Genomic DNA, 72089 nt, shown 5'->3' with positions numbered 1-72089 from the left:
CTATAGAATCACAAAATAGAATCATAAAATGCATTAGGTTGGAAGGGACCTTTAGAGATCATCTAGTCCAACCCCCCTGCAGTAAGCAGGGACATCTTCACTAGATCAGGTAGCTCAGAGCCCCATCAAACCTGACCTTGACTATCTCCAGGGATGGGGCCTCCACTACCTCTCTGGGCAACCTGTTCCAGTGATCTACCACCCTCATATTGAAGATTTTTTTCCTAATATCCAACCTAAATCTCCTCTTCTCCTCGAGTTTAACACCATTACCCCTTGTCCTATTGCTACATGTACTTGTGAACAGTTCTTCCCCAGCTTTCTTATAGACACCTCTCCAGGTATAGGTGTGAACATTTCTCCTCAAATGCAAAGTGGAAGCTTTAGCAGTAATCAAGAGCAATCCTAGAGGAGACTGAGCAGAAACATTTAATATTACTGTTGTTAGGAAATGTAATGGAGCACTATACCTCCCCATTAAAATGGGATGCTAGTCTGAAATGTAAGCATGCTGACCATCAAGGAGTAAGGTTAGCTGGAGTGATGAATTGGAGGATGAGTGGTGCTAATTAGCAGGTCTATAAACAATGGTTCTTTTAAAGGTCTAGTTTGTTTCTGTTTGAATTCTCATACAGAAATAAAAGGAATGGAGTGAAAATCAAATGGGATTAAAAATTTTCTGAAACGGTGTTTCAGCTATCTCTGTACAGCTTTCAAGATCCATTGGCTTTACAACACAGATGATAAAAGCAATATAACTTCAATCAGCTGCTCTAGGGGAAGAGCTACTCAGTATGTGTTCACTTTCCCTGCATGCAGTAATTCGCCTCCTCATCAGGCTCAGCCTCTTCTGCCTAATGTTTCCTTGCCTGCACCCTGCATGCAGTAACACTAACTCCCTCCAGGAAAGCTGTTGCATCCCTCCCAGGCACAACTATAATGTGTATAAATAATCTGTATGCTGTGACCCAGTCCTTTTCAGTTCAAAACAAAAAGATTTCCAGGTAGGTGGGTGGATGAGATTCCCTCAGCAGCTTCAAAAGTGTTTGACTAACTAACCTGGATGAACTTGCAGATTTCTACCAGAGTCCACTAGTCCCACCTGCCTTGATCTCTAACCTTTCCAGTACAATCCTACACCATCACCCTCCTCACACTCCAGCAGGAAAAACCACATGAAGATGAGTGATGTGCTCACATTCATCCCCAGCCATTGATGTCCTTTATTCACGTCAGTAAATAAAATGTGTCTAAAACCACTGTTGTCTTCTATGAGACGTCCTTAACTTCTATGTTGCAAAAATTGAGAAGAAACTATATCCCATTTACCTGCTCCATTTATCCTGGATGATAATATGGCCTTTTGTAACCTGTTTTCCTTTAGAAACCACAGAATAGTGGCATTTCCATATCTAATTCAGTCTATGGTTTCCTGACAAGGGGGAGCGAAGCGGCAGGTGCCAATCTCCTCTCTTTGGTGACCAGAGATAGAACCCAGGGGAACAGTATGAAGCTCCAACAGGGGAGGTTCAGGTTGGATATTAGGAAGAGGTTCTTTACTGAGATTTTTTTTTACTGAAGAGTTCATTACTGATTCTGTGATTCAGTGATTCTGAGAAGGTGGTTGGGCACTGCAACAGGCTCCCCAGGGTCACAGCACCGAGCTTGACTGAGTTCAAGCAGCATCTGGCCGATGCACTCAGTGACATGCTCTGACTTGGCTGGCCCTGTGTGGAGCCAGGAGTTAGACTTGATGATCCTTATGGACCCCTTCCAACTCAGGACATTCTAAGATTCTACGAATTTGTTGGCACTGGAGCTGCCTTCCAATAAACATAGTTGGGGAATTACTCTGTTACAGGCATTTGGGAGATGTTAAGTCTGGAGGCAAGCCCCTGAACATGCAGATTTCCCAATATGACTAGCTGAATCAATGTATTTGATGGACCAGATGGACATGGTGCTGGGTGTGAGTAGTTATTGCTTTATTGCTTAACAGCACAACCAGAGTGACATCCTCTAATAAGATGATTAGGAACAGGTTTTGTTTTGAATGATGCTTGATGAAAGATAACAGGAGCAGAGATCCATGGAAGGTATTTGATAAATTAATGGATGGCCAGGAATTTCAGCAAGACATGCAGAAAGCTGGAAAGTTTTATATCTCTTATGTACTTCCCACTGCAGTCTGATGGTAGGGACCAGCCTTTTCCATGATGTCTGGCTGATGGAGGCATGGGTAGAATCTGGATGCCTGTCTGTTAAAATTAGACCATGCTAGAAGTCTTGTTAGGAAGAAAGTACCTTTCTCCCCAGAACTAACCTTGGAGCATGAATGTGCCAACAATTTAGTGTTGCATCAAGCAGGTACCAACTGAGAGAATTCCTGCTAGAAAGCTGTGAGATGAGAGCTAAGTAGTCTGTACTCTTTCTGTGTTAGCAAGGATAGCTGAGGACCTGAAGACTGAGAACTGATTAGCTTGCTTATCTCAAATCTCGTACACATCTGTCTGTCTCCTTCCTTAGTTCTAAGAAGGCAGAAAGCATAACTCACCCAAAGAGATAACTTTAATGTTTAGAAATCTGGGATATATCTTTGCATCTTTACACTGAAAGGGATCTCTTAGACAGGAATCGAGAATAGAACATGATATTTCTGGGAAATGCAGTAGAATGTGGAGACATTGGTGGACTGAGCAGTATTTTCCACTATCACAAACACAGAAATTCTGGGGTGTATGATACACTACTGCCTTCCACCTCATTTATGTGCTTTGCTTGTGGATATTCAGAATGGCTGCCTTGTAGCTGTGGCTACACTGGGACCTTCTGCCAGAGCAAAACACCCAAACGGTTGTGTCTGAAAAGGTCTGCCTTTTCCAATCAAGAATTGTGCTGTTAGGGGTTACCTTCCAAACCCAGGAAATGTTACAGGATATCTGCTGATTTCATCTTGCTTTGGTCCAGACGATTTTGCTTAGGCAATGAAAACATTTTGACTGTGACCTTTCCCCTCTCTAGTATTTGCTGGTCCTTTTCTTTTAGTCTTTGGATAAGAATAAGAGGTCCCCATACTTTTGTAGGGAGATGAGACTTAAGAAATGATTTAAACCCTGCTCTTGCCACTAGGAATGGAAGAGTGAGAATGTTATTCTCCTCTCTAGTGCATCTGGACTGGAGCAAAATGAAAGAATCAGCATCATATATCACCTTATCCCCTGGCTGAAACAGATAAAGAATGATAAAGCATCTGTACTCCTGCCCTGAAAAAAGAATTCAGCCTTCAAATGACCTTTTACATATTGTTTTGGTATACCTTGCTCCTAATAGTGCATATACCACAGTTTGAAATTCTGGAAGAGATTGAAGGCCATATATTAATGAACCTTTCATAAAAATTTCCACACAGGTACTACTATTGATGTATCAAAGAGTCAAAATAATGGCAGTCACTCTTCAATGATTAGGATAAAATGTAAAATGCATTGGGTAAAACCACATCTGGTTGGAAGACATCAGTAAGTCATAGTCATGAAAGCCTCTTTATCAACAGAATACAATATAGATGTAGAGCCTAAATGAAATGTCACTAGGACTATGATCTCTGTCTCCTGTGGCATCATTCATGTCATTGTAGATATCTGAGTGAAGTGTGTGCTTCACTTCATCTTTCCTTTCTTCCCCTCTACAAAGAGGAAAGAAGCACTAACTAAAAATGTCAGTTCTGTCAATGAGAAATAAGGTGTGCAAGCCCTTGTTCTCTTGAGATCCAAATGTATCAGACTGCAAAGTGAATTCACCTTTAGAAATCCAATTTAAATTCAAATTGAGGTAATCTGTTATCATTTTAATATGCAACAGTATTATTGTTTTCAATTGGAATCTTCTAATGACTCTGTGATACATTTTCTATCTTCTATTTTTTAAAGTCACAGAAACATAGAATCACAGAATGGTTTAGGTTGAAAGGGACATCAAAGACCATCTAGTTCCAACCCCCTGCCATGGGCAGGGACACCTTCCACTAGACCAGGTTGCTCAAAGCCCCATCCAACCTGGCCTTGAACACTGCCAGGGAGGGGGCAGCCACAGCTTCTCTGGGCAGGGCCTCACCACCCTCACAGGGAAGAGTTTCTTCCTAATGTCTAATCTAAATCTATTCTCCTTCACCTTAAGGCCATTACCTCATGTCCTGTCCCTCCCTCCACGCTCTTGTAAACAGTCCCTCTCCTGCTTCCTGTAGACCCTTTCCTTAGGTATTGGAAGGCTGCTATAAGGTCTCCTTTCTCTTCTCCAGGCTGAAGTACCCCAACTCTCTCAGCCTGTCTTCATAGGAGAGGTGTTCCAGCCCTCTGATGGTCTTTGTGGCCCTCTTCTGGACTGACTCCAACAGCCTCCATATGTTTCTTATCCTGGAGACCCCAGAGCTGGACACAGTACTGCATGTGGGGTCTCATGAGAGTGGACCAGTAGAGAAGGATCACCTCCCTTGACCTGCTGCTCATGCTGGTTGTGATGCAGCCCAGGATAGGTACAGTTGGCTTTCAGTGCTGCAAGTGCATATCGCTGGCTCATGTTGAGGTTGCCTAAGGACATTATTCTTCTCAACACCATATAAATATTTTGACTTGTCAGGTGTATTTTCATATGCAGTTGCAGTTGACCATGCTCCCCCATCTATACAACAAGCAGAAACAAACCTGAGGTCTGGAAGCTGTGTGAATGCCTCTTTTGCTGAAGAGTGTGACCTAATTAGCCATATTAAAAGGGAGTTTTAATAGCTGAGGATTCATGTTTATTATGACTGCCAGGAATACAGACGACCCACTTCTCCCCTGCACCTGTCCCCATCCAACCACAGGATTAGCTGTGACTTTTCATCTCTGAAACACCCTGTATCTCCTTACTTCTTTTACATCATTTAAATCGTCTACCTTTTATTGTCCATTATATATTGTGGACATATATATATATATTATTGCCCATCCTGGCTAGTTTTGGAGGTGCTTCTGCGGACCAACTGTTTTTCTCCTTCTTATCATAGACTCATAGAATCATAGAATCGTAGGGGTTGGAAGGGACCTCGAGAGATCATCGGGTCCAACCCCCCTGCCAAAGCAGCTCCCTAGGACATATCACTCAGATAGGCATCCAGACGGATCTTGAATATCTCCAGAGAAGGAGACTCCACCACCTCCCTGGGCAGCCTGTCCCAGGGCTCTGTCACCCTCACTGTGAAAAAGTTTTTCTGCATGTTGGTGCGGAACTTCCTGTGCTCCAACTTGCAGCCATTGCCCCTTGTCCTGTCCCCACAGACCACTGAAAAGGGGCTGGCTGATTCCCCCTGCATCCCCTGCTTCAGATAATTATAAACTTTAATTAGGTCCCCCCTTAGTCTTCTCAAGGCTGAACAGTCCCAACTTACTCAGCCTTTCCTCATAGGGGAGATGCTCCAGGCCCTTAATCATCTTCGTAGCCCTTCTTTGGACTCTGTCCAGGAATATAAATATGTCTCCAGGTTATAAAACAGAGAGAGCAGAAGTTTTTACTTTGTTGTCTGTAACTTGTATTTTCCTGTGTGCTTGTGTTTGTGTGTGCAGTTTGGAGGTCATGGAGAATACAAATGTGAAAAAATTCTATTATGATGTACTTTCTCTTACTCATCATGTTCCCTTGGTAGTCAATATCCTGCTTTTTATACACAAGTTATTTTGGAAAGGATACTTTCCCAGAATTCTGACACTTTTTTAAAGGATGACAACAGTCACTTAACAGAAGATTTATCTTTATAAATGCAGTGAACTAACATAAGGCTGGATCATTTTTTCTGTTTCTATTGTTATTTTCATAACATAAACAAAACATGCACACACGAAAAATTCTTTCAAACACAGTAAACTTTTCAAATTTCTTGAGGAAAGCACAAAATAATTTCTCAAGAGTCTTTGATGCCTACAAAAACAGAGAAACTTCAGATGACTGCAATTCTGATAAGGGAAATGGAAAGACAGAGGTCAGACCCTGAGATCTGCAGAAGCTTGGAAGGAATCTGGTTGCTAGCCAAGTCATACTTTTTTTTTATTTGCTTTATAAAAATATTTTGAAAAGGATTTTTAAAAAATCCCATAAAATATTTTCTTAATTGACACGGTTATTTTTATTACATGGCCTCCTTTTATTGATTTGAAATTATATTATCAACTGCTTTCTCTCTTGCAAATGTAAAGTTAGGGAGTTTAACCTCTATGCTACTACGTCACTAACACATCTGAGATTAGGCCTGCCAACGCCTGTTCATCCGTGGTTGTGTATGGGGTCACCCCACGAAAACCAATGGGAAATCTTCTGATCATGTTAAGTTTGTTGTCTCTTGGAATTTTCTTCAGAAATGTATTTGCTTTATCACTTTCTTACACTAGAAGCACCCTGCTATCTAGCAAAATTAGTGTAAACCTAAATTAAGTCTTCTAAATCCACTGGAGTCATCCCGGATTTACATCAGTGCACAGGGAATGGCAGCACTTCACTAAAGCCCATGGCAAGAAGAGCCGACCTGCAGTGCCCCAGAGAGCACAGAGGAAAGACAGGAGTAAACATGGGCAGTCACTGGGTAGCAGGTCCCTTGGGTCTGGTCTGTGCCTCCAGCACAACCCTGGGAGTGCTCCTGATGAGAAAAGGCATCAGACTGCACACACAGCGTCTTCTGCTTAAGGAACAGACCGCAACAGCAAAATCTAAACTGCATGGAAATAAAACCATGAATAGACTTGAAATATTTTGATGCAAGGTCAGTTGCACATTCTTCTTTCTACAGTCTGGCTGTAAAATGACATCAGCAATCATCTCAGACTTTATAGCAGACTTTACAGCAGTATGTTTGTCACCGAGCCCAGAATTCTCCCCTAAGGCAGTGTAGTTTGTGTGATGCAAACAAGATCCCCAAGGTATGATGCCTGGCTATCTGTCCAGGGCACCTTCTCAGAGATTCAGATTACATTCTGCAATTGAGGAGAAGAAAATCATCCTAAGAACTTCTGCCCTGAGAAAGAGTTCATCGGACTGCAACAGAGAGAAAAATCTGCAGCCATCTAATACTCCTATTACGTTATGATTATCTGCAGAGCTCTGGCTCTGCAGTCTTTCTCTCTTTCTTTTGCTCTAATCTATGTGGGCATTTCTATTATGCCTGTCAACACAGCGTCTGAATGCCTTCCAAGCAAGACAAAATACTACCTCTTTCGCTCTGCTCCCCCATCAGCAAAACATGAACTATATCTGAGCTAGCATGGAGTCGTCTAAAACCACCATTGCACTGAGAAAGAGAGCATGGAGATTTATCACAGATACACCTCCCCATTCTCCAGTCTGTTTTCTGTCCTGTTTATGCCTTGCACTGGGTCTCTCTGTGACAATGTGAACAAGCTGATGGCTGCAGTATTAAACATGGTATTTATGTAGGGAATAGTTCTTTAAGTACAGTGACGAGATCAAGTGTGATGCAGTAACTCAAGAAGTGCTTTTGATAAACAGGGTAACTCCTAGAAAAACAGTCTGCAAAAGGCACTGAAATGTAGGATACTCAGTGGTACTACTTGCATTACTAGGTCCATCTTCTATATGGTTTTGTCTCTGTAGAAAGAGAGACCTACCATGAGCCACAAAGTAATCACAGTTGCCGTGTAATAGGTGCTTTAGTTGTAGTTTCTATGTAAAGCTCATAAAAAGATGCTCACAGTAAGCTGTGCTGTCTTGACAAGGCTTTAATTAAAGTTCCAAACCAGTCAGCCCCTGTTCTGCTGCTGACCAAGGAAGCAGAGTAGAGCCTTCACACCTCCATTCACATCTCAAAATGAATGAACCTACTGACAGTGCTTTGTTTGCATCTTCACTGAATAGAGGGAGAGACAGAGAGGTAACGTGCAAAGGTCCTTATAATTTTAAGAACATTTCTTTTACTTTCATACTAGTGATTTAAACTGTCAATGCAGTATACTTCAAGAATGAGGCAGGAAGAAGCTCATTCACTTCTTTGTGTGTTATGTTTTGTTGTGTTTTGTAGGGCTCCCCCACCCCCTCAGAACAGTCCTTTGAAGCCTTATTTGCATTGAAAATACTTTTTGAAAAGCTGAGTCTCATGTCAGGGTTGCTATTCTGCTCAGAGGATGCAATTTTGCTTTGTAAATTGGTCTCTCATCTTGAATGAGCAAATAAGCATCCTGGTGGATGCCAATTAGATGAACTTTTGTATCCCAAGTAGAACTGCTGAGAGCAATTTTGATTTTGCATTTGAATATGCTTTCAACTGGATCTAAACCACATTGTAATATCTGATTGATCTCTCCAGAGTGTTTCCAATGGAAAAGATTCCAGTAATATTTACACATTTTATTTTGATAGATTCAGAGCAAGACATTTTCATTTTTATTTTTTAACTACCCAAGTACCGTATCTCAAAAAGTCAGTGCGAAAATATTTCAATTTTGCCAAAAGTAAACATGGAGAATGACTCCAGCTTTTTTTGTTTGTGTGCTTTTGAGACTTATCTTCAAGGAAAAATCCGGAACACTGATTTGTATCCCAGTCGAGTCAAATACTGAAATCCTGAAATTCTTTTGAAATGCAACTTCCAGTCTCACAGCTCATCTGTAGAGGGAAAGGCACCGGTTGCTTAAAATGTTTCCAGCTGCAATAGTCTAAATCAGGAATTTAAAAACATTTTTGATAGACGCTGCCTTTGGTAATGGCAGCGCTGGGTATAATCACTGACAGGAATAGCACTGATTACTAGTATCAAGTCAAAAGCACTTCCAGCTCAGTCTGTCTGTCGAGCTTTTAAAGCCAGCTCCATACCCATAACATTACATGTGGCGTCTTCAGAACTGCTGGGATTTGTCCCAGGACTTGTGGTTACCTGGGTATGTACTGACCTGGACTTTCACCCCTCCCTTGCATGTGTGGCTGATGGTAAGGAAATTCTACATAGGTTCAGGGAAACTTTTTCAGAAGGAGGTATTGATTACCATCCTTCCATGAGCAGGCAGGATCAGTGTTGACTTTTAAAACATGTTCCACTGCATCCTAAACCCCTCAGGTCACAGTGAAAGTACATTAATTCTTTCATCTCATCTCTGGACAAATGATATACCAGTCTCCTGGCGTAAAAAGTACTTTTCTCTCAGCTCCACAGAGCTACAGACTGGTGCTACTGATGTAATTCTTGTTCATCTTGACACACACATAACAGTAAATCCTTTTTGGAAGCAACTGCTAGGGAAGATGAGAAGTGCTGGACTTCTTAGAAAACCCCTTATGAATTGTGAATTCTGGTAGGAATAAAAGGATCAGATTCAGCAGTGGTGGGTATGGCAGCATGAGGACAAGCACTGGCCAGTGCTCTGTGATAATGGATCACACCAAATGGCTGAACAGAGGTCACCCAAGACATCACACTTAGGAAGTTCCTGAAGCCTAAAATAAAATCCTGTATCAGTGAGAGGCATTGAGTCCAGCACTGCAGGCTAAAAAGCAGTAACTAGAGGAAAGACAGCTCAGTGAACATATGGCCAGTCTCCTGTTCTTTAAAGTAGCGATGGTAAAGGGTGCTGTGCTTCACTGAAGCAGAAGGGGAGTGAGCAGGATACGCCCCTTTTCCTTCTTTTATCAGCAGTCTACTACCTCAAGGATTATTTCCTAAGAGTTTCCCAGCACAGCTGACCTTAACCCAAGGCTAGACCTGATGGGAGCCCTGGTGAAGACATTTAGCTACTACTGTTGTTTTATGTAAGTGGTAATGCCACTTAAAATCATCAACCAGAGGCTGAGCTGGAGGAGGCTTCCTGCAGGAAGCCTTCTCCTGCAAAGAGCAGCTCTGTATCCCAAAGTCTTCTGAGAGTGGCCATCCTCAGATGGCTGCTGTGTGTCCCCCAGCCTCCATGTCAGCCCCAACACCCCTCATCTGATGGGCTTTGCAACAGATGGTGTGCAGCACTGGCCCGGGTGTGTAGTGCTGCTTCCACTGCCTCTCACGTACCTTCCCAGGAAGAAGCTGGGAAGCAGGGCTGTGGAGAAGTAGTGGACAGAAAGCTCTCCAGCAGTGTGCCTCATGGCCAAACGTGCCAATGCCTGTGGAGCATTAGGAAGAGCATGGACAGTAGGTGAAGGGTGGAAGTCTCAACTCCCCAGTTCAAAACAGACAGGGAACTACTGGAAAGAGTCCAGCAGTTGGCTGCAAAGAGGATGAGGGTACTGGAGCATCTCTCATGTGAGGAAAGGCTGAAAGAGCTGGGACTGTTGAGTCTAGAGAAGACTGAGATGGAATCTGATCAATACTTACAAATATCTAAAGACAGATGTCTAGAGGAAGGGGCCAAACTCTTATCAGTGATGCCCAGTGACAGGACAAGGGGCAATGGGCACAGACTGGAACACAGGAAAAAAAAGTTCACTTCGAGGGTGATGAAGCACTAGGACAGGCTGCCCAGAGAAATTGTGGAATCTCCTTCTCTGGAGATATTAAAAACCCACCTGGATGCTGTCCTGTACAACCTGTTCTAGGTGATCCTGTTTTAGTGGAGGTGTAAACTAGATGATCTCCAGTGTTTTAGTGGAGGTGTAAACTAGATGATCTCCAGAGGTCCCTGCCAACCCCTAACATTATGTGATTCTGTGTGTGCTCAGGAAAACTGGGAAGACAGGAGAAATGTCTCCAAGCTTTTCACCCTTTTATTTGAACTGAGCTTTTTCTTCAGTTCCTACCTTCACAATTCCACCGTGTTTCTCTGTCCTGAGTTCTTTCTGCATAACCAAAAGGCAGCTGAATTTACCGGTTGATGTCTGTTCAACCACTAATTGTATATCACAGTGGATGTCTCTGTGGGCAGCCATTGTGATGACAGGGAGCCTCTGAAGGGCCTGGAAGGGAAGAGGGATGGAAAGCTGTGTCATCTTGACATCTCAGAAGTCTGTCATTTTCCAGGAATAAAGAGGGCCCTTACCCCTTCCACATCCTCCCAGACATCAGGTCCCACCTCCCACAACCCATCTCTCACAAACTCCTAGCATCTATGGCTCTGTGATGGAGAACCCCAGAGTCTTTACAGTCTTTACATAAAGATCTGATGCCCACAAAGGCAGGCCCAAGTTCACAGGAAATCCTAGTCATCAGGGTGCTGGAGCATAAACATGAATCTGTGTTGTTTGTTGCAAATGCTGAGAGCCAGAGCCTCAAACAGAAAGTTCTGCAGCAAATTATGGCTTTGTCTCTTTAAAAGCCTGCCCCACAATTTTGGGGGATAAAGTTTTATTATAGGTTACTAGAAGCACAAGAAACGCTTTGCTACAGCTAAGAAAAGCCTTCAAATCATTATGAGTTTAAAGCTTCATGTTGTTCATGCTGCTGGGCTAGCAGCTTCCTAACTGTGCTGTAATTTTTGTAGCTGCAGAAAATGGCATGTCGCAATTCAGAACTGTTTGGGAGAAAATATCTATTGCATGCAGATGGAGGGGCTGGGATTTTTTACCCCCTGGAGGCATCTGTGAAACAAAATATATCAAAAGCAACCCATAAACTTTTCATATTCTCATATAAAGATGCTTGCACACACATACATTTGGGGACAACTCTTTGTTCTGACTTACATACAGTGACAGTGCTTTATCTTGTTGGCCAAATTTGCTTTAGCCATTTCATTTCTAGATGGAACTAACATCTTCCCCTCACTTCTGTCAGCAAGCCTGCTGAGAGGTCAGCGTCAGAAAGATGGTTTACAAAGACTGTCTGTATAATCGGTGCCAAGCTGTGGTCAACTTCAGCAAAATTACCCAGGTCATCTTGCCCCTAGGAAATTAGAAAAAAGAAGAAAAAAGTAAAACATCCTTTCTTGAAGGTCCAAAAGCCTTTGGATTGCTTGTCATAAGGTGTGAGGAAAACACTATCCTAATGCTTGACCTTCTTTTTGTTGGTTGGGTGGTGTGCAGAGACCTGGACTCTTCCTCAGACAACACGAAGGGTTACCTGGCAAATGCTTGCACAGTGCACTGGAAATACGGAGATTTTCTGCAGTCCTGCTGAAGGCTGCAAGCTTGTCTGGGAGAAACTGAAGTCAAGATCTGCCCTTGTTACTTTGTCTGGTTTTCCTTTCATCAAACAAAATTGCCAAAAAGCAGAATGTTTCACTTCCAGTCACTTTCCTCAGAGGAAGAGAGCGAAGCTAATGAACCTGGGAAGGGAAAACTCTGTCTTAGCAATAGAGAAACTCTCCTGTTCTGGGGGAACCCCCTGTTTCAGCCTGCCAGATTGAACAGTCATTATTAATCTCATTTCACAGTGCTGATTACATTAACATTATTCTTCTGTGTTGTACAGTACTATGTAATGCTGAAACCTTGAGGATGAGAAGCTGAACAGGGAGGCTAACAAGACGAATCCATTACTCCACCTGTGGCTGCTGCAACTTGAGCAGGAAAGATCCACTTCCTAATAAATGATTCAGACACGGGGAAAGAGAGTGAGAACAGGCCGAGCCTTTTACAGGATGCTAAGTGCGAGCTTTTCTTGGCTAAGGTTTTTTAAGTCATGACAGTTTTCAGTCAATTCCAGATGAAAGTAGTGGCTTCCCTAGAATAGGCTGCAGCTTTCCTGACTTCTGTCTCTCGGCCTAATGTCTGTCAGAACAGACACTTACTAAAAAGTATATCCGACCTTGCTCTTTTATTATTTACTTATTTTAATTATGAAAATATCTTTAAAGCTACTGCATGTTCCATTGCCATGAAAATTTGTTCTCTGCAATAACTTTTTCAGTATTTTCTCAACATGCAGATTTTTAACTTATTTTGAGTACATAAATTCCATTAGATGTTACGATTCTCTGTCATTAGGTGGATGCTATTGATTTTGTAGCATTTAATTAATATTAAGAAAAGGAAACACTGAGGCACATTCAGGCTTTTGGCACTTTTGCTTATTTCCACAAATCCTGTATGCTGTACCTGTTGTAGAACCCATTTCTGAAGAAAGTAACATTTCAAAGCCTGATTCTATCAAGTGCCAAGTATGTCTAGCAAAGAGCTCAAGTCCATCTTCACAAATAGACCCAGGCACCAAGGCCCTTTCAGGCATTCGACTCTCCTTCAAAGAGGTGCCTGGGTTCCCACCTCTGTCTAGAAAAGTCAATCCCTCTGCATCAAAACCTCCTCTAGAGCGTTTCTATGGACTGCTCTGAGCTCCTTCTGCAGCATGCTGGCTCTTGATATCGCACTCTGACTTGATGAACTTTGTAGAGGACTTCACCACTGCACTCAGGGGAGTGAATTTTAATCCAAGAGCCATTTGTCTGTGTCCAAATCCCTTTGCCCTGTGTAAACTGCCGGGCAGAAGCACTTCCCAGCACCCAGGCTAGATGTCTGCCTGAGCTACCTGACTGTGCTGCAATGAGACCCACCACCTTAGTTTGGGTGCTTAAGAAATGAGAAATCAAAAAGCAAAGGCAATCTTAGAATATGCTGTACTTTAAAATCAGTGAGTCTGTTTGCATTTTGCTTTCTGCCTCCTACTCCTTCACAATCCATCTGTTGAATCTGTACCAGCAGTCAGAACCACATGACTTGCACTACAGGATGAAATGACTTTAAATGGCAACGTGGCACTAGTACAGCATTAACATCTCAGCAGCAGACAGTGTGAGATTAATGTCACAATTAGCAAGTGGATGTTTGATATCTTAACCTCAAGGATTCATTGCACTTGTAAATCTGCAGGGGCTCAGTTGGGTGCTGGGTTGTTACAGATCAGAGAGATAATGTAAACAGGCATTTACTGGGGCCTGGTGGAACCAGGAGGTCTCTGCTGGCATGGACAATCTTTTTAAAAGGTACAAATCTTGTTACAATATAAACAACATGATATATGTATATAAACATTGTTTTCTAGAAGAAAATCGAATAAACCTAAACTCAGTAAGCAGAAGTTAAAAGCAACTCCATATTAACTACTGAAAGAGGAAAGCAGCAGCTCCTTCATGTTTGTGAGCTCAGAGGCGATCAGCTTAAACAAATACTGTTGGCAGAATTACTTGCTGTTGCTGTCAACCTAAAGAACAGCATAAATGAGAACAGCAAGATACCAAGCACTACCACCTGTACAGACCCTGAGCTGGGAGGAGCAAGGTACAGCCAACAGACCTGAGTTTGAAAGAGCTTTCTGGATGGCACCTCCACGCTAGTGCCCACAGGCCCCACTGTGTAGCTAAACCAAACAAAACCCACTCAGATCTTGCAGGAGGCAGCCTTTAATGATGGGGGGACTGCTGCTCTCTGCTGGTGCAAAGTCAGGCGTAGTAAAACGCTGCTGAATGCAAACCCGCCCTGAGAAAATGCGAGGTGCTGCTTAGAGCTGTGCAGAGACTGGGCATTCCCTGCCCGAGAAGAGTGAGATTTTCAACATTTGTTTCTGTTTTTAACAGATGCTGGTAGTTTCTTCACACGTGAAAAGGGAAATAGTTGGGAGTGATCAAAATATTTTATTTCAACGAAACAAACTGTTTTCTCTGAGCTTTGAAACTTTTCAGTTATAGTGTACAATATTAAAAAGAAAGAATTGGAGACAAAGTCTGTAATTTAGTCTGAGAAAGTTCCTGTCCTTCATTTAATTCCCTTTCTTTTAAGCATGGCCACTTTCACCTTGTTTTTCTAGTTCTTCTTCTTGGAAGCCCCCAAATTGTTACACAGGTGCTTGCTCTGCCTGGTGTGGCTTTTTGGAGGGAGATTTATTTAGAATTTCAGATTACTTTTAGTATGAAAAACACTGTCTGTAAAAGAGCTCTAAAGTAAATGACTGTTTACTCCAAAGAAAAGGTGTAATGTATTTTATTAAGCCCTAGCTCTCATTTTGCTTTCATGTAAATTCTACTTGCAGTCTCTATTTAACTAGCAGGGCTTTTTCCCCCCAATGTTTTTTCTGTTCTCTATTCTAAGCACTGAAATGAAGCACATTAAACAAGACACATTATTCAACAGAATCATTATTGATCCTATATAAAATAAAAAAAAGGAAAGAGAGAAGAAAAGAAACATAGACATTGACACATACATAAACATAAAAATTTGGTGGAAATTCCCAAAGACCCAACATATAAATTAACCACTAATTGCTGTTCTATTACTAATACAATATATAGTGAACATCAATTTTAAGCAGAACTCCTAAACAAGGTTTGTATTGGCTTTCCAATAACAGCACGATATGGGAGAAAAAAGTTACCAGATCAAACTGAGCAGGGGGATAAAATACCCACTATAGCATATCATGCTATTGATGATAAGCAGAATAATTCACTAACTTCTAATTCATGGTGAGTTCTGGTCAAAACTCAGTGGCATGACATAAACCACCTATAACTACAGCAGATGTAGCTCACAAACCAACCAACCGCCTGTTTTACAATGAAAAAATACACTTAAGGGAGTAGTTAAGGTTTCCCTTTTACAAGGAATAGGAATTAACATGATATCCCCAGAAGCTGCAGCTCTTTAGCACAGCTTCAGTCAGTGCACACAACTCGTACCAATACCCTCAGCTCTACTATGTTCTTTCCCTTTATAAACCAGAGTATCAGTGCATCTCATTTCTCTCTACGCATCCTGCTATCACAAAACCAGCCACTGAACAGTGCTGCTAGGTAGCAAATTGTAGTTCCGTATCTTTTGAGTAAGATCCCACATGAATGCATCTCCTGGTTGTGTAATTTCATTTTACAGCTTCTTGCTCCTATGAGGACAGGATTTGTACCCACGGGTAAACACAGAGGTTTTGATAAATGTGTGCTCAGCATGTAAGTGCCCTTGGATCTTGGGTCTCAGATGATCCTCCTGTGCCCTCCTTCAGAATTTATGATTTGTTTTTAATGGACTGTACCAAGGATAAGAAGCTTTCACAATGCTCATCATCAGAGTCTCACTGTCCTATGATTTATATGCCATGCCCATGCTTTTAAAATCTTACAGAAAAGGGCTGTATTTATGGCAGGTTTTCTACAACACTGTAGAAAGTGGGTTTAGGATACACATTATGAGGAGGCTATATTATCTTTTCTGAGTGTGTTGCAACCTTCATTGACACTAATAAGGTTTACTTGTCCCAGTGGACAAAAGAATGGACTGCAGAGTCTCTAACTCAATTTATGAGTGGCTGACTCAGACTTGAGAAGGAGCATGCCCTTTCCACACCAGTCGTTCGCTCCCAAGGCCAATGTAGAAAAACTTGCAGTCCCCAGAGAGAAAAGTATTCTTTGGTGTTTCTTGAGTGGCCCCTCTGGCCGTTTTGGCCCCAGCACGGTGGCTTTACAGTACAGCAGTTATCACTTGCTTAAAAGTTTCTTTTCACATAATGTTCTCTGTAACAAACCCATTCTTTTCTCTTTTGCTTCCTGGAAGAGCCCATACCCACAATAAATGTGGAAAAAAACAAGAAAAGGATTATACAGAATCAGAACTGTAGTTCTTAAAATGAGGAGCTTAGAGAGCTACAAAGAGGTGTCAAATGCAGCAAATCTTTTGTCATTTTATCCCACTGGAGTACATGCATTCCTGGAGATCATCTCAAGTACCAGGATGAGATTGCCAGTTTGACACCACTACTCCTGAGTGTCTGTGTATGCCACATATGCTGTGCTTAAGCATCTTGTTATGGGCAAAGGAAGGTCTTGTACTGAAAGACACAATTTTATTTTTAATCTAATGTAAAGATTTGACTGTATAACCAAAACACGGAAAACAGTTGTTAGTTTAAATGCATTTAAATTGTTCCAGATTAAAAAAAAAAAAAAAAAAAAGTTGTAGTAAACCCCTCCTCCTAGTATCTAATGCTTTTTCCCTGGGGCTACATTTACCTCTCCACTGCTCCTCTAGCTACTAATGCTGACGGTTTCTTTCTGAGTGAAGAGGTGTGCCAGCAAGTTGTCCTCCTAAGATCTTTGCTGGGAGGAGTATGATGTTCATGGTAGGGTTTTTTTTCTTCTCTTTGCTAGGAGGAGGATGATGTTGATGGCTACTTCCTCTTAGCTCTAGGGGCCACATTTATATGTTTGCTAATACGTTCTACATCCTGATTTTTGTTCCTTGGTCCATAACTCTCATGTTGCACCTAACTTTACTATGTATGGTAGGGTTTATACACATAGGACACGCTTCTTTTTTGCTATTCCCACAACTGATTTTACCCAGCTCCTAGGCTTGGCAGTACTCTCCTGGTGAGTCAGTGGGGTCTCTGGTATTATCTTAGGCCCAAACCTTATAATCACCACCTTTACCTCTTTGTGCTGAATCATTAGTTTGGGATCACAGGTAGTTCAGTCTGCACAGCAGAATTACTTATTTATATACAAACTTTTAACAGGCATTACACCAATTACATGAAACAATGCAAAACTAAAACAAAAAAGAGCCACCTGCTCATTAGACAATTGTTGTTAATGGATAAACAAGCTGAAACAAAGCTCCAAGCTAGCTGAGACTAGTCCAGACAAAACCTGTCAAACTCCCAAGCCCCGGGCTTGCTACCAGCAACAGAAATACTGTATTTACTAATGCATGGGGACACACAGGGCCCTGTAACTGAAGAAGAGATTCCAAAGGATCTGGTCAGATTCCAATGGATCTGAGCCTTAGGCTGAAAGCTGGGGTGACAGATGATGTAGGATTAGGGTGTGGACAAGAACATTTTCAAGAAACCTAAATTCTCAATGCATCGTTGAGAAATCAGGAAAAATTTCCTGAGAAAAGGCAAGAGGGCTCATCTCGGTTTAAAGTGATACTTCACCTTGCGTCATACACATCTCACAGTGTCTAGGAACGGGCAGGTTTAAAACTAGGAGTAGGGTTAGAATTTAGTGCAGGCTGAGGAACTCAGGTTCCTGCTGTACCTTAGAGATCCCCTGGAGCTAGGATGAGGACTCATGCCATTTCCATCTAAATTATTTTTTCCTAACCCCCTGTTGGCTCCTGCCTCATGTCCACCTTTACATTTTGAAAAGAGGGAGGACCAAGATCAGGGTTGCATCTAAGGGTTTGGAAAGTACAGGCTCGTGAACCTGGGTTTCTGGTGCAACTTGGAGGTACCTGAGTGTATAGAATAGATTTCAAATTGTTGAAGATGTCTTTTCTTCATCATTGTCTGCTCATTGATCATTCCCTGCTTCATCAACTTCATTTCTAAAAGTTAGAGTTAAGTTTTGAGGAAGTTGTTTTCATTTACTTAGTGCCTTTTCTATGCTGCAGACGTGATCTTGGGAAGGTATTTTGAAACTTCCATCTTTTCTCTGAAGATGTGTCATGTTTCTTTCTGGTCTCAAAGATTTCTTTCCCTTGTGAATAATAAACCTTTTTCAACAAAAATGGGAATGTGATTTTCCGGTGTGTACATGGAATTAAGTATATAAAAAGTCTACTATGTCTGAAAAGAGAAACTGCATGGCAGGTATCACTGTCTTCCGACTGCCTCCTCCCCTCCAAGAGCCTGTTCATGTAGTCCTTCTCATGCCCCACTTTCTGGACCTCCCAGGGAATTCAGGTGGGATCCGTGTCACCCCAGACCTCAGCAGGGTCAGTCTTCAGCACTAGCTGTGTGTCAGTGCAGGTCTGGCACTGTCAGCCATGGGCCTGAATTTACCTCGGTGACTCCGCAAGGTAAATCTAGCGATACTTAATGAACTTAAAGGATTCACCAGTCCTGAGAAGACAGCGATCCCACTTGGCATCTGGGGTAACCCAGCCCAGGCAGGATGATGCTGATGACCTGGATTACACCCCACGCGCTGTCGCATGCGGGTTCCCTACAATAAAAGTGAAAATACCCGCTTTGTTCACACCCCCCTCCCCTTCCCTGCGTAGGAAAAAATCGGAGGCGGTGTGAGGCGAGTGTGCCCATCCGGCCCCAGCCTGGCCCCGCTGCGCCCGCCTGACCCCAGCCTGGCTTCCCCGGGCCTGCAGCCGGCTGCGGCCGTTGGGCGCAGCGGCGCCACTGCGACCCCTGGCGGCTCCCGCCGGCAAGGCGTCAGGCGGCCCCAGGAGATGGCGGGAGGCGGCGGTCAGCCCCAGGGGCGGCCCTGGGGGGAGGACCAGCTTCCCATCCTGCCGTGTCGGCCTCTCCTCCCCGGCGGAATTATGAGGGATCTGGCAGCCGGTTTTATGTGGGTTCCCGTCCCGCACTGCCAGCGCCCGGGAGTGTTGGTTTCACCGGGAGCCGGAGCTGAGGGCCGGGCAGCCGGGGAAGCGCCCCGCGCACCAAGTGCCCCGCACAGCTCGGCCCGCCGCCCGGGAGCCCCGTGGCACCCCCCACAGGCCTTTCTCCTGCAGCGTCACAGAGGCCGGAGCTCGCTTCTGTGGCTGCGTTGCCAGAAACTGGCACGCTTAGGCCAGCTTTACTTCTCTAGGCAGGAGGAGTCCCCACCTGTACCCTTCACCTGTATTAACTTAGAGGCTACAATGTCCGATTTCTCAGACATTTGCCTGAAGAATGTGTTTGAGAGATGCCTTTGTTCATGGATTTGATTCTCAAAGGCCTTGGCTTTCATTATGCGACAAAGGCATCCAGAAATTAATGGTGATGTCACAGTTCAAATTATTAATTTAAAATTAGATTTATTGATGGAAATTAATTCGGAAACCTTATCACTGGAATTCCATTATTTTCAATACAAACAAGGAATTAATCAAGTGAAGCATTACAGATCAGGCAGCAATAGAAATTCAGATACTGTGAAATGTATTTTAGCTTTCCACTTCCTACTCTTGCAGGGAGACCTGCACACACCGATGCCCTGGCTCCTGTGGGCAGCTGAGAGGACTCCTGTGTTCAGTGACCAATTTGCCTATTGTGTTTTCAGTAATTAGATTAACCAGCCCAAAACCCACAAGGAAACATTTCATCAGTGATCAGCTTTCTAAAGTGAGTGCTCTTTCAAGGTCAAATTTCAAATTTTAGCTGGATATATTTAGAACTTCCATTCTGTTTAACATAGTTAAACATTTTTTGTAGTTACAGTCACAGTAAACCAGGAGGAGTTAGAGGGGAGCAGTTCCTCTTTAGCAAGTTCTTTGCATAGAAAACAGAACTCTGTGCCAAAGCCCCAAGGATGCATTCCTTTGGCACGAGAACTGGTGGGTTTACGTGTGCTCTGCACTGGTGGAAATGACTGTTGCAGTCATAGGGCACTGGAGAAGAGGTCAAGCAGCAAGAAAGTTATTATTAAAAAAAATAAAAATCTTTAATTATTAAAAAAGGGTTTCAACTTGTCTGTATGGCCTGTGCAGGAACTGGCAGTTACTATAATATTTTTTTCTCCCTTAGGGATTAAAAAAAAAATTGCCTTCATCTTCCTGTGGGTTTTTTTTCAAAACTGGATAGCAGCATTTGTGAGTTTTACACGTGTGCAGTTTTTATGGACGTGTCCCTCAGCTTCTCCACTCTTCTACCAAAACAGTGTAATTAAACTTTCCAATTTGCAGTGCCCTGCAGAGTACTGAATGGAAATAATCTATCAGTACTGTTTAATCCTATAGCTTTCTCAAGGCTTCAAATATGAATAAAAGTCAGTTATCCATTACATATTTTTTCTCCATCACTAGAAAACAGGATACTGAGGTGTCCCCAGTTTCCTGAGAAGTGGTGATTACTTTCAAATCATATCAATTGAAATAAGAATTTCCCTTTGATTCCAGTAGGATTTATCAGTGGCTGGCATCTCTATGAAGCAGGCACATTTTTTTCAATCTTTTTATGACATGTAGAAAGTCAGCGTTGGACAGCAATATTCAGACTATACCCAAGGCTTCAACTGACAGCTACGGAAAGCCTAATTGATACTGTTTCTTCCCTAGAGTTTTTTATTTCAGCGAGCACACAGGATGAAGAGAGGAAAGTGGACTGAGAGGAAGTCAGGCTATGGTGAGCAGGCGAATGAACGGCTAGAAAAGCCCACAGTCTTTCAGATTTTCTTTGATTATTATGTCTGTGACTGCATCAAATACAAACTTGACATTCTGTGTGTCTGTGGCACAGGTCAGGTGAGAATATATCTCTTTATCTTGTTTCCTTATGTTCAAGTCTAGGAATTGTTTCTTTATGTAATTTCCAGCATCTTCAAATGTATTTAGTCCTAGTGGAGAGAACAGTAAATAAAAGAGAAGATAAATTTCAACAAGATTGTGTGTTAGTTTGTTCCTTTTATCTTTTTTCTTTCTTTTTTTATTTCCCTAAATCAAATTAACTCCACGTACTAGGTATGGAAATGTATCTAAACTGACCACCTGTACTTAATTTTCAATGCCTAACTAGAAGTCCTCGTTTCTTAAATTATACGGTCCTGAGTAAGTCAGCATGAAACAGTTAAGGACCTCAGAGGCAGAGCAGAAAGTGAGGGGAGCAAGAAGAGAACATAAGTTCATAGGGAATTAGATAGATGGAAGGCAAAATTGATGTGAAGTACAAAAATGAAGAGATTAAGAAATGAAGATGGGAAAAGGTAAAAATTGAAATGTTTATATATTTGGTCATTATTTGTTCATTTGGTTTTTCCACATTTAGGTAATGCCCCTTAGAACAACAGCAGGTGTGAATTGCTGGTACTGCGGACTCTGGGTAGGTCTGGGGCAGGCTGCTTCTGGGGCCCTTGCTGCCTCCCATCCTGCCTGAAGCCTCAGGCAGTGTGCAATGGTGTAGCTCTGCTAGTCTATCACATAACCTTTGACTGTCCCAGTGAAGCACTGAGTGATTTTGGGTAGCTTTGCTGATATGTCTTGAGAAAGGGAGTGAAGGAGCTAGTTTTCAGGAAATGCACAGAAGCCATCTTCTACTACTGATATGGCTTTAAGTATGCTTCGTTCTGGACACTCCTATCCCAACTACACTGGATTTTCTTTGACGATTTTTCTTTAGGAGTAGGTGAGATGAACTGGATTCTGGCCATGTCTGTCCCATAGCATTATTTTGTGAGAAAGCTTGGATGCTTAGATAAGATGCTTAATATTTAAATAGTCACCTGCATGTTAGATGACCTGAATCAAAGTCTCAGTCTTTAATGCTAGTTGTTTGAATGCACTTTCTTCTGAAAATCCCAAACTTACCGTTATACTCAGGAAAGCAGATATTCAGATGAACTTTTGTTATTTTCTCTTGAAAGAGGTCTTTTTTGTTTAGGAACAGCACAATGGAAGTGGCTGCAAAGCACTTGTGGTTGCAGATGCTGTTGAACAGCTGAAGGCTTTCATGCATTCTGTTCTGTTGAGATGCAAAAGGTAAACATGAGAGACTGACAAATCCCATCCCCATATGTCATTTTTACTGTAATGTTCTTTACTGGGAAGAACCAATACAGCGTAATAGTCTTTAAATGCTTATCAGGGAACAGGAATAGTTACGATATGCCATCAGAGAGTACATTAAAACTTAGCAGCAAAAAGGGTTGTTTGTCTCTTCTGACTCACCACTTCTTTATCTTCCACCAGAACCATGTCATAGGCACTGAGTGCAGCACAGAATATGATGCAAGTAACTCCCTCAAAGCAATGAATCCACTTTTTTCTCTCTGATCGCTGTCCACCCACATCAAACATCCTTTGCAGAAAAACAACGTATGCACAATGTAAAGCACGCACTAATAAGGACATAATCATGCTGTTAATGTGCAGAGTGCAACTCAAAGTGAATGACAATCAAATATTTGTGTTTTCCAAATATTGGTCTGTTTCTATCCCAACAGGGCAAGGAGTACTAGGTATTGTTTATGGATTTGTAGTGGGCATGAAATGAAATATAAAGGGTTAAATACCTGCATAAAGGAAAGACATTCATTACTTCCGGCTGTCACTTCTTATTGAGGAAGTGGGGTTCTCTCTGCATGAGAGCTTAGTGCAGGACTAAGACTGGATTCATTCACAACAGAGTTCATGCATAAAACATCGACAAAAGACCCTCAAATCCACAGCCATTTGTTAACTTAATGGTTTTGCTTGTAGCAAACTGACATTGATGTAAGGCATATGACTGGAAGCTGGTCATGGGTTGACCCACTGGTTACATGCAATTGACTGGCATGAATCTATATTTACCAATCTATCGTTGCTTTGGCACGATGCCTTAGCTAGCTCTGTACCCTGCAGTGTGCATTGGGGGTGTCTCCGCCCTACCAACCTCATTAGCTGCTGTTTCCACAGTAATTCATGGGGAGCAGGACTGACTTCGCTTCTAGAGTGGAAAAAGTAGGGTTGTCCTTCTCTAGATTAATGGCCTTCAGTCTTTGCCAAAAAATTACTGCCTTTGAGAAGAGTCATATGAACTTTTAATGGAATCTTTATACAGAGTCCAAAGCCAGCTGAGCATACTTATCTGGGACCCAGTCAGGGCCCAGCTGACAGAGAGCTGTTGTCAAAGCTACCGTTGCTCTGCTTTGCACTAATTTTCAAAATATCCACTTACACTTGCAGCTCCTCAGTGAGAAGGAATAGGGCTTTCTTTTCACTACTTTTCTGATATAAAAGTGCCAAACTTGAACATTTCACAAGAGCATTAGAAAGAAGAAAAAGCATGTAAAAAAATTCAATTCATCCTACCCTTACTTTTTCTGTGCCCCTGTGTGCACGGTGACTTACCCCTGTGCTGCCTGTTAAAACTGTAAAACCTAATTGCCTGCTGCATTATCCCTTCCTAAGACACGTTAGATCCTACTCTCTGGATGTATCTCCTGCAGTATCTGAAAATTAAACACAACTCAATTTTTATAGCAGTGAAAATACTGGGATTCAGTGTGAAAAGCAAGAATAATTTGTTACACCATTTTTTGCAGTGTATCGATCCTCCATTTTCTTCATCAGCAATGCAGCTGATGGAAACAAAGGTTATTATTTATCATTCTTCATCCTCCTTCAAAGAAACCTGTAGAAACCCTTCCCAATGCTCATGATAAACTGTTTCTGCAGCTGAGGAGTAATCGGAGAAAACTGCTATTTTATTTTTTTTTCTAGTATATTTCATCTCTTTGTCTGATAATTGAGTGTCTATAAATTTGAATTATTAGGAATTCAGGAAGCTGTTGTGGAGCAAGAATTTGATAACAGTAATGGCATTCTTCCAAGAGTATCTTCATGGAGTTCAGTATGTCTCTTGAAGGGTGAGGTCAGTAAGAATAAAGCATCTTGACTTTTGGCTGCGACTAGTTCCTCAAAGTCACCTGGCATTACCTGACTGAAATTAGGGTTTTGGGAGGGGTGTGTGTGTGTGTGTGCGCTTCGAAATTTAGTCTGCAGTAAAGTTTTGCAAGCATACTTAATCATATGAAGCTGTATTTGCTTCCTGTAAGCTTCTAGGATGTGGCCCTGACTCTGAATATTCTTGTGAAGTCAGTTAAAACAGGACAAGACCAACACCAGAGGCAGTGCTGAAGGACAGTTTTAGTTGTACTAACCTTAGTTTGCTTAGCTCTTCCTATGTCAGCTCAGAACATATGCACATGTGAAACTGAAGTTCCTCTCTGAGTGGTAGAAAATGTATTTCTGAGGTGATCTTTTTGTTTTACCAAGACAGTCAAGTTTAGTCTTGAAAGCTCTTTACTTTCCTAGCACTGCTCTTGGAAAACTTAACTACAGATATGGGACTATCTGTATATTCATTTGTCTTAATAGTGAGACCTGAAGACTAAAATAAAGCTTGCTGGATTTCTGTCAAACTCCTTCTAGCATATCAGTGGAAGCAACAGCAGGAGAGGAGATCAGATCTTTTAAAAATATTTATGTTCTGAGCTCTGGAAATCAAAGTCAACATTGGTGAAATAAGTTGAAGAGCACAAGAAAGCTAAATTTCACTAAACCAGCAAAGTAGCCACTGAAGAGATAGCAAATAACAAGAGATGTTATCTGTGCAACTGTAATTCAGTTCCCTGGAGCAGTCCTGGGATTTAGACTTTTACTGTACAAAGTGTTTTCTGCCTCGTTCAGTTCAGAAGAGGGACAAGTGTTTACTGAATGAGGCATCTGTTCATGTTTCCTTTTTATCCGTGTATGGCTTGTGACCCCGAGTCTCATTTAAGTACATCAACCAAAACTCACTTTGAATGTGGAAGTTCCTCTCTTTATAGATGTTTCTATGGCACTTATCAAACTAAATGCAGAGTCATCAGCATCCCCCAGCTGTTTTGCATTGCTCTGACAATGCAAAGGAACAGTAACTGGCTGGTTAAGATGGATTTATAGCTGTTCTGCATCCCCACAGCAGCTCAAATCCTTCAGACTATTTTGTAGTGATTTTACCTCATATTACTCAAGTGCCTGAAGCCACCAATGAATTTATTCACATAGCACTGCTGTGATGCATAGCAGGGAGGCTAAACAGAGGTGGGTTGGTGTTTGTGGTGACATTAGGAACCTTCCTCTTGCTTATGGACAGTCAGGTAACTTAGTTGTTCTGCATTTCAGTTGGAGCTGGACACTAGTTCTGATGTTCCAATATCAGGACTGGTAGCATTCATTTCACAGAAGGTTTGCATTCTGGTGATTTCTTTCCCCATATTGATTTTATTTCTTATATAAAGTAGGATTGTAACTGAAGCTGCTCAGATTTCCAGTGTACAAAGCTGTCTGGAAATATGTTAATCAGAAAAAGAGAAGATGATGTCTCTGACACTGTACCATAGCATTTCTGGGTAAGTGCTGAATTTTCATGAGTGATCAGTGTATTAATAGGTGACAATAATTTATTTTTAGGGCAGCTACTTCAGAATCTTATTTTGTAGATGTAATCTCCATTTTGTCAGTGCATCTGTGTGGTAGCACAGATGATTTGGGGATGTTTAATTGCCACATGAGGAGAAAAAAAGCCCAATTAAAAATGTAAAAGTTAAAATCCTGGTACTTTATATATCTGTCTATCTCTACAGACAGTTTTTTTTGTCTAGACTACATTCCTTAATATGCATCCCAGCCTTTAAATTAAGAATTAGACGGAATTTAGTCCACAGAGAAAAGTATTATAGAACACTGAAGCTATCATAATTAATTCAAATATGTTTTCATGTGGAATTAGATGTTTTTAATTGGTTCACCAAGCATAACAGAACCTTCAGTATCTGAAGTGTCAATTATTTTCAGTCAAATTTCTCAGAGACATTATTTTCAAGTTTTTTTTTCTGAACACTTTGCTTTTCATCTTAAATGAGCATGGAGGCATGCATACTAATGATGAAATTTCCCATGGGACAGAAATTATTATATTTTTGCCAACTGTAATGCATTCCAGTGTTAAGAGCAGCTATTTCTGTTCTCAGAAGAAGAGAGTGAAAGGTTGAGAGTGCATGCAAATTAGTAGTCATCAAATGTTTTGCATGCTGTTAAGGACATTTAGGTAGGGAAATTTCATAAATGTCACAAACAATTATTCAAATGGCAGGATACAAATAATGCTTTTTAGACACTTACATATGTAAAAACATCCTTTTAGAACTTGATATTCTGAAATCTCTTAATAACAGTCCATTATATGCTTAAAGTTGAAGTACTGGTACTAGAATATCTTGCTTTTTTGGCTGTTTCAAAATGTTAAGTGAATGTCTTCAAGGATATCACAATGAGACTGCCAATATTATAATAGGTAAATAACTTTGAGAGAAAAAACTTAGGAAAGATAAAGCCACCATCAAATACAGCTTTCGTACCTGAAGTTCAAATCCTTGAAAGAGAACTGAGTCTCAATAATCCCAGTTGTTTTCACTCGGGAGTGCAAAACGTCTTGCTCACTAGGCACATAGTCTGGCATGGCTAACCTATCCAAATCGTTGAGGTAACTAAGGAGGGTGAAAAGAAATGATGATTGGTGAATTCAAAAGGTGAAATTAATGTTACTTAATCGTGTCATATTGAGCTGCTTTTAAATATTTTATGTAAATAACACATTTAAATGCAATATTATTGGGTTTTATACAGTCTAGATCTACTATCCAGAGCCCTTTATTTTTCCTTGTATATAGCAGTGTAATTCAGTTGCATGTAATAAACATCTTTCTGAGAATTTTAGTTCAGGAAAATCCTTGTTTTCCTCTGGGATACTAAAAAACCACCTTGTCAGAAAGGGGGCTTTGTGAATTGCTTTCTGCAATTGGGAATTGTCAGCGCAGGGGCAGAATCACAACCGTCTTCCAGAAGCAGATTGGGTAGAAGTTACTGCAGCCCATCAGACCTCTTGTAACAGTATTCTTCCTTCTAAAGTGAAAGAGAGGGTGTAATATTTTTTGAGAAACTCAGATTTAGGGTCTTTTTTCCCTGCAGATCTTTCCATTTACAAAAAGAGTGCACATGATGATTTAAAAAAAAAAAAAAATCAAACCCAGAAGCTTCAGTGAAGCTGAGGACTTCTAGGTTAGCATTTTCACAACACTCTGGAAAAGTGTTTTCTCTTGTTTTATGTCTGGTATACAGAGATAGAATCTGTATGAAGTGAGAATGCAAGCCAGATCTTTGAACTTTGTTCTTGTCCTACCATCAATGCTTCTCTTGTCTCTTCCTGTAACCTTCTTGAAATGGCCAGACAGAGCCTGTGATTTCTACTGGCTGTCTAGGAGTCTCTGTAAAGAGGTTATGAACTGACAAAAGGAAAAGGTGATGTTTGGGTAGCTTCCTACATTTTAGCTGCTAATATTCAAGTAAAGAACAAAACCAAAAGCAAGAAATAACATACAATAGTTGTAGCATTTACAAGCTTTCTGTGTCCCAGTTGGCACCTTTCCATTCGTAGCTTCTTGTCTCTGACAAACAAAACACAGTCTAAAGTTTATTAGGCTTCATGCCTTGTTTTTCCTCTCTAACACAGGGTGTGCCCAGCATGAAGTTCTGCTGCTCAGTTTAACCAGACAACTACCAAAACAAACCTCACAGCTCATCATCCTTTTCTGCAATATTTAACACATCTGTAAGTAATTAAAATAAAATAAAATTTTTAAAGCTAGTCTATTCCATATGGAGATATGTAAGTAATGCTTGGAAATGGGATGTTCATATTTTAAGTTGAATAGACTGAATCTACTCAGCAAGGAGAGCTGAAGTTGATCTGAGTAATTCAATGTTTGCTCATGATTTGAGTCCAGGAAACAATCTGTTTAAAAAAGAAATCAATATAGCTCTGGTTCTCTTGGTAGATCCTGAGGCAAACTCATCTCAGCTCACCTTTGTGGAAGGCAGAAACAAAAGGCATTTTGCAGTTTAGAAAGTGTGTAAGCACTAAAATAAACACTTGCATATAAAATTCATTATAAAGACTCAATAGTGCTTAGTCCCAAATATCTAAATTCAATTCAATGCAGCCAATTGCAGTTCCATAAAAAAAATTAGTCCTAGTTAATTATCTGGTTAATTGAGCAAGAGAGGCATCAGATTCTTACTAGAGCTCCAGGGGGACGCTCTGCAGGCAGCTACCCACTGGCAAAAGAGGGAAGGCAAAGTACTTTGTTAGTCTAAATGCCTGGTCTTTCCTTGTCTAGAATTAGGTGACACAGATCTTACCGTGAGAGGAAAATGACTGAGCAAGCAAGAAGCACCATGTGCTACTACTGGTAGCTATACAATGACATATAAGGTCACCATTTATAATCTTGATATCTCTCCTTCCTTACCCATCACTCCATCTTAAACCAGGATTAATTCTAGGTGAGTCTGGAGAAGAAATTCCAGCCAATCATTTTTTTTTTTCATTTAAAACACACAGAGGAAAGGCAGTGATCAAATTTCATTAGCATTAGTTAATAATGAAATAATAATAATGTACTTGGAGAGGATAACCTCAGAGAGTTTACACAGTATAAATCAATACTCTGTGTAGAAGCTGATTCACAGGAGCTGAGAAAGAAGGTTTTGGTTCTAAAAGAAATTGAAATGTTTCCTTAGATGGTTGATTGACTCTGTCTGATTTTGAATTGATCACTAGAAGTTCAGCAGCAAAGGCAAAAATTAAGTTGATTTTAGTGGTGGAGCCAAAGGCTGGATTTTCAGAAGCATCAGGTACCAAAAGATGAAGACAGGGGATTACCAGGATTTTTGGAAGCATTCAAGCTGATAAAAAACATATCGCTGTTGGTTTTAATGTCACTCTAGCAATAAATAATGATTATTGGCTCCTTTACAGTCTGTACTAGCTCCCTTAAATACTGAAACCTATTGCAGGCTAAAACATGACACAACCTGTAACACCAGGAGGGAATTACTTTAGACTATCTTCTTTTTAGGCAATAAAACCTAATCGGCCAGACACTGTGTACACACTAGGCAGTTAGCTGGTAGACAGGTAATATTTTTTTCCTTGCATTAATTTTTTTTTTCTTTGTTTGGTGGGTTTTTTGTTTGTTTGTTTTTAATTCAAGGAGTGTTTTTCCTTTTAATTATGATGACTAACTTGTTTCAGTGCTTTCAGTACTGGGAACTGCAGTGTGACCTGTCAGAAAGGCTATGTTAGGAAACAAAAGACTGCTCTGTTCTGTTGGTATAGCAATACAAGGCTGGCATAAGGTACTGCCAAAGCAGGCAGAAATCAACACAGGCAATATTTTCTTTGGGTATTTTGGTGATTTAACCTTGGCTGGATGCCAGATGTCCACTAAACTGCTCTATCACTTCCTTCCTCAGCAGGATAGGGAGGGGAGAAAAATAAGATCATAGAATCATAGAATGTGTAAGGTTAAAAGGGACCTTTAGAGGTCATCTAGTCCAACCCCCCTGCAGTAAGCAGGGACATCTCCACTAGATCAGGTAGCTCAGAGCCCCATCAAGCCTGACCTTGAATATCTCTAGGGATAGGGCCTCCACGATGTTTCTGTGCAACCTGTTCCATTGATCTACCACCCTTATATTGAAGATTTTTTTCCTAATATACAACCTAAATGTACGTGTAGCAGTTACTCCAGAAAACAAATTTTCTAAAAAACCCAGAATGCACACATTTTCTCCCCTTATCTCTCAGGTTTTATTGCTGAGCAGATGTCATATGGTATAGAATATCCTGTTGGTCAGTTTAGAGTCAGCTGTCCTGGCTGTGTCTCCTCCTGCCCATCCCCAGCCCACTGCTGAGGGGCAGTATATTGGAGAGACAGCCCTGATGTGTGCCAGCACAGCTCAGTAACAGCCAAACCCTGGTGTGATATCAACACCTTGCTGGCTACCAACGACCAGCACAGCACCGAGAGAGGCTGCTGTGGATAACATTAAATCCATCCCAGACAGACCAAATACCCATACAGGTATCTTGCAGAAAGGTCTTCATTCTTGTTTTGAAGCTATAAATAGATTAAGAATTTATTGTTTTCATTGTGTAAATATTTTATTTTAATATTTTCATATGTTGTTCCCTCTGCTGTCCACAAATGGTGAGCTATTGCTGCCTTCAGCTTGCCTGGCTCCACTCACTCCTTTCCCTGTGGAAGAGAAGGGACACCCAACCAACACCGCTGTTTCCCTCTGCAGGTACCCTCAGCCCTCAGCCTGTAGGAGGAGCTGTAGGAGCAGAGACACCTCCAAATGTGGCTCGTGGAAGATAACAGCTGGAACAACCCTCTTCCCCAGTTCTAGAGTCAGACTTGCGCACTCTAGGAAAACTCTGACCTGGGTCACACCTCCCTTGTCAGGAGGGTGTGAGATTAGGGAGAAAACAGTAAAGCATGACCACTGTAGCCTGCAAGAACAGCTGTAGCAGTAACCAAACCAGGGACTCCTGAAAAGTCTATGCTTCCTAAATACAGCTAAGATAGGAGATGTACCCCAGCTGAATGGTGACCCTTTGTAGAGTAAGCCCTGATTATCTGCCTGCCACCTCCAGGCCACAGAAAGGGAACTGGGGCTGTCAGGTTGTGGTGGCTGCAGCACCACTGGTCAAGACCAGCTGGCTGCTGAGAAGGTAGTGGCCCAGGGAACACCCGTCCATGCAGCCAGATTAGTTTAGAGGAAAGTGTTTATAGTTTTCTCTAGACTTACGTTTAGCAGCTTGAATTGTGTACATTCAAAGTAAACCCTAAGCTGTTTCAATTCAGCTCTCCCCTCGTTTTGTCAATTTTAGAATTACCTAGAGACTATAAATTTCTTTTTTATAATTTAAACAAATGCATGGAAAAAAATTCCTTGCTTTCACTTGTTTCCTTCAGTTAAACATTTCTAATATGTTATAAACATTAGCAAACCCCTGATTTGTTTTTTTCAGGCTAATGAGCAATCATTTTCATAGTCTGCTCTGCACATGAGGAAGGGTTATTGTCACGAGCCTTCCTACGCTGTCCGTTACAGTAATAGCCAGATGTTCAACACCTGCAGCTGGTGTCACCTACTAGGCTGCTGAGTCATCGAGCTGGTACTCCGCTGCCCTTGCGAAGCAGGCCTTGGTCCCACCGTCACTCCACAGTTGTTTGATGAGTTCAACCAATTCAGAAGACAAGTCGCCATCCTCCAGAGTTGTTGCCATGGCACACAGTTTCCTTTCATCCTCCTAAAGAGAAATTTCAGTAAATATTGTGCAAGTGCACTGTGCCCCTACACCTCCTTGAAGACGTGCTTGGTTTGCAATCAGTTACAGGGGCAGAATTTCTCATTTTCACTGATTTTTCCAGGCAGCTGTACTTGCCTGTGCATGTAAACATCCTTTTACAAGCTCGCTTTCCTTTAGTTAGTGCCAAGGTTAGACTTAAATCATGATACACCAAGTTTTTCTCTTCTATAGATTTTGTTTTGTTCATACAAGGGCTCAGTTTCATGTTACCATAAGTGTTCACAAGGGGTCTAACTTGGAAGGAGGGCTTTTATTCCAAATGGGATATCAAATCTAAATTATAAGGAATATTTAAAGCTTAAGCATTTACTATCAAAGCAGAATTATATAGCTAAATATATTTGGAAGAAAAAGATTTCTAGCTGTAGGACACAGTGAAAAATGTGGCAAAATAAATATAACTAGTGAATGCATATCATAGATGTATGTTTTTTTCTTTTTGTTTGGAGACAATAAAATACCAAACATTTAAAATTTATTATTATGTAATTTCTTCTTTTTTCAGTCAATCCAAAAAGGATTCAAGTAATTTATTCCATTAAAAATATTTATTTTCAGTGGCTAACATCTTAGGAATGTACTGTAAATAAAGAGCATGATTAAAATAGGGTCATTTGATACACTGTCACAGCAGTGGATAATTATAGAGTATAATTCCTTCCTCGCCGTGTAAGTAGACAACTGAAGTGACGTGCAGTCAATAGTGGGAAAAGTAGAAATGGATCCTGACAGACACTTTTTTGGCAGGGAGCATGCTTTATTTAAAAATAGAAAACATCTTCAGAATTATTTGTAAATTTATTTTGGGAATGTACTATATGTTACAATAGGAATTGCAGTGTTATGGAAACGTTGTAAAAGTCAGAGACTGATTGAAAATAAAGCACTGCGGGTTTTCTAAAATGTTGAAAAACTGAGTTAGCCTGGAGAGAAATGAGAAAAGGTGGAAATAACCACTAGAGAACGGCCTTCATTTGAAAGAGGAAGAACAGCCGTACGATTGCAGTTCTATGTGAAACAACATCAGCTCTGTTTACACACCCCTGTGCTCTCGGTCAGTGCTGGGATCAGCAGAACCGAGTCCTGCCTTCTGGCATGTACCCCACATTTGTGTCCAGGGCTGCTCTCCAGGGCACAGACTTGTTCAGCTTCAAGATAAGAGCTAGAATGTTCTCTCCTTCAAGATATCACATATCATTCAGTGATTACAGCTATCCTCCTGCAACATTGGATTTGTTGGCTGAACAGCCCAAACGAGAAGCCTTGAGCTCAGAACCTCCAGGTATATGGTAAACGTTAGTTGGTTATTACGCCAAAGGTGGTGACTGTGGATTTTGATGCTTATGTAACAAAGGAAGATAGTGGCAGATTGAGTTTGCCATAACCCTGATTTATATAATGTTTTGTTTCTCTCTGGCATTTAGACAGATTTCAGATGATTTTAATATTAAAAATAGATGGTAATAGTGCTTTGGGAAGAAAAAAAATATCTCTCCCCAGAACAGATGTTGTTCCAAACTACGTGCTGAAGTGCTTTCAGGAGGTATTTACAGGCAGTCCTGGAACACGGGTAAACCCATTGTTTTCAGGCCCAATATGAGCCCAGTCTTTGGGCTAGATGACTTTAAGGTGCTGTGTCCAGTACACAGCAAAAACAAAGTCTTGCTGAAGTAAAAGCTTATATCAAAACAACGCAAGCTTATAAGTAACTTATGATTACAGAAAATGAAAGCTATGGGGTTTTTTTTTTTGGAAGAAGGGCAGTGTTTAGTGGTGATTCAAACAAATGTGACAAAAATTTCTATTTCTTTAAAACTTACATCCAGGTTACTTTTATATGGTTCTGGGGAAAAGAAGGCAGGCACTGCAAATATTTTATGCAGTTCTATTCAGCTGTATTCCTAGAGGCCTATTTTGCCAATGACAGTAAGAGTGGGCTTAGGGTGCAATAAATGATAAACATACAAAAGCTGTATATACCACATTTGGTTATATATAGTGTTAAGAAATGAACTAGGCTATTTAACAAAAAATTTCAATTCCCAGTTCCACAGGCTGTGAAATCTCTCAAAAATAATGCCCAAGAAATGGATATAGATGATAGGTGATAAGTCAACATGTATAAACCTCTCAGGAAGTTTTACAGGGCTGAGAAAAGAGGCTGAAATACTGGGGCACAGGCAGAACATATCTCAGTTACAGGTGGCAGACAGAGTCTGGACGTTGTAGTGGATGCTAGAGGCTAGATCAGGACCAGGTGCTACAAGGTTCAGCTGTTTTAGGCCATGTAGATGGATCCTTGTGCAGTACACATGTCTATCACAATTGCCAAGTCACAGCACTTTCACATGGGCCTATTTTCCCTGTGTTGCTTTTGTGCACCATTGTGTTTGTTTGAATGACTTGCATTCATGAACTCTTAAAAGAATAGAGGAAAAAACTCTTCAGTTTCTATTTTGTCAAATGACTGTATGATCCTTAGTAACCTCTAAATCAGTTGTTTATCATATTTTGGGTCAAAGTACCACATATTGTTGTAACGAAATGTAGACTTCTGGAACCAGAAAAGTTCTCTCAGATAAGCAGATGTAATTTCCTCTAAGATAAATCTCCAGGGAATAAGCAGAATTTTTCTGAAACTGGGATCAGCTGATATTCTGATATTCTGACATTCTGAGGAATTCTTAGCAATGTCTGAATGGCCAGCAACAGACTAAATCATTGCACTAAGAATACAGGTATGTTTTTTTCCTTTACTTCTGTCCTGGAAAGTTCAGTGTTTTTGCCAGAAGATAGCAAGTCTTCTTACTGGGGATTTCCGCTCTGCACTTGCGCATAGAATTGCTACCCGTGTCAGGAAGGACAGACTCCACTTCTCTGCAGTGCCAATGCACTAGTGCTGCATCTGTACAATGGAAAGGTCTCTGCTCCAGGAGCAATGCCAAACTGAAATATTCCCAACATATCTAGATGACCCTTCCTTACATGGCTGAGCCCCAATGTTTGTTCATAAAAGGGAAATGCTTATTACTTTTCCCTATGGCAATAAATAAGTGACTAAGCAGCTAACAGAAGGTTCTCTTTTTCTTCTTCCCTTTGTCTTTGCAAGTCGAGCATTTCTTTTGTAAACAGTAAATGGCAATTTATGCAAAGATTAGACCTCAGGCATCAGTTTTGAGAAAATAAGAGTAAGAAAGGGCATCTTGTCACATACAACTCAAGCAGTAGTTAGTTTCCACCGTCATAAAGCAAATACAGAACCCTCTCTGTTCTACTGGTTTCTACTATTATATTGCACACAATGTATTCCAATGCCTATTTCAAGAGCAAGGGCATCGTACTCACCATTCTAGCAGGGTTTTCGTAACTGATTCCTAACTTAGTCATTGCTTTCACGATAGACAGGATGGACTGCACTGCGTTACTGTGAATGACAGATCTGAACTCCATGCGTTCCTGGTAGGTGAAACCATCCTTATGGATGATCCTGGTGTGAAAATACAAAACGACAAAATTTATGGGATGCATCAAAAGAAAAGAAAGGAATGAAAAGTTGGATCAGATGCTTTTGTGGTCAGCTTGAGAAAGAACTAAATCCATCTGGCCCTTGGAAAAGCATTTATCAATGGTTCGTTCACCTTTTCTGCTGGAACGGGTAAGCAGCAGCTTCTGCACGTGTGCTAGGTGACACTTATGGGGGTAGGTTTTCACTCCCCAGTCTGAGTGAACAGACATTAGGTTTTTGCCTTGTGGGTCAATAGAAGATAATGTATGAATCTAGGGCCACTCCTGTGGATATAGGGAAAGATGCAGAGATGCACTTAGATCCCAAAACTTTTATTGTTGAAATCTACAGTATTAGTCATGGGCTGTCACATTGCTTGTTAAATCATTCTCATTTTTATCTGTAATCTTACCTAGAGTAGATGTGGATGTACATATTGCTCCACAGGATTTGGCCTGTATTCGAGAAGGTAAAGAATCTTAGCAGTCATATTCAATTCATCTAATTCTGACAGAGGGATTATAATTTCATAATCCTCTTTGAATAAAGAATGAGATGTGGTTAAAGTTCTCCAAAATCAGTGTGCAGATTCTATCCTGGCTCAGAAATATATTTCTCCATGTGTTGTGGAAAACAGTGAAAACTGTTCTGGTGTAGCATACTCTCAGTGAACCAAACTGGTCTGGCTGCTGCTGGAACCAAGTCTCTAGTCTTCCTCACCTCAGTTTTTCAAAAGATGAAGATCAGGTTATTAAATACATACATTTCTGGGGTTTGTGGTTTGTGTTTTTTTTTTTTTTTTTTTTTTCCTGTCCCTTGCCAGAGATACAGACTGGACAGAGCTATACAAACAGAAAGGGTGTGAAAGGATCTGACAGGTTAACCCAAAGTGAGTATAGGTGTGTGTCTCGGGGCGACTTTCATTTCAAGGGAAGAAGTTAGCCCTGTCAGAAAAGAATTCACACAAACCCCAGATTACATTTGAATGTGTCGTAACATCTCTCTGACTTGTGGATGTCAGAAAATTCAGAAGCTGCATTCTTGTGTCTGCTGTAGGAATAAAAGCGTTCTCTAAATGTTTCCCCAGTCACTTCTAGAACTCTGTTTTGAAGATCTGGCTTTTTGAATGCTGTCTTCAGTGTCAATTCAAGTGAATCTGCAAGATCCAAAGGAATCTTGGGAGACAGAAAAAGGGGAGCTGTGGTTTGCAGTCTTGTATACTACGGAACCTTTTTTTTTTCCACGGTCTGAAATATCCATGTACCCCTGTGATTGGAATGGAATAATAAGAATTGTTCAGAGGGAAGCCTTAATCACCTGGTGGAGTCTAACATAGCTCTGGATATTGCACTGGATATGCTGGATTGGTGCTCAGGAATGGACTAGGCAATGTCCTGTGTGGTGAAGCATCCAGAGCTCAGTTCAGCTATCATGGGAAATCATTTCAGCTGCCACTAATGTTAAACGTTGCACTGGTACTTAAGCATGTTCTTCTCATTTCTACCCTTGCTACCTGTGAAAGCAGCAGCTTTTCTATAAATAATGGGTTGAAATGTACAGAGTGAACAAACACAAAGAAGGGTGATCAAGCTGGGGAAGGGTCTGGAGCATGTCTTACAAAGAGAGGGTGAGGAAACTGGGGTTAGTTAGCCTGGATAAAAGGAGGATGAGGACTCTATCCCTCTCTACAACTATGTTAAATGAGATTGTAGCCAGGTGAGTGTTGGTCTCTTCTCCCAAGTAACCAGTGACAGGATAAGAGGAAATGGCCTCAATTTGCACTGGGGGAGGTTTAGATTGGATATTAGGTAATATTTTGCAACTGATGGGGTTGTCAAGCATTGGAATGGGCTGCCCAGGGAAGTGGTGGAGTCACCATCCCTGGAGGTATTTAAAAGACGTAGATGTAGATGTGGTACTTACGGATGTGGTTTAGTGGTGGACTTGGCAGTCCTAGGGTAATGGTTGGACTTGATGATGTTAAAGGTCTTTTCCAACCAGGATGATTATATGACTCTGTGAGATTATAAGTACATGAACTTGGTTTAACTGCTTTGTGTGTCTCACAGCTATGACCATAACAGCATTTGGGGGAAAGATGGGTGTTTTGCCTGTGGCTGCAAAAATCTTGGATGAGAGAAGAAAAGTTCCTAACACAGTCCACAAATGGCTTTCATGCTTTCCCTTTGAAGAACAAAGGAAGGAAGAAACTATAAGATTCCAAAATGAAACTAGATTATGTAATGAGAAAGAAAGAAAGAAAACTTGTTTTTTCTCAAGGCTTTTTTTTCTGTTGCTGTTGGTTTTTTGTTGATGGTTGTCTGGGGTTTTTTTAATAGCATATTTATGTCTTCTAACAGAAGGCGTGTTATCCAGCCCGTTAGATCAGTAGTGAATTTTGATGTTTTTATTAAAGGTCTGTAATTCTTGAGGAAGGATTGTAAATCAGGCTGACATCTTGTATGGTGAGATGAAGAGTTTAAGAAAATGGAAAATTTTATTCCCTGATCCTCCATGAAATAATAAACAACCTGTAAAAAATAGATGCAGGATGTGGAAGGCATAGGGCGTTAGGCTACCAACTGTAATATCTAAATTGTGTTTCTATTGGAGAAAATATTAGTCTCCTGGTTTTTGGATTTATTTGTTTATTTTGGTTTGGCTTTTTTTTTTTTCTTTTTCTTTTAATGGAAGGAGGGTTTCTCACAAGCTAGGTGGAGTTGGTGCACTCTCAACAGGTATAACAAGTTACCAAATATTTTTTTTCTGCTTTTCATTTGCTGAATTATTTATAGTAGGTTTGTGCTGATAACTTAGGGCATAGCACAGCCATACTTGTTTTTAAAAAAAGATAAATCACACATTGAAAATTACCAAGTCAGAAGCACAGGGCTCCAGAGAAAAGATTTTCTTTTTTTTTTTTCTTTTTAGATATCTCTGATAACTATCCAAGCCTTTTTAGGGCCTTGTGGCATATCTGTATTTTGAGCATCAGCAGATATCGTGAGAAGTTTAATGGAGAGATTTAACTTGATTAAAATCTTCAGTCTGGAAAGAATGATATTTATGAATCAGAAAATTCTATTAATAGGTGTAACATTGTCCTGATTTTGGTGGAAAATTGTATTTTCAGCAAAATTATTTCTTTTGTAAGCAGCTATTACTCTTCTCTAGGAGATGTTGTGCTTCACTGAAAAAAACTAATAAACAAAATATTTTTTAATTTAAAAATTTCCCTTTAAAAAAATGTCCTTAGTTATGACAGAAAGATGGCATTTTACAAGAAAAAATTATAATTTTCATCAACAGTTTTGCTGTAACATAATTCATATTTGTGATCAGCTTGACAGCTCGTAAATGGAGAACTTTAAAGCTCTCAACATTGCAGTTTTATGCTTCCTTCTCAATGCTGTTATGGGTTATCAGCCTTCTTAAAGGGCTCAACTCAGAGGAACATCTTTAATCTCCTCCTACTTGAGGAAGCTTTAAACACCATACATGTCACTGGTTTGCTGAATAGGGAGGATCTCCTGATTGAAACTCAAACCAGAAATAAAATTTTCCACCATTTAACTGCAACAAAAATCTTAGCAAAGTATTTGATGGATGGTTCTGAATCTGTCTTACTACAAAACAAGCTGCTTAAATAGCAGAAAATTGCTCTTATGGCGTAACATTTTTTTACTAAACTCTTTGAAATGCATTGGTGAAGATATGAAATAGGTCAGAGAATTTTATTTGGAATAGTGCTACTGTTTTTCTAAAACAGTCTGCTTGGTTTTTACACAAGAAGAACTTGATGCTTACAAAGTGGGATCATGTCTAGACAGTTGCTCTGCAATTTTTTTCTGTATTTGGACAGGTCTAGGAGGCAGACCTTGTCACTGCCTGTGGAAATAAGGCTAGACACAACAGCAGTATTTTAGCAGGCTACAGAGTAAAGAAGGATTTTTGCTGCCTGTGCCTCTTGAACTCAAAGCCAGGTACATGATTAATATTTTGGCTACCCTTAAAAGAATAACATGCCTGATAAACAAGTTTTAACTTGCTTTACTGTATGCAAAAATATTATGAGAGTAAATCGTAAGTGCGGACCCACACACACACACACAAACAAATTTGACCTTCTTCTGAAGCAAGGGGAAAGCTATTGGCTTCAATCTTTGTGTCACCATGTGCACTTTGAATAAACATCTACAAGTATTTTTACAGTCACAAGATCTTCCTACCCTGAAACTCAGTCCAAATTTGAACAGAGATTTCTGCATTTGAGCCTGTTTTTCCCAGACTGCTTATTAGATGAAAACTTTTTGGGATGATATTTTCCCTGCTAAAAACATTTCTCATGATTGTCCTTAGCCACGTGAGATGGTGGGTAGCAGCTGCTCACTGTGTAGCCTGGCAGCTAAATACATTTTCACCTGACCTGTGGGAGACCTGAGAACAATCTTTGTGACCTCTGGCAGGAGCTGGAATAATACTCTGGAGACCAAGAATAATCTTCAGAGGCTAGTTTAAAAAAAAAAAAAAACAACCAACAAACCCCACAACATTTTGCACTATTATACAATGTAAATGCTGCCATGCTTTCTCTTGCAGTACAGTAAATAAAATAAAATTAATAGCGACCAAATTAAAATTTAACAAAGGGAGATGTTTCCCATCATATATAATGAAACTGTGGAACTACTTGCCATAGAATATTGTGGATGTTATTAGTTTATGTTGGTTCTAAAAAGTTTCAGGAGAAATATAGATGTGAATTAAATGAGGGCTACTAAACACAGTAGTGCCCTCTGTGCTTCAGTATGGTGCCCAGGTCACAGGTCATCAGATACCATCAGGGTATCCAGCACAAGTATTTGATGACCTGCAACTATCCTTCATTAGGTACTGCAGGAGACAGGATGATAGGCTAGGTGGATCTGCTGTGCCTGGTGGTCTCACTACTGTACTGTAACTCCTACTAAAGCCAGTGAAGAAGCTTCCCTGGTCTTCAGCAAGGAGTTGTCCAGTGCATGATTTAATCAGACAGATTTGATTACCAATCCAGCTGTGTGTCTTAGTCGCTTCATGTTTTTCTTTATGATGTTGAATGAGAACTTCATTTGAATGATGTTTCATTGCATTTTATCCACATAAGCATAAATATTGTAGTAAGACATTAGCTATGTAGCTTATACTACAAAAACCTAATTCAACAACTGGTATGACTATTTATGTACTTACTTCATTTGCTTCACAATAGTGCTCTTTCCTGACTCTCCAGCACCTGCAGAAGGAGAGTGTTGAGAAGATGTGATTGATGGATGAATACTTAGCAAGTATTAAAAATAACTCTCTGGAGCACAGGATTTTGTGTCTAGGAAGAGATATACAGATGTTTTGGATCCCTGTTGTACCAACTATAACCCTCCTTTGTGTCCATTTGGACTTAAAAAGAATGGAATCTTTGTAAAAGGATTAATTCTGACAAGGAAAGGGTCATTAGAGAAAGAAAAACCAACATTCGGTAAGAGAAAAATATAGACTTCAGTAAGCCAAAAAATAAAATATGGGTCGTATTTTGATTTCATCTCTGGAAGATGACAGAAAAGCATGAACAAATTACAGCTTCTTTCAGCGTCCCATTTATGACATGATTTGTAGCTGCTCATTTAACGTGCTTCATGACCTTTTTAAAGTTAAACCACCCAGATCCATGCTATTTAGCTAGTCTCTTTGAGCGAGTGGAAAAACAGAGCATGGAGACTTACATGTGGTCTAGTTCCTCAAACAGAGGCAGCACATGACCAAATGTCTCAACACTGGTGTTTTGTCAGTTTGTCTGCCCCATGGTCTTCTGGTGTGGTGTACTGGAGAAAGGAAACCTACAGGGCAGTGTAGCAGATCCAGCTTGGGAATGATTCTGCAGGAAATCCCCATAGCTGGTGGGGTGATACAGGCATTTGCTTGCACAGCCAGTTATAGAACTAGGGCATAGGTTTGGTCAGATTATGTATGATTAATTTGCCCTTCTTATCGCATGGAAAGTGAGTAATCACAAGGCAAACCTTCTCTATCGGAGATCAGAGTGAATGACTAACATCTGTTAGCAAGGCTGGTGAGGCTTGCCAAGAACTGTCAAACAAGAGCTGGATTTTGAAAGCACCTGAAGAGAGGATTTACTTTGGCTGTGAATCCATGGGACAGAATTCACCCCTGCCTTTCTCTTTGCATATTATCATTTACCTCACTGGATGATGCAAATGCTTTTGACAAAAGAGGAAATCTGGGGCGTAGCTGTTTTAACTGAGGGGTTCTCGGTGAATGGGACAAACTGATTACAGATTTTCCAAACAGATTTTGTAAAGCTAATAACATTTAAATGGCAGGGATTAATTTACTCAAATGAATCAAAACAAACAACAAACCATATGCAAAGCGTTTTCTAAAACTCATGATGTGAATGGCAGAAAGAGAGAGAGGAACGAGCCTATGCAAAATGGGCTGATGCTGCCATCTGCCACCGTTAGGAAAAAAATGTAAATTTGCTGTGGATCACTTATTATCCCTTCAATACCTTTCTGAAGAACTTGGTAAAGCCCTGTCAGCAAGGTGGAGTTTGCTGCACTTTTTGTAGGGAAGAGAGCAGGCTGTGCTGAGAATTCATACATTCACCTTATGGAAAGGTGCCAGGAAACATGATATAGAAATGTACCTCTCTTCCAGATCTGAAAGGCAAAGTTAAAAGAGAGTGGGAGGCATAATTTGTGTCTTTTGGGTGCATTTTTCAACCTCTGCTCATCTTTAATTTATGATCCAGTAACGCCTTTATCTAAATAACAGGTGACTCTCAGACTTTGGCTTCACTCCGGAGTATCATGTTAGTTGTAGCAGCATTTGCACCTCAGGAAATGGGTCAGAAACAATTTACTTTGCACCTGCTTCCTTTCTTCCCTTCGCCTCCTGTGCAGCCTGCGGCTCCAGCCAGGGACCCAGGTCAGGAGAGCAGGGTCGGGCCTGCCTTTCCACCCTCCGCAGTAGCCTTCCGCTCGCAGAAACCACAGGAGTGCATCGTGATAGCCCTTACCCGGGAAGTTAAAGGCAGCTTCCCTTTAGAAGGCAGTGAAATGGTTCCTTATAGTTGAGCCCAGCTTTTCAGAATAAAACAGGACTGCATATGCCAAATGGAGTCCTGGAAGCTTGGAAAGTTTAACTGGCTTTTGAAAATCTCACTGGCTCTGGGAAGATTTATAGCTCGCCCTCACAGGGACCAGTGATAATGTGCCATAGCCTGTATTGTGCATCTCACAGATTTAGGAGCTTCTAGCTTTTTCAAATTTGCCTCTGATTTCTCTGTCTCTATTTGGATGCCAAATTTCCTTGAGATGGATAAATAGAATCATAGAAGGACCTTTAAAGGTCATCTAGTCTAACACCCCCCTGCAGAAAGTAGGGACAGCACTAGATTAGGTCACTCAGAGCCTCATCAAGCCTGACCTTGATTATCTTCAGGCATGGGGCTTCCACTACGTTTCTGGACAACCTGTTCCAGTAATCCAACACCCTCATACTGAGGAATTTTTTCCTAATATCCAACCTAAATCTACCTTTTTCTAGTTTAAAACCATTACCTCTCGTCCTACAGCTACATGCCCTCATGAACAGTTCTTCCCCAGCTTTCTTATAGGCACCTTTCAGGTATTTGAAGGCAGCTTATAAGGTCCCTCTGGAACCTTCTCTTCTCCAAGCTGAACAAGCCCAACTTTCTCAGCCTGTCTACATCGGAGAGGTGCTCCAGCCCTATGGTCATTTTTGTGGCCCTCCTCTGGATGCACTCCAACAGGTCCACGCCCTTCTTGTGTTGAGGGTTCCAAAGCTGGACACAGTATTCCAGGTGAGGACTCACCAGATCAGAGTAGAGGGGCAGAATAACCTCTCTTGATCTGCTGGCCACACTTCTTTTGATGCAGCCCAGGATGCTTTTGGCCTTCTGGGCTGCAGATGAACGTTTGTGATTCATGTCCAGCTTATCATCAATGAGTACTCCCAAGTCCTTTTCCTCAGGGCTGATTTCAAGCACATCATCTCCTAATGTGTATGGGCAACAGGGATTGTCCTGACCTAGGTGCAGAACTCTACACTTGGCTTTGTTGGACTTCATGAGGTTCACTGATCCCGCTTCTCCAGCCTGACCAGGTCCCTCTGGATGGCATCCCATCCCTCCAGCACATTAACCTTACCACTCAGCTTGATGTCATCAGCAGTCTTGCTGAAGGTGCACTCAATCCCACTATCAATATCATTAATAAAGATATTAAACAACACCAGTTCCAGCACAGACCCTTGAGGAACCCTGCTTGTCACTGTCTTCCATCTGGACTTGGAGCCATTGACCACCAACCCTCTGGATGTGACCATACATCCAATTCCTTATCCACTGAAGAGTCAACCAATCAAATCCATATCTCTCCAACTTAGAGAGAAGGATGTTGTGGAAGACCCTATCAAAGGCATTGCAGAAATCCAGATAGATGACATCTGTAGCTCTTCCACAGCTACACAGAAAATAATGGCACAGAAATCTCAGTCAATGCCTGAAACTCTGGTCCCAGTCTTGGAAGACAAAGGTATCCTCACTGCCAGTAAAACTGATGGAAGTTTCCTCCCACATTACTTCCCAGAGATGAGGTACCCAATGCCCTGGGGCATGCCACATCCACCTTCAGCATGGTGCTGTACACACACAGTACCCTGGTAGATGGTTAACCTGCCTCTCTTCTTGTTTTGAATATTTTGAATGGTCCTCCTAGCCCATTATGTTCCTGGTCATGCAGGGCCTGTAGAGGAGACTCGAGAAGAAGTGCTGCGCAGCGTGGCTGCAGGCACCCAGCTGCAAAGGAGCCATCCTGACATGAATCTCTCTGCTGCTCTGGGACTGCATGACCTCTTCCCTGCAGGCCACAAAGGCATATAGACAGAGAAGAAATAGCCAAATAATAGAAGGTGCTTGGAAACTTGTGAGAATCTCTCAAATTCAAAGGTGAACAGAGCCAGCCATTTAAGAAGGTTCTTTTTATATACTGAGCTGCTTCTGTGTTGCAGAGCATGTCTATTATCTCTTTACAGTTTTTATTTATGTGGAAATAAAAGTTTGGTGTAGGTAAAAAAATAAAAATACCCTACTGCTTGAATATTTTGTTTGAAACCTGTCACAAAAACCACCAACAAAGACATAAACCAACAAAAGGCAGGAAAAGATCTTCAAATTAAAACCAGAAAGGTTTTTACACCTCTGCTCAAGCCTTGTCTATGTTGTTTGGAGCTCTGGAAACTATGAAATGGACTGAAATCATATCTTCCTGGTCCTCTTACCAAACTCAACAAGCATTCTTCATGAAAGAAATAGAGAAAAGATCTTACATCTAACACTCTTGAGACAATAAAATCCTTAAATGTTGTCCCTCAACCTGCCCCAAAAAAGCATCACTGTATTCTAGTCCATAGGATTATTGGGACATCTTTGTGCTCTAAGTCTTTCTTCCAATGCAGGTTTTAATAACAGGAACTTAAGGCTGACTTTGGTACTATGGTAACTGAGCAGGATTTGATTCATTGAACTGGTTTTAAATATCTGTACAATAAACTTGTACATTCAGACTTCTTACCAGAGGCCTCATATAGTTAGTGGAGGAAAATATTCACTTGTAAAACTACAAAAACCCCAATAACCAACCAACCAAACCAAAACCCAAAACAAACCTTCAATATTTTGTCACCCTAAATTAGATATTTGAATTAAATCATGTAAGTCATGCCCTAAAAGTGACTATTTCTCAGTAAAGTGAGGTGAGGATGACCAGCTCAGGTATAGTAAACTGTATCTTACCACTGAAAACTGTAGACAACAAGGCCATGGAGCAATTCTTTGAAAATAAGTAAGTTCAATGTATTATTGATTATTTAAACTGAAGCTAAAGTCTTATTTCTGGGGAAAATCACTTAGAGCATCAGCTATCTCTTTTGGCCATGTTTTGACTGTGTCCTGCACTTTGCACACAGGTAAATTGCAAGCTGGCCTACAAAGTATATCAACTGCCTGTGATATGGAAGGCAAGCTATGTTCTGATACAGAGGGAGTAAGACTTTCACCTTGGAGTTTGTTCCGGACTCATTAAACAATCTATATTTTTGGAATTATAGATATGTGTATACCTAATTTGTGGACACGATAGGGGATCGGATGTCCTTGACAAGGCAGGAACACCTATCACAGTGGACTTAATCCTCCTGGTTCCTGGACATTTCATGAGGAAAATCAGAAAGTGGCATAACTTTTCTCCTCCCTCAGCTTATATGAGCGTGTCATATAAACTGTAAATTATTGCATCAACACAGATAATGTGTTTGCCCAGATCGATGGAACTTAAAGTAAACAAATGTGGTGTCTTTGGTTTCTGAATATAATTTCAGTTTTGTAAAGGGACCTATTAGAGGACACAGAGCAGACTAGATATTAAATAATCCTCTCAGGAAATGGTCAGAATACTGGGGTATTTTTTACATTTTAAGAGTAAAAGTGTAACGATTACATTATAGAAATATACACTGTAAGGAAGACCAGTAAAAGTATTGCACATGCTCGTGATCATCTTGACTCATGAAAAGAGTGGCCGCACTGCCTGTACAAAACTGAAATATCAGGTTTGAAGTGAATGAACTAGAAGACTATTCCACATTTCTTGCAATCAAAGTATTTTCCTAAAGTTATCTTGAGAATATGATACCAATAGGGTCAGAAAAAGACTTATAATATACATGAGGAAACATGAAATCCTGAAGTTCTTAGTATTAAATACACAAACATGTTCCAGGAGCGGTAGTTTTGTTTGTGCCCTAGTGTAAGATAGCCTTCAGTACTCTTGCCAAGACACGAAGGCTTGAAGATCAAAATATATAATGAAACTGCTTATCTTCTAAATTCCTCTTTATCCTATAAATACCTTTTAAATGATTTTTTACTTATTCCTCAAATGGAGTAGATATATCCTAGTTCAAACTCAATATGCCAATTACTTTTTATAAAGTACATAGAAAGTGATGAAACTTTATGAAAGTTTAAATGAAAATATAATTTTGTTTTTTGACCAACTGAAGCTTATCTCAGCAGGGTCAGTATTTTGTATTAATGTGGCACAGAAAATCTTCAAATTCTTCAGTGGACTGAAAAGCTCTGTAAACCACAATATGAATACTGATGTACATAAAGTGTATCAAGCAGCTACTTTCCTGTTATTATTTCAGAAACCTGCATGGTTATGTTTTTCTCTGTTTTCTTTATTAATAGCTATAGTTAGATTCTCAGCAGGTATAAATAGACTTTTTGCATAACATAGAAAACAACACAGCTAAGGCGATTTACTTTATCAAAGGGATCTGGGTAAGTCTGAATAGACGTCACTTAAAAGGCATTTTTAAGCATCATGGTTACAATGGGGAAAACCCAGAAACATTTCAATGATCAAAGGCTGGTTTTCTACTCATTTGGTGAAACCAGTATAAACTGTCATAGCAGGCATCGTACTTCTAAAAGAAAAATATTAAGATGGTGCCAGTGTTATTGTGCCTTTTCATATTTCATGTAGGCTGCACACTACCAGGAAAAAAAAAGAAAATAGTAAAGCTGTACCAAGAAAAAAGAATTCCTTTACCATTAAAACCACTGGCTGTTAATAAATTGATTGTGGTGTGGATTAGAAGTACTAGTCTGTGAGAATATTCATCTATATTAATCTCATTTCATTATCACTACCCACAATGTCATTTATATACATTGAAAAAAGACCTTCTAAGTCCCTTTTTGCCTTTGTAAAAAAATGAAGTGCAACGGTTTGGAAAATAAACAATATCAATACTTCGTGATACCTGTGGATTTTCTATACAGCCAGTTATCTCACTTAATCCTGCAAATGAATGCGTCTAGATCCATGAAAAAAAAGATAAGTCTGTGCTACGTTCTGTGTAAGTAATCACCATAACATTTATTCTAGCAGTAGGTTCTCATTTCTCATATATTTTCAAAGTCGAGGATTGATAATATTTAAAATTCTATACAGTTCCTTTTGACTTAATTGGTTGTTCATGAATGTTGGCAACTAGAAAACATTTTGTGTGTATATTAAAGGACTTCCTTCTTCAAATAAAATAATGAAAGGCGGGAAATTCACTGTACTGACATGTAATTCCAAAGCAAAGTAACCCCTTAACAGAAAAGTATTATGAACAATTTTTATTCTATTTACCCAACAGCAGTAGCTTGACTGTCCTGGCTTCCCTCTCTGCATCTGCCTGGAGTTTTTTTTCCAGCTCTTTGGATCTCCTCGCCGACTCCTTGCTCTCAGAGCTGGCTCCACTGCCCATCTTGAGATGTTAAAACTCCTCTGTTTCTCCAGCTGATTTGCTTCTTATCAGGCTGGTTGCTTTAATTCAGAAGGACAGCAACCCATGCTTCAAGAAAATTTAAAAATCCTATTCAAACTCTGTGTTTGGCCTTCAAATCAGTCTCTTTTCACCTGTCACATGGTCTGGAGATGCTATATAGGAACATAAAACCGTACTGTTATGATGTCATAGATGTAAAACAATCCATTCAGGAGGAAAACCAGGCTCTATATAGATCTCTGTTCTTCAGACAGGTTCCAGCTTCACATGCTTCAAAGAAATGTGCAGAATGTTTTAAAACAATAAAACTGAGAATAACTCAGCTCACAGAAAAAAAAAAAAATTCAGCTTGTGAATTAGTGTTGGTGCCCTGAAGCAAAAAAAGAAATAAATTTATATGTCTTTGAAGGATTTGCATATCTTTTTTTTTCATCTTTCTCAGTGGTCATTGCTTTAAGTGTTTGTATTCTTTATTTAAAAATCACAGAATCCAGATTTACATAGTTAAGATTTTTTTTAATTACTATTTAAGATGCAGACTGTTTGCTACATTTTCATGTTATTGCAAGTGCATTTATTGTCTAGTAATGGTAGTAGGTAACTTGCTGCAGTTTGAAACATCTTTAGAGTACTTTTTTGCAGCCATTCGTTGATGAATGTCATAGTCTTTTCCATTTTTTTCTGTGATATTATTAGCAGTTATCAGTTTTGGCTGACAGCACTGCATCTTTTTGTGTGAGAAGGGACATGTCAAATTTTCCTCACTGGTGTGGTAATTTCATTTTAGTTTCTCCATAGTGCAATAGTAATATAGGATTATTCTATACAATACAGTAGAAATACTGCTTGTCATGTGTTTTCAGCATTATATTGAGAAATATATACTCTATTGTAATACTGTAGTAGTGGGAAAGAGAATTGCTGACAGGACTACAAAGTTCAAAATGTTTTCTTAGTGTTTCTTTCTCTTCAGATTAAGACAATAATAATAATAAAGCTTATTACCATGCAATACCATAATTAATTTTAATATTATACTTTTTCACTTTCTAAAGTATTTAAATCATATAAAACATACAGCCATGAAAATGATGTTACAGTTTTAAAATTCTTGACTAGTAACAGTCAATAATACCCTACTACTTTACAGTGTGTGGGCTTAAAATGATTAGCCTGGAAATAATGTTCAAGGAAAATATAAGTGTACAGGTCAGTTTGGGTGACGTTAGATGTAATTCTAGGTCAGAATACAGATGAGGAAGAAGGGCAGAAGCAAAGCATTTAACTCATCCTGTCCTACAGAAAAGCAGCTTTCCCACAGCAGAAGTAGGGGAACCCCAGATCACAGAATCACAGGTTGGAAAAGACCTTTAAGATCATCAAGTCCAACCATTCCAGTCCTATGCTAAACCATATCCCTAAGTACCTCATCTACCCTTTTTATAAACACATCCAGGGAAGGTGACTCAACCACCTCCCTGGGCAGCCTGTTCCAGGCCCTGACAACTCTTTCAGTGAAAATTTTTTTCCTAACATCTAACCTGAACCTGACCTGGTGCAGCTTTGTGCCATTCCCCCTTGTCCTATCACCTGTCACTTGGGTGAAGAGACTATTGCCCACCTCTCTACAACCTCCTTTCAGGTAGTCGTAGGTGGTGATAAGGTCTCCCCTCAGCCTCCTCTTCTCCAAGCTAAACATCCCCAGGTCCCTCAGCTGCTCCTCATATGATTTGCTCTCCAGCGCCTTTACCAGCCTCGTTGCCCTTCTCTGGTCTCAATGTGACAGGAAGGCAACTGGTACTGGATGGGGAAGATGGGAGTGAGAGAAACAAAGACCAGCAGTGGTACTAATGAGCTCTGTGCCGTTAGAGCAGGAGAGCAATGTTTTCTAAAAAAAAGACAGGTCCTTTGCTGAGCTCATCCTATTCAATGTAAGTGTCTTCTCAGACTTAAAGTTATTTTAAGACCACTCACTGCAATAAAATCTGAAGTTCTTTTTCAGTATATGCTTCTCAGCGAAGATGGAATCTTGGGTTTCAGTCTCCTTTTCCTGCTTTTCCAGAAATGAATAATCTGTACCTTTTAACAGCTCAATTTTTGCATATACATTTACAATGCAATAAACTCTGTTTTGTTAAGCCTATATTCTTTTTTTGTTTATTCTGCAAAATAGGCTTTCATAAGGTCTTTATACAGCCAAAGTAATAACTGGTTTGTTTAAAAAATGAAAATAAGCAGCTCCAGAAGTGTGGTATTAGTGCCAGGTGTCTGTTTATCAGAACCATAGGCAAGTCCAATGCTCTTATGGATTTGAAAATAAGACTGTTTGAGCATTTCTGAGCAGTAACTGAATTTACAAATTACAAATTACAAATTTGTAAATTTACAAATTTACAATTTACAAATTACCTGATTCAGTCACAAATCATGGAAAAGAACATAATCTCCTATTTAATTAACTCACTATTGAGTTGATCCAGGCATATACTTGTATAACTCTATTCTTTTTGCATTTAATTTGTACAGTATCAAACTCGAATTGTGTTAATAGTAACCTAGGTCCTATTGAGTTATACAGGAAGAAAATAAGTGTAAATCAAAATAACAAACTTTACATCACTTTTACTATTTGGAAAGGAATGAAAAATCAAGTGTGCAACATATAGCATGAATTGGCTTTAAATAAACAGGTATCTGATACAACCGGGCTGTTGTTCTTCTTCATTGTTGTCATAATTGTCATTGTCGTCGTCATCACTAACTGAGTTCTGATTGAGGAACTTGCTGCTGGAGATCAAGCTAGAAGCAATAAACACTGCCTTACAGGACTCAAATGACTCTAAAAATCTTTTGTCCACCTCTTCTAGGTGCAATAATGAAAATATTGCTTGTCCCTGCCTCTCTCTATTATATCAGACATGTGTATTTGATATGGAATTTTGAAAGACTGTAAGTCTGAAAAATGCTTCTTTTTAAACACAATCACTTTGTAAATAGTATTGCCTTTATGTTATGTTTTTGGAGTTGTTTCTAGTGATGCACTCTAGGTGGTGCTGATAATATAGACTGTACACTAAAGGCATTCTGTAGCTAGTAAGAGTAACTAATGGTAAGAGACTTTATGAAAGGATCTTTCAAATGATATGTTCAGCAATTAGGGATTTGGAATTCTGTATTCCCATTCCGTTTTCTTTTTATTTTGAAATTTACATTACAGGTGTACTGGTTTGAGATTTCTGTTTGGCAAATAAAATAATTTGTTCTGTTAACAGAATCTTTCAATTAACTTGGGTTTTTATTTTCAGTTTCTTCTGAAAGCACTTTTCTGACACAAAGAAAGAGGGATAGTTTCAGAAATTCACACCTCCTAAGTTTTTTTTTCTTATTTTCTTTCTAGGTTTTTGCATTTACAAACTGCTCAGACTGGAGTATGTTCATCTGTTCCACATTTCACTATAACTAATGTTTTCCCTTTTGCCCGATAAAAGTTGGAGGAATGACATTGATGAAAAAGGAGGAAGTTTTAATAAGAATAGAATTCTCTAAATTTAGTAGCTTTCAATAAATTTCCTTCAGTACACTCCTAAATAAAGGAAGCCTGAAAAATCTTCAGGACAATGCCTGTTACAATCAAAGGAAACCCTGTAGCTCTTTCAGTTGACTTCTCAATTGCTTCTGATGCAGAAGACAAAACAAAACAGCTCCAAATTACTCTGTTGACAAATGTTCTAACGGCATAATGAAACAGGTATACACACTCCTTTTATGCTCCCAGTCAGCACTGGTATTACCTTGGGTGCATGGCAAGCTGCATTAACATGGCACAAAGCCAGATCTTTTGAAACTTGTTAAGAGTCAAGGTTTGTTAACTCTGGCCACAGTCATGAGGCTGAAATGTTTGTGGATCTGAGTTAATTTGTGCAGCCAGGGCCGTGTTTCACTCTGTGATGATCTCAGTTTGCATCGTCATCTGCCTTGTACAGTCTGGGCATATCCATATTGCTTGACTGCTATAAGCGATATACCAGATGGATATTAATCCTTCTGTGAGTTTTCTGTCTCTCAGACGTTCAAGAAAGTAAGTTGGACCTGGAAGAAGCTGGTAGGATTGACTTCAGAACTGGCCATGTAGCCTAGCAGCAAAGTATAACAGGTGGAGAATATTTGGATAGTAGGTTGGCCCTGGAGAGCTTCTCAAGCTATCTCCTTGAGGCCTTACAAACTCATAGACCAGTTTATAACTTACAGTGAAGATAAAACTAGTTGACATTTCTCTAATTAAATAATAGAATAATTTAAGTTAGAAGGGTCATACAGAGGTCTCTATTCCAACCCTCAGCTCAAATTCAAAGTTCAAGTTTCTCGTGGCTTTGCATTGCTTAATTATGAAGTATCCAAAGAAGAAAAAAATCTCAGCCTCTCCAGGTAGCCTGTTCCAACACTGAAGTGCTCATTATGAAGAATTTTTTCCTTTTCTGTAGTTGGAATTTCCTTTGCTGGAGCACATGACTGTTGCCTTTTTTTCTCAGGAGAGTTTGGCTCTTTCAGCTCCCTTTTTTCTGAATGGAAAACTGGAGTTTGATCCTCTTCTTAGTCAGGCTGCACAAACACAGTACCATCTTACCTGTGTGTTTCAGCCTTCTAATCTTCTTTTTTTTTTTTTAAATTAGTAGTTCAAATCCTAGATACATTTCTCTGGATATTCCTCAGAGTTCAGTGGAGAAATTCTCTTGACCTGAAGAGGTCATGAAGATGATTAGAGGGCTGGAGCACCTGCCCTACGAAGAGAGGCTCAGGGAGCTGTGCTTGTTCAGCCTGGAGAAGAGAAGGCTGCAGGGGGACCTCATTGCAGCCTTCCAGTACCTGAAGGGAGCTTACAAGCAGGAGGGGATTCAATGGCAGGACAAGGGGGAATGGATTAAAACTAAAGGAAGGAAGGTTTAGATTAGATATTAGGGGGAAGTTTTTTACAGAAAGAGTGGTGAGGTGCTGGAACAGGCTGCCCAGAGACATAGTGGATGCCCCGTCCCTGGAAGTGTTCAAGGCCAGGTTGGATGGGGCCCTGGGCAACCTTGTGTAGATCCAGGCCTGAGGTTGGTGTCCCTGCCTGTGGCAGGGGGGTTGGAGCTCTATGATCCTTGGGGTCCCTTCCAACCCATGCCATTCTATGATTCTATGATTCTATGATTCTATGTCCATATTCTTAAGGCAATCTGTTACGTGCCTGGTATGGGGCCATGTTGCTATTCATGCTCAATTTACTGCCCACCATTCAGGTCCTTTTCTGCAAAGCCACTTTCTCTACAGTCATCTCCCAGCCTGTAATGTTTCATGGAGTTGTTCTGCTCCTGCTGGAGGAGTTTACATTTGCCCTTGGTCTTTATGAGGCTCATGGTGATTCATTGAACTTGCTTACTGAAGTCTGCCTGAAAGGCAGCCCTGCCCCATAGCACACCAACCACTAATAAGCACTGTCCAAAGTTAACGTCAAGAGCAGGTTGCAAGCACACTTGAAATTCAGTGTTTGGGCAATAGCACTATTTACTACTGGGAAAAGTTAACAAGTTACTTGAGTTCTTTTCAAGCAGAAATGACAGAATATTCTCTTAAAAACAGAGGAGCATTGAACTCAGAGCAACTCCAATCTATCTGTTCTTAATCTTTTCTATAAATTTCTTAATGTTATTCCTATGACGTACCTACTGTGAAGCCTTTTTTGTACACACTGCGTGCTTCTGCAGTGATTTAAACATGTTATATTTCATATAAGCTTCTTGTAATCTTAGTGCCTGTTATCATCTGTGTTTGCTTCAGATTCCCTTTATTAATGGAACCTGCTGGTTATCCTCTTGCTTCAATCAAAAAAAAAAAAACAAACCACCTCAGATCCACATAGCTGTCTTCATAGTATTTCAGAAATTAAAATAATTCCAACATAGCTGGTTCAAAAGAGTCTCATATCCAAGCTTAGTGATCTAGATATTGCCCTGGAAGTTTACATGGTAAAATACCATCTGTATTTTCCATGCTATGGAAAAAAGCCTTATTAAGGTAAGAATAACCAATATACTGATAATTGGTAAAAACCCCAACATATTATCAGCTGAGACATCTGTTTATCAATACTTCACATTTTTGTGCTCTTTTTTCCATACGATCTTCACATTTTGACAAAAAGAGTATTTTGCAGATTTAATATCCATATTAACTGGGGTCCTCAGATCAATGGCTTTCTTTATAAGCAAGATTATTCTTAAATTTCAGCTTCCTGAAATTTTCCAGCTGAAAAAAATAACAAAAAACCCAACCCCCAAAACAAACCCACAGGTTTTTTTAATGGATAAGAAAATATTATTTATTTGAAAAACATTCAAAACCAAATAATTTGATAGCTTATATAGGTTGAAAATTTTGCCTTTTTATCAAAATACTATCCCTGGCCCTAAATTGAATTCTTTGCTTTTTATTTGCTCTTCTCCTTCCTAATGTCTCTGTTTCCTTTTCCTGCATTTGTTATAGGTAAGTGAAGCCTAAGAATTTTGGCTTTCATCTCCTTGCAGTTTATCATGTTTTACCTAAGAAACTTTACCAAATATCAGAAGAAAAAGAAAATCTCGTCCCCTAGCCCTGTAGCAGTATCACTGTAATGGCACTGTAATATTTGCAAAGCCATCTAGTTATACAGAGAGGGGAAAGGAATGCTGTGGTCATTCCTTTATGCTGCTTGCAGAGGTGAAAAGGCAGAAGAAAGAAAGAAACTACAGATGCCAGGAGGAAATATTTTAAAAATAATAGATTTGCTACATTTTCAATCCCTTCAAACAGATATTTTTTTTCCAAAAAATATTGACCTGTGCAAAAATTCCTTTCCCTGTTTGTGAAAAAAATCTCAGTCTCACCGTGAGATACCTGAACAGTACTGGCTTTGGTACGCTCGTTATCCTCCGTTCTATATTTGTAACACATGCTGATGCAATGGAATATGTCATATTGGCCCCACTGGGTGGGGGCTTGCTGGCTGACTATCGGTCCTGATAAGACTCACATAATTTTGGCATGTTTACAAATACTTCATTTGAATATAGGCTGTGTTCTCAGTGAACCTATGCCAATTTTGTGACAATAGATACGTGTCTGAGCTACTGTGGTCAGATTAAGACCTGGCCGTTCCAAAAGTTTGAAACTTGATGTACAGATGACGCTCACCAGTGGCAAAAATCACCCAGCGCAAAGATATAAAAGAAGCCTAAACCTTTCAGTATCTCCTGAACCAATACTCTGACTCAGACTACACTTAAGGGATATCTGTGATATTTTTGAAAGAGCTGCAAACTGCACTGAGCACTGCTGATTTCCCCTGGTTTTGCACACGAGGACAGCAAATATTTCAGGGTCTGACCTTTCTATAAAGATTAACAAATGATCTCTGCTATGGTGAGCTTAAATTTTCCCCTGGCTTGTTGCCAATTCACCCAAGAATGAATAAATTATTTGAGGTCTTTGAACTGATTCACATTCATTTCCCATTGGATGGAGTGTCTGACGCTCACTCCAGCTGACTTTTGCAAGAGGTGCATCTCATATTTTGGGGACAATCAGTTCAGGGAATCTTAGTGAGAAAATGGGTGATGTCCACTATCTCTGCTAAAAGGATTTAGTTTCTAGTACAGGGTGAACAGTTAAAAAATAAGGAAATACTTTGTCAACATCCCCAACAACCCACTGTGAACATTCCCAATTCCCAGTAGAGCCATACTGTAAGACATGCCAAGTCCCATGGTGCCTTGCACAGGCAGAAATGAACAAAGAATAAAAGCAAACACAATTCTTATTTGACTTGTAGAACTCCTTGAATAATAAACATTTTAGTCTTTCTGTTTTGGTGTCAAACTAACACGTGGGCAAAAATACGGAGAAGACGAAATGACATTTTTTGCAGCAGACCAGCATTGCTTCCCTTTTATCTGTCAGACTTGTTCCAGCTAAGCAAGCCTCTGAGTGCAGTCCCTGCAGCAGAATACGAGCAGTTCTGTACTGTAACACAGCTGTGTAGTGGCTGGATAAAATCTAATTTCTGAATGCTGAAAAGGATGTAAGTGGGTGGCTTCAGAGCTCGGAGCAATTTTCAGGTTGTCCACTGAACTGGTGTGCTGCATGGAGTTTGTCCGCACTATGTCTTTTCCATAAGAGCTGTTTCCATGTTGTAATAATCCCTATGAAAAGACTGTAGAAGCAATGGTTCTGCTGCTGAGATAATGCACTGCATCTGAAGAGATTTATTTGGTTCCATGTAGCTTCTTATTCTATATACTTACGGAAGCTGGCTAAAATCTGCTGCATAATATTTGCTCTTTTATTCACACTCCAGGCCATAATAGTAACTAAATAACATCCTTGTTTTGGTAGAATTTTATAGAGGACTTTTTAACTGCATATTAGACCTGGTTTATTCAAAGGATGAAGCATTGCAGACATATTTGGTAAGGCAAAGAAGAAATAGAGATTTCCTAAGGAAATCTGTCTGCAATATTGACATTATTCTGGGAAAACTCTGTCTCCTGCTCAGTATAACTTCTAGAAGGAAAGAGCAAAAGATGATGAGGAGCAGAGGAGCAAAGTTGACTCTAATTATCTTGCTGCCTTGTAACAGTTTTGGTCTCTGAGTCCTATACATTTTTTTCTGTGGTCAGAGCTGCTTAACTTTCACATGTTTTCAGCCAAGACACTTGAAGTACTTTCTGCCTTGATGGTACTCTGAAATACCTTCAGGTAGCGGCATGTAGAGGAAATCCTGACCCATACAACATATAGAGGAAATACTGGGACTGTTCACTCTTTGGGGATTCTAAGAATTAATGATGTTTTTAGTCTTCTTCCATTCTGCTTATGAAGCAGTGTTCTAATTAATACAATTCTAGCTGACACTTGCCCTAGAAAAATATGCATTGTCTTGGGAAGAATTCAATGGAAAATGGAAATTATCTCATTCTTCTCAGCTCCCACTCCCCTTAAAGAGGAACTTAAAAGTTGAGCATTTCTTCCTGAGCTAGTCCGGCCTCCACCCCAAAAATGTTCTGTTCTTAGGGAAGGAAAAACAAAAGCAAAATGTTTTTACTACTCTCCTGAATGGAATGAGCACAGATCAGACTCCCTGGGTATTTTGGAAAGGAGATCCTAAGCACATATGTTAAGAACTCCACCCACATACAACAAATCAATGGGGAAAAAAAGTAAAACTCTAATCTTCAGGTCTCCTAAGAAATGAGTTCAGGACTTAGGTGCAAAGGAAATGGAAGAGCCTGCAAGACTAGCCAGAGGTTTTGTGAATGCCAAGAGTGTGTAAGTGTTGTTCCATAACAGAACACAGCTGGGAGTGGGTCTCCATCTTCAGTGGTGTCCAAGTTCAAGTGCCTAAAAGGAAGCATGAACCTCATTTGGTAATTATAGAATAGCATGTTGAGATGGGGAACGCCTCCATACCTTCAGGCAGCACATTAGTTTATGACTTCAGGACTGATCTGTTTTTTTTTCCTCAAAACCACACAGTCATTTCCTGAATTAAATATTATCCTTCCAGTTTTATTCTCAAAGTTGTAACTTTAAGTAGGATTTCTTCCTAGTCTCCTGAGGTCTTGTTCTATTGGCATCTAAAAATGATCTGTACAAATGTATCTCTCATTAGCTTCCCTTCTTTCAAGTATTTACCATGTCTCTAAGTTACCTTTATCTGTCTGCTGCTAACTGAAGTGTTGAACAGAATCTGCCAGTTTTATAGATAGTGACTGTTTTCCCATTTGCTATTATTGATAGTATGTGGGATAGCTTTGGTTATTCCATGTTACATTGCTCCAAATGTTTTGTTTGTTCCAGGAACTGATTTTGTGTTTTCATGTTTATTATTAAATCTTTTGTGGCAGTACCTCCATGGGGTGCAGGGTGAGATTTCCTCCAGAAAGCACCATAGTGCCCATCCCTTATTTTGAAGCGTGCAACTAGAGAGCTCTGTTACTGATATTTCACACCACTTGCCAGGCTCTATTTATCTGTGTGCCCTCTGCTGCTCTAGAGTCACCCTGATGGAAAGTCATCTCTGGGTTGAAGCATTGGCTGGATGCCATGCATTGCCCTGTGTGATTCCAGCCCCGTGGAGCAGGGTCACATACCTGTCACAGTCCCACTGGCTGAGCAGTCATGCCTCGTGCTTCAGTGTTTGGGTCAGATTTCATTTGTGCCTGCTCAGTTTTTAAGTCCTTCTGAACTGCATACACTGCAGGGTTGGACTCCAAGCAGTTGTGATCAAACTCCTCATGCATATTCCACCCCTATTCTGTTCAGATTTCCACTTCGTAGTTAGTTTAGATTGCTAAAATAAAGCATGTTGCTTTTCCAGATGACCAGCTTTCCTGGCTGGAGAGCCTATCTTGTGGCATATGACAGAAAGAAGTAAGTCTCCTCATGCAGTATTTGACCCCTGCAGTCAGTTATCAGTTGGTTTTATAGGCAGCAGCTATATTAGTAAATTCAAGAATGCCTGGCACTTACCCTGGAACTGGATTGTCTGTGCTTGTAAATTGTTAGGACAGTCTCACTAAAGTATTTGGTGTGTTTATGACATTCCCTGGACATTACATAGACTTGGTTTGCCAAAGAAAATTGGCAGAACTGAAGGCAGATTACTTGCAACCTATTTGATTTGCAGGCTGTGACAGTTTATTAACAGATTTGAGGTGGACTGTGATAATTGTTTTTGGTTATTGTAGGTGTAAGCCATACATCCTGAAGCTGATCTGATGTAAAAGATAAAGTGTAAACTGTCTCATGATCAGACTTTCTGCAGCCTCTCAAAGTCTTGCTCTGCATTACACCTTTTTGTGCTTCCTAAATTAGCTTTAGATTGTGACAACAGGCTGAGGTGTTTCTGTGTCCAGAGTATGCACAAATCTGCAACAGATCACAGAATCACAGAATGGTTTGGGGTGAAAGGGACCTCAGATATTATTCTGTTCAAACCCCCTGCCACGGGCAGAGACACCCTCCAATAGACCAGGTTGCCCAGAGCCCCATCCAACCTGGCCTTGAACACTGACAGGGAGGGGGCAGCCACATCTTCCCTGAGAAACCTGCACAAGTGCCTCACCACCCTCACAGAAAAGAATTTCTTCCCAACATCTAATCTAAATCTCCCCTCCTTCAGCTTAATGCCATTACTCCTTGTCCTGTCACTACATTCCCTAATAAACAGTCCTTCTCCAGCTTTCCTGTAGATCCTTTTTTTGGTACTAGAAATAAGGTCTCCCCAGAGTCTTCCTTTCTCCAGGGTGAAGAAGCTCAACTCTCTCAGATTGTCTTCACAGGTGAGGTACTCCAGCCGTTGCAGCACAACCTTAAGCACTATCGAACGAGAAGCAGAACAGCCTATTTCCCTAGATTTTCCACCAGTTTGTTTCATAATATCCTTATCTGATTTGTGGGGAATGCTCAAGGTTAACATCTTGAAAAGTGCAGCCTTCAGAAGTGAATAAGCAGTGATGAGCTCCCTGCTACTCTGTTTAAATACTTAGTCTGCCTCTGGTCTGTGTTTACATCAGTCTCCACAACTAACATTTTTTGGTCAAGATGCTTATCAGCCACCTGCTCAGTGTCCTCCCCATATCATCCTTTTTAAACACATGATATTCAACAAAACCTGTGTAGTAAAGGTAGAGTGTGAAAATGTTTTGCCACTTCTAAGATTCATGATTGAGGAGAGCTTTTGGAAAAAGGATGTCAAATAACAAAGGAAAACAGATGATAAGTTGTGACTAGAGACCTACAGTGTGGTCAATACTGTCTTTTTTACATGTAATTTTATTTTTATTTTTATACCAGAGATGTCACAGTGGCCAAAGATAAAAATGCTGTGAGTTGTGCAAGAACTGTAAGAGTAGGAAAAAGAGATCAAACTTTTAAAATATTCTCAAGAGATGTACCCAAAGACAGAAAAGAGTATTTCTTTAACATGTGTTTATTTTGGGTAATCTCATTGTGTTCTCTAGGGACATTTCTAATTTTGTGACAGAATGCAAAACAGAACTGAAAGATCCTTCTACATTATCACCGTGTGATAGCCTAAGATGCCATTTTGAGCATCCTATTTGCACAAGTTTGTATCCATGAAAACAAAATAATGTTTGTAAACTATATCATATACTATAAGCACAAACAAATATGAATACATATAAACAATGATTTATTGTTCACTTTTACATTGTATGTTCTTTATTGATAATTCATTAGTATACAATTCATTGCAGTGTACAAGTCTACATCTGAACTAGTCACCTTCTGTCCTTTTATAGGCAATTAAAAATAATAGGCATTTCCAGAGTTCCATTTCCTCTCACACTTGCAGCATGTAGTATAAAGCACTGATCCTTTACTGATAAAAATCTTCAAGAGGAATACTAAAATTGTTTTTATGTCTATCTGCAGGGCTCTCACTGTTATTCTTGACAAGGTTCTTCTGAGCATGATTCTCACCAGGAGCATAGCTTTTTGCACCAGAACCCTCCAGCTTTTTTCACTCCAAACTCACCAATTCTCCAGGGAGAATTTAAGCAATGTCCTTCTCCCGTGCAAGTAACTGGTGGAAGATTTCTTTACCACAGAAGCAAAGGAAAAGCTGTTTTTCTTAACGTCCTTGGACGAATGGCAATATCATCAATGTCAAGAGAGACTCCAAGAGCCAAAGTTCAATTTCTAATTTTAGGAAAACATTGTGTAAAAATCTCCACTTTAGGAGCATTTCCAGCCTTCAGTGAATGAACATGTTTGAGTCATTACTGGAGGTTGCTTGCAGTGGGTAGTGGCAGTCACTTTGGAGACTTCCTGATAAACTCTGTCACCTGCTGGGTAAAAGGTCCACATGAATCTCATGAGTGATTACAAAAAAAGCTGAGAAAACTGTCAGAAAGTTGGAAAATAGGCAAAGCTAATGATAATTTCAAACACATTGGAATAGGAGTGATGAGATTAAATAATTTTATTGATAGGAACACATATTTCATTAAAATAGTGCAGTGGTTTATTTGTGAACTCAAACAAGGAATTTGTGATCAAGAGCAATGGGAGATAGTTTCTCTGTGATGATACCCATATACCTCGTTGTGTTGCCAAGATCTCTTTTGTGTGAGGAATGGTTGTTTATTTCCCCTTGTTCTGCAAGTGAGATGACACATCTAATTTCATTTTACTAAATTAATTAGTAGCCTAAGCATCCATCTATGTCAGAAGCTGTATCCAATTCATATCTTAGAATGAAATCTATCTCTATAATAATTTCTACCTGCTTCATTGGCCTGTAGTCCGAATTTCAGAACTCACAGCTTTCAAAATAGAAAAAAAAAACCAAACCAAAGCAACATAAATAGTACATAACTGTTTTCTCTAACAGAAAAAGAAATATAAATGAACTTTTCAGACAAACAAAATTGTCTGTTGTGTGCCTGACTACACAGACTTACAGTCCATTGTAGAAAAACATCTGTTTTTCTACAGGCCAAGCTTTGAATTGTTTTGAGTCCATGTGGGTGTACAAGGAAATTATGTAGAAAAAAACCCCCAACAGTAGAGGCATATCTCTAGGGGCAGGAAAATGTTGAAAGCCTCAGTTCTCCATATATATTAACAGAGAAAATAAAGTGGATATACAGAAGTTTTCTGAATGCGATGCCTGTATTAGAGTTGCAGATCTTTTGTAACAGGCATACCTGGAAGGATTAGTAGCTGATAATATTGAAGTCAGCGTAGTCAAGGAGAGTTCTTCCCAGAGATAACATTACCCTGTTGAAATCCAAGAGAAGTTTCATACAAGACAGTGGTCGGTTCCATCACCTCCTTAGAGAAGTGTCTTAGAGCCAAGTGCAGAAGCCCATAATGTAGGCAAAAGTCCAGAAATAACTTTCTTACTCCTTTTTGCACATTTTCTGATCAAAACCATCAGGGACATTCTATACAGAAATGATGTATAAATTAATCTTACCACTTGGTAAGTAAAAAAAAAGGTGAATGTAATGGGCAACACTCATCCACTATACCTTAACTTTTACAAGAATTGTACAGCAAAGTTTTTTGGATATATTTTTCTAATGGGATATATGCAATTTGAAAATATGACCATAAAAATTCTGGGTTTTATATACTTTTGCCAGTTTAGATGCATTTTTCCATTATTAATTAATGAGGAATGTAGAAGGAGGTATGGTGTTTAAGTAACAAAGTGAAGAAAAGCTTTATTAAGTATTAGGAAAAAGGAGTGTATGGAAATAATGGTGATAGTTGTTTTTTTTTTTAATTTAAAAAAAAGATTAACAAAGAAGTGAAATGTGGAAGTGAACATAATAGCGTAGTAATACCTAATATGTGTGTTGACAAGAATGGACATCAGATGTTCAGGTCAGGAAAAAAAAAACCAACCCAAAAGATAGTAAGAGTTTACAACAAAGAAGGTTTCTATTAGATCTTATGACAACCTTCTAACTCTACTGGTACTTAAGCACTGGGGCAAGCTCTATATAAAGATTATGGAAAAATTTTGTTTTATAGGAAGAAATGGGATTATTTTCTACTAGAGACTGTTATGGCACACTAAATCCAGACATATTTAACCCAGGGAGACAGAATGGAACTGGTTTTGATATCCCATGTACTGCTACATTTCATTACTTGATGTGTCTTTATAGCAATTAGGGCAAATCTAAAGATTATATTTCAACAACACAATTTCTCCCCTCATTCACGTGAATCCCAGTGTTCTTTTGCATATACCCACATTTAACTTGCAGAGATCCACACAATAGTCTCCCTTTCCTTCCTGAATGTTACACCAAAATAGTGTACCACTTGCCTTAATGATGTAGCTGGAATAAAACACAGCTGTTTACTAACTGAAAAGAAAATTACAAGGATTTCAGAAACTTTTTTTAGACTGAGGATTTGCCCTACAGCCTCCAATTATGTGGTCATGCATTACTTTTAACAGGACTCCAGGGCTCAAACGGCAGTCTGGAGTGAACAGAACAGTATTAAAGAAATACAAAGTTGTGTATGAGATTCATCCTGGTTAACTGAGTGCCCAATGCCCAGAATGCAGGCCCTGACCATCTGAATTAACCACCCCAACGTGTAGGGGACTAGCAGTTCGGTGGAACCTCCATGGCTAATCTGATCAAGAAAATGTGATGGACTCCGTGGTGTGAAATGTAAATGTCATCTGAACCTGACTGCATTCAAGGTTACATCACACCGGAGAGTGAACATCAGGATTCTCTTTATTCATCTCAAGCTTCTTAATTGCTTTTCAGGTTTTATCACTGGCATCTAAGTAGGTGATTTGAATCTTATCTGGTGTGTTTGTCACAATAGGAGCAAATAAGTTTGGGTGAGCCTTATTACCTATGAATGGAACTTTATTTCAGAAATTCCTAGGATTTTTTTACTTTTTAAGGATGAAACTGAGAGGTCAAAACAGCTATTAAGGTAAGGAAATGGTTTAGGTACTTTCTGTCTGTTTCCTTCTTTTGTTGAGCCTTTATCTAGAACATTGCTTAGGTGATGTGAAACACAGGTAGTGGGTGGAAACCTCCTTGTATTTATGGTGGTAGACTAATTTTATAGCTCCTAATATTTCTTCCTTGCCATCTCTAATTGCTTTATTAATTGATGAAAATTTTTAGGAGCCTGGAGAGAGAGTATGCAAGAACGACCTGTTCAAGCAAAATTTCAAGCAAGTCCTACGTCTCATGTTATGCAGTTTCCTTACATTGAGGGCAACTACCTGATTAGCAAGAAATTTATTAGCATAAATATATGCTTTGCTTCAAAAAAAAATTTCAGAAATTCTGTTGACAGTTGTTGTACATCTCTTCTACCCAGCCTCACATGCTGGTCTCACAAATCAGAGCCTTTTGCTATCTTGTTTCTTCACAAGTGTATGCATGCAGTAGAAATGCAGATGCTACTTTGTTCTGGTTTTTTACATGTTGTCTTCCTTTCCTATATCCTATACCTTTTCCTCAGCTTCCATCCCTTAATTTTGTGACATTACACACAGGAGATGGAAGGACCTACAGCAAAACCAGGACTGGGCAGGGGGCTTCATGGAGCACTGTGTTGTTGCTGGATCTGAAATGGGATATCTGGTGCTTGTGAGTATCCAGCTAACACTTAATGCTGCAACTGCTTTGCAGGCAGGTCTATCCAAGAGCCTCTGATGTAACCGAACAGCAGTGGAAAAGCGGAATAAGAGGGAGAACAAGTCAGTCCACCTTCTCTAGGTTGTGGCTCCCTCAGCAGCCCCACTGATGTGAATTTCTCTTTCTCTTATTATGAAGGAACAGGAAAGGAGGAAACATAGAAGAATTTTAGGCTACAGTACTACTCCAAGACTGATAGAGAGTTTTCCTGTTTATCTCAGTTACCTAAACCACAGCAGTCCCATTTCACTTCTCTCTGGACCATCAGCAGTGCCCATTCAAATGATTCTAACACTGAAGTAGTCAGCAAAAATATGTGATAAACGGAGAATTCTGGATCTTCTTCAAGCTCAGTCTAAGTTGGATGTTTATCTGTGTCCAGTTAGGCTAAATTCTAAAAATATATATCAAATTACACGATGTGCTGGGCATCTAGAAGCCCTGACTTCAATCCCAGCAGAAACCTCTTCTCCTTGCTCCTCTGCCAGATTATACTGTTGAGGGCTTCAGGGGAGTTAGGTTAAACTCACAATAGATATGAAAAAGAGTGTGTACATCATTATCTTCACAGAGCTTTGGTATAACAATCCAGTCCAATATATTGGAGGGGGCTGCTCAGCAGCGTGTATTCCACTAGAGAGCTCCAATGCAGCAGCAGAGCTTGGGTTGCCATTGTCATTTGGTTATAGGCTCTGCACATCCTCCCTAGTGGCTTGTTCAGAAGGACTCAGTATGGGGTCTTCCCAGCCAGGGACAATGACGAAGACAAAGGTTGAATTACTGGGACAAAATTATTGGGAGAATACAGTGTACAGGTCTTCTTAAGGTCTTCCAGATTTTATGTTTACATAATATGAAGAGTATATATGTCTAAACTTCAAACCACAATCAACTGCCACATCCCCAGCCCCAAACTGATAAACATTCTCTGTCTCTCTCTCTCTTTGGAGGCTAAAAAACCTTTTTCTTTGCCCTTTTTACCTCTGAGGTTTTAGATTAAACATGAAATGAGAAAAAAATAATTAAAAGGTTATTTTAAAAGCTGAAATCAGAATTTTTTACTGGACTTAATAACATAGCTGGCTGAAGGAAGAAAATAGAAGAAAAAAATGAACGCATAATTATTCTGAAATAAAAATACTTTTAAATTAGAACCATGCACTTCACAGTAAGAAAGAAAGATGGGGAAGCAATTTCTATATGCAGATTGAGAAGAATGGTTTCAAATCCCCAAGTCTAGTTGTTTCATTTTTTTGGAGGAGTAGTGAAACAGAGTTAGACACACATACATGTCTATATTAAATACATTTATAAAGAAAATTTTCTGTTAGGGTGCGTTTTAGAAGTAGCCTTGTCTCCCAGTGACTACCTAGACCCTGGACTTACCTGGTACAGCAATTCCCCACCTTGAGTATATGTAACAGAGACAGGTCAAGGTTAAGAGATAACACTGAATTTTGCTACTCCAAGAAATAGACCTGAGGCGGGGGGTGATGTAGGTTGGCTGGGGCTGAGCAACTCCCCCTTCAAGAAGGGAAGAGGAAACTGGTGGGAACATTTGTGGAGTTGGGCTTGCAGTTTCCGCTACCTCCCAAGAGACAGGGAAATAAAGGATGGTACCTGGTGCTCGGGAAGAACTCCTCTTCCTCCTCTCCTCAGCACAACACACCAGCCCACTCACTGCTGAAAGACAAATCATCTTTGCAAGGCTTCAGTATCATAAACAAGTGTAGGGGAGAAGGACAGGTTTGTTTTTTTCTATATCTGCTTTCCTAAGTAACTGCCTACATTGTCCATGACTAAATAATCATCTATAGGAGCAAGTTGATATTACAGTGCACCTTTAACTGTGATTACTAAGTCTGTTAGAGAGAAGAACAAGGTGAACTAGTTTCTCAGAACAGTGTTGACATAAATGTCTGTGGGCAGCTACCCAAGCTATCATTGATTTATCTCAAGTACAATCTATTTCTGGCAAGGCAAAGCTCAGTGTGAGCTAATTTACTTTTCCTTAAGTTTATAGCATGTTTATTGGTATTAGTCCAATCTGATGAGAGTGTCCTTTTGGAAAACTCATCAGGTATTTCTATAAAAACTACAAACCATTGTGCTTCTTCATTTGGAACATTTAGTACTATGAAGTCTCTCTCTAGAACCTGTTCCTGCTGCACCTCTTTTCAGTGACTATCTCCCAAAATGCCAAGCCATGTCTCCTCCTTTCTTCGCTGTGCAAATGCTTTTCTTCTTCTAGCCTTCATGTTCAAGTTCTGAGTTTGAGATTTGCATATATAATAAGAAAGAGCTGTAAGGATTCACAGAGATAAAATGTAAGATTTGTTGGATCTTGCTCATCAGCACGGGGATACACCTCTGACTGGAGTGCTTGGTACCTGGGAATATTTGGAAGATTCCTCTTTCATTCCAGTGTAGTGTCCCTCCCTTTTATACCTGGTTGTCTGTGTTATTTGGTCATACAGTGGTTCTGGAAGGTGGTGCTCTTTTCCTTTCCCCGTAGGAGTAGATGAGTGTATGTCCTGTGATGATGACTGATTGCTGTCACTGAAAAACCAGCACCTCTCATTTTTCAAAACCAGAATGCACCTTTCCCCTAATCTTTTAAAACTTAAATGAATTTTAATAAGACTGGGTAATGTAGTCATGGTAATTGTCATGGACATGGCTGGCATCCATAGGCCTCCAACCAATGGCTGGCGTCCATCCATTTTTTCAGGAATGTGTAACAACCTTTTTAATAATACATTTCCTCATATTCAATACACTTTACATACTGTGCCTTGGTTCTTGGAGGTTGTAAACAGGGTCAAGGACTTACACTTCTCACAGATGACTTTCTATTGCCCTGGTTGTGATTCTCTCAATCAGTGCTTCTAAAATTTTCTTGCTTATTCCTTTCTAAGAAGAAATGTGCTTGGGAAATTCCCTTTAATAGACTAAACACCACCTTTGGCTCTTTCTTCTCAGTAGGTTTTTCTGGTTAACACAGTGAATAATTTTAGGCATTTCCTGAGATGCTTTGTGAAAGTAGTAATTTGAAATGCTACTTGTTTGAATTTTTCATTTGACTCTTTCACCTGAGCTTTTTTACTACATGTGGCTACATTTTTACTAGCAATGCAATTTCATGATGAGAACTTCTTTTGGAAGTTCTTTTACATAGAAAAACACAATGGCTCTGGTATTTTTACTTTGAAAAAGTCCTGTATTTCACTATTATAAACAGCATAAAAATGACAAAATAGGTTCAGAAACTAGTTTTCAGAAACTATGTTGAAAAGATGTATGTGTACGGTTTTTAGTAAGCTTTAATGTTCTAGTTATATAGCAACTGGATATAAAGCAGTGTAGTCTATATTTAGTGTCAGCTCATCTCTAATTTATCTGCACAGATTAGTACCATGAAAGCAAGTGAAGTAATTTGAAAGTTTCTGGATACTTTAGACACTTTGTGGAATAGTTTTATTTTTTAATCTTATTTTGGTAGTTGTTCATTGTTTTGTTGTATTTGTGGTTTTATTTAATAAGCAAAGCAGATTTGTGCTTGTCTTCAAAATAAATTTGGAACTTTGATGTTAATAATTACTGACAAGCACAACCAGGCTTGTTATAAAGTCTTCTTTTGAATAAGTTTTTAGGAACATTTTCATGTTGATGTTTCAGGTAACAAGTCACAGATTCATACAGATTCACAGAATTTTAGGGTTTGAAAGGGACCTGCAGAGATCATTGAGTCCAACCCACCCTGCCAAAGCAGGTTCCTTAGGACAGGTTGCACAGATGGATGTCCAGACGGGTCTTGAATATCTTCAGAGAAGGAGACTCCACAACCCCCCCGGGCAGCATGTTCCAGTGCTCCATTCTGAATTTCACAATTTAATCTATTAATGCTTACTGGACTGGAGTTTGGAAACCTTTATTACATCAGAAACAGATATTGAAGGGTTAATATTACGATTTTTTTACCTATTAAGTTGCCAATTGGAATTGAATGAATATTTGTTACTGGGTTTAGGATTTCTCTTCTGCCGCATTGTACCAGCATTTTGACTGCTGTGATTTGGTGGAAAAAAACCCACCTCAAAACACTCAATGCCAAAACTTATTTGCAGATGTTAAGGCCATACTCCCAAGTTATACTTTACAGGTTTGGTTTGCTGTTACTGATGTGGGGTGTTGATCTTCCACCTTAAAAAAAGTTGCTGGAGCACCTTCTCTTTATAAATGTGGCAAGATACATGTGATCATGCCACCTTAAATTTCACAGGAGCCAGGATTCTGACTTGCAGCCACCTAGCCTTTTGCTGTTCAGAGAAATGACCCTCTGCCCAACATAACTAGGAACTTTTCAGTTGTTTCGGCTGATATTTTTGGGGATTTGTACAACACTCCTTCCTGAAGACCCTAAACAAATGGATCAAACAGACCTTGAAAGATTTGTGGAGTCTATTATTTCAGGAGAATCTGGAACTTTTCCAAGGAACACAAAGCTTGGGGAGGGAGATACATTACTGTTAGGGGTTTTTAGATGTTTTCTGCATACTGAGGCAGTCACTGCTGTGATTCTTATGCTTGGCATTTCTTACTAGTATTTGACAGCACTCCTACACACAAAACAAAGGACAATTACAACCTAAAATACACAAAACAGTGAGCAACATGAAACTTTTAATTGAAAATAGGTATTCCTGTGACCTCTGTCTGTAATGGGAACAAAAATCCAAGTCAGGAAAGTAAAGTCTGAAAAGGTGCAGAAAAAGTTGAAAAAAATGGGATCCTGGTCCTGACTTTTGAACTAGTGTTATGCTGGTATTATTCTACTGAATCTGGGTAATTTATTCCAAATCTGCTCGCCATTGGTGAGGAATATCCTTCTGTGTATTTAATGTTAAGAAACATCAGTGGAGTTGCTGGTGGCCTGCAATACCAAAGCTGCAAGAGCAGCAGAGGGTATTTAATTAGTCATTACATGCTTATATACATGTAATCAACACAGTTACAGAATATGGTTGTGTCTACTTTTTCTCTCAAGCTTTGTAAGTGTAAAAGTGAATTTGAAAAGAATTTTACACTTGTCCTGGCTCTGTCCCCTCCCAGCTTCTTGGGCACCCCCACCACATTGGCAGGGCAGTATGAGAAGATGAAAAGTCTTTGACTGCTTGACAACAATTAAAACATCAGAGTGTTATCAACATGATTCTCATCCTAAAGCCAAAACACACCACTACACCAGCTGCTAGAAAGAATATTTACTATATCCATGCCAAAACCAGGATAGTATCCATGCCTTATTCTATACTATCTACATCAGGTCCCAGTTCCATATTTTCCAAGATATTGCAGTTAATTACCACCATTTTTCCCTGCCTTTTGAATGGTTTGCTTTTTTGCCTTGCAGCTCATGTACTCATGCTTGTATGGAGAAGGTGTTTTTTCCATCACACCTCCTCATGTCCTCTCTATGGTCACACAGGTAAAACTACAGGTTCCCTTGTGGTGTTTTCCCTCTATTTCCTCTCTCTTGAGCAGAGAAAGGCTCATTTCTGGTAGCTGAGATACTGGTCAGTACAGGCAGGGAATGGGACATATTCTCTTTGAGCTGCTGGACCGACCACCTAGGATAGTGGCCATCCCTCTGATGGCCCTGTTTCATTGTCACACTTTACTAAGCAAGTTGACTTTTGTGCCTATCCCTTCTTATGTATAGAGGCAACTGATACTGATATGGGTTGGTTCTCTGTTTCAGCCACAGTGCTTGTCAGTGGAGTTTGAGTGGCCGTGATGTCTGTCATGGAAGTTGAAATAGCCACTCTGCCTGCCATCAGAGATGAAGTGGCTGCAGTGCCTGTTGCGGCAGCTGGAATGGCTATGGTGCCTGCCATGGAGGCTGTAGGGACCAGGGTTGGAAGGACTGTGGTGGTCACTGCACAAGGTGACCTCTGGGTGGTATCCTGAAGTAGTTGTTTCATTTTAAACCAAACCTGAACCACATTCAGAAGACCTAGTAATAGAAACATGCTGGTCTGAGTGTCCAAATTATATTCAAAAGTCATGAGAGCTTTTGTAAAATCTGTTTTAACTAGCCTGAAGGAGGAAGGAATGTGAAGGTATCACCCTCCGTGTTCCCCATACATTGGTTCTCCACAGAAATAAAGTAGGCAATGTAATTCCTAATATGTCCCAGAAGACAGGACCTGAGTATGGAAGAGAGAACAATGCTGAATACACTAACCAAAATATCCTCATGGTCAATAATGCTCTCTTGTCATATGTGAGTAGAGCACTGTGCAGCGAAAGAAACATCTTCATCCAGCTGCCAGAAAAGACAAACAACACCGTAGCAAGTACCTCACGCCAGTAAGAGCTGATGGATATAAGGGAGGGGATGTCAGTTCTGATAGTTATTCATTTACTATAGCATGGTGAGCAGATTATTCTTTGTAGTAAATTCTTGCTCTCACATGGTCTCACAGTGTTTGAGAGGAGCTGTTATTTTGGTATCCCTACATTTCCCACAGCTATGGCTCAGCAAAACTCAGTCATGTTACTAGAGCACAGGTCCTTCCCCTTGATTGCCTCTTCCTGCTTACTTAGCTCAAAAATGTGATTATCCTCCAAGATACAGGAAGGCTCAAATTTAGACACAGTTGGAAACTGCACAATTTTTTTTTCCCAGTAAAACAACAGGGACAAACTGTTTATACAAATATTGGCACCATGTTCCCAGCATCACTACACAAAATGCAGCTGGCTGGCTGGTGATTCCTCACTGCTTCCAGAGACACAGCTGGAGATTTAGTAAAGAAAATCTGTTTCTACCAAGCACCACAGATAAAGCAAACTGCTTTAATGGTCACAGCAGCTACCTATCATGTTTTCTTTAAAGATGATAAGAACAGTTACGTTTTGTAAGAATTTCAGACCAGAGTTTCTTTAAAATAAATATTTTAGAATAAAGGCTACTCTTGCAATTGCTGGATTACACATTTCGAACCTCTGACTCAGAAGTAAGTACATGTTATGTTCTTCATAGTTCCTCATTTCTCACTGGTTATGACCCACCCCAGCCAGTGGAAAATTCATAGACAAATCTCTGGATCTCTCACCCGCCTTTTGCAAAATGCAGAAGGTCACAGAAGAAGATCATAATGCTTGTGGATCAGAGCAACTGAGTCCTTTAGCCTCATGGATCTGGAATTAAACCAAACACTTAGGAAACTTTGATTTAGAGTATGTCAGTAAGTGTAGCAGCACATTCTATATAATGCAAAGGGGTTTTTCAGTCTGTGTTCCACTATGGCAAAGTATCTTAAAGCAAAACTTTGAGTACTCTAATCTGTATGTGTTGCATTGCAAAGCAAAGAGTGCTATGGATTAATAATTTAAAGGAACTGTTCATAGCAGCTGATAATTTTATGCTGTAACAGAACACTGGGAAAACGCTGATGCTGTGACAGGAAATGCTTTCCAGTGAACTAGCAAGTAGGTGAATGGCAGGGCTTGCTGGGTAAGGTGTTTTTGGGCTGCTCACTTCGCTGGCTGCCCTGCTCCCAGCCCAGATTGTTCTTGCTGCTCTGTACAACCATTTCTCCCATAGTAGACTTTTCAGATACTTAGTATTATACATTTTAATTATACTTAATTATTCACTTCAGTAACAAAAAATATATTCTAAGATTATTAGGACCAGAAGTATTGCATACACATTACAATAGTTAACAAATCTTAAAATTCCATACTGTATGTGCAGCTATTTACAAACCAATAAACCACTTACCTACTTTTTTTGTTCCTGATGATCATAAAACATAATTCACATCTTAGATGGCAGATACCTATATATAAAAGTCTGCTCTGAGCAACCTGATCTGGTTGAAGATGTTCCTGCTCATTGCAGGGGGGTTGGACTATATGGCCTTTAGAGATCACAGAATCACAGAATGGTAGGGGTCAGAAGGTCATTAGGTCCAAGATCCCTTCCAACTCAAACTATTCTATGATTCTCTGGTAGTATTCGATGACAGAATGTAAATATTTTTTTCCATATAAATAGTCTCACTTTTCTTGATTAAGACTCAAATGTCATTTATATGATTAAGTAATAAAGGTCATATAAAAATAACAAGCAATATTCGAAGTACAGTTGATTGCTTGCTCCCCTATCCCTGATAAGCTTAGTTAAATATTAAAAGAGTTTTATTTAAAATTTTCCTAACTAGATATTTTCTTTCTGACCTGAGATAAAACACAGGGAGAAATAACATGTTGTCTGTGCCACTGTAACATTTAAAGCTATCTATTTTATCTTCATGTAGCAATATATTCAGTCAAAAAGGGGGGAGAGCACTGGTCTCGC

General features: G+C 39.9%; 1 protein-coding gene across 1 annotated transcript; it reads right to left on the bottom strand.

Moving 5' to 3' along the window:
- Positions 1-20961: 20961 nt before the first annotated feature.
- Positions 20962-47465, bottom strand: GNAT3 (G protein subunit alpha transducin 3; the record flags this gene model as incomplete). Its single annotated transcript, XM_084279276.1, has 8 exons — positions 20962-21152; positions 22120-22273; positions 22480-22609; positions 26697-26825; positions 31341-31498; positions 34904-35045; positions 40293-40335; positions 47348-47465. The coding sequence occupies 8 exons, from the start codon at positions 47463-47465 to the stop codon at positions 20962-20964; spliced, it is 1065 nt and encodes a 354-aa protein (XP_084135402.1).
- Positions 47466-72089: the final 24624 nt, after the last annotated feature.

The sequence above is a fragment of the Gallinula chloropus genome (assembly GCF_964237585.1).
Source record: "Gallinula chloropus genome assembly, chromosome: 1".
In the NCBI taxonomy this organism is placed as follows: Eukaryota; Metazoa; Chordata; class Aves; order Gruiformes; family Rallidae; genus Gallinula; species Gallinula chloropus.
Note: the sequence above shows the minus strand (reverse complement) of the source record. Positions and strands in the feature narration are given on the sequence as shown.